At 39.2% G+C, this 72,089-nt stretch overlaps 2 protein-coding genes across 3 annotated transcripts in view; both read left to right on the plus strand.

The window, feature by feature from the left end:
* Positions 1-1,221: 1,221 nt before the first annotated feature.
* glrbb (glycine receptor, beta b) lies at positions 1,222-27,635 on the plus strand. Its single transcript, XM_085366251.1, has 9 exons — positions 1,222-1,343; positions 4,092-4,198; positions 5,375-5,442; positions 10,510-10,736; positions 13,683-13,765; positions 14,250-14,390; positions 17,256-17,408; positions 24,140-24,432; positions 27,339-27,635. The coding sequence occupies exons 1-9, from the start codon at positions 1,222-1,224 to the stop codon at positions 27,633-27,635; spliced, it is 1,491 nt and encodes a 496-aa protein (XP_085222377.1).
* A 10,936-nt stretch (positions 27,636-38,571) lies between these two features.
* The window catches only part of gria2b (glutamate receptor, ionotropic, AMPA 2b), a 54,117-nt gene continuing 20,599 nt past the window's right edge, over positions 38,572-72,089 (plus strand). For both annotated transcript variants that reach the window (XM_085366265.1, XM_085366275.1), the window contains exons 1-2: positions 38,572-38,656; positions 38,797-38,937. In XM_085366265.1, coding sequence (XP_085222391.1) covers positions 38,572-38,656; positions 38,797-38,937 — 226 coding nt within the window. The remainder of the gene's footprint in view (positions 38,657-38,796; positions 38,938-72,089) is intronic.

Below are 72,089 nucleotides of genomic sequence, written 5' to 3' on the forward strand. Positions count from 1 at the left end.
GTTGTGAAGTCCAACATTTGACACTGCTCCAGCTGTTGCCATCTGAGACGTGTGGATTAGCTTTGACATTATGCTGGCCAGGCGAGTAGTATCCAGCCCTCTGGTTTTCAGGAATTTTCCAAATCGATAAACCAATGTTGTCTTTGTTTGGGCAACTTGTTTGCATGGAGCCAAAAGGCATTGCACTCTGTACAGTTCTCAGTGCACTCAGGAAAGGATTTCTGTTGAGGAAGATGATGATCGATGTGAAGGCAAGGAGTAGACAGGGAGTTGCTGGGTCAAGGCAGTGAGACAAGGAGAGAGAGACAGACAGAGAGTATTTCTGTCTAGACGGCCTCAGTTAATACACAAGATATATGTTTGGATGAGTGTGTGTTTGTAAGCTGGTGTTGCTGCCTTGCTGTTGGTCTCAGTATCCCAATGCAATGAAAGGGCAACACTTCTAGATGGACAATGAATCACACAGGTACTGTGGTTGCAAGATGATTAATGGCCTCTATCAAGAAATGCAAAAAGGCTCTGTGTGTTTGTGTAAGTGTGCATTTGTATAGTTTTGTTACTGTAAATACACAGGACCATATTATCTGTTAGTTGCCTTCACTTTAGTATTATGTTGTAAGAAATGACTGACCAATAGGGAGTGTTGGTCATAACACTCCAAGGGTTAGAAATCTAAACATGATTGTTGAAATCTAAAAAATACATTTAGAAAAAAGTCCTATTGAGCCTTTTTGATGTAAGTTCTGGACTAAACTGAAGGATATTGTAGGCGATATTTATTTCAGCTATCCTTTAAAGGTCACATTCAGCTGACGAGTCCTCAATGACCATTGTTATTCAGGTGCAATGCTTCAGTGATTGAATTTATGCTTGAACTTGCTCTGCTTTATTAAACCTTGTCAGACTGATTCATCTGTATTTCAGACATTTACTGTATGTGACATGCATCTAGAGGAAATATGAATCGATGATGTTAAAAAGAGTAAGGGGCAAAGTTGCAGTGTTCAGGAAACAACAAGCTCTGAAGCTTTAAGCTCTAGCCAACAAGGAAGCCATAGAATTACTGTCACATAACAGCTGAATTTGTGGAATGTGAAAAAAAAATCATTGGATTCACAATTTCAAATCATTTCTTTTGTTCTTGTCCCTCCATTTTTATTTTATATGGTCATTTTATTCACAATTTTTATTATTATTATTTTTCTTTTACACAGGTTCAGAATGGGCACAAGGAAGGTCGCCATTATTCTCCTAGTTCTCTTTCTTTGCTTAGACGGAGGATTTGCCAAAGAAAAAGGAGCAAAGAGAGGAAAGAAGAAAGGGAAGCATGTTTACTGTCCATCGTAAGTACCGTGTGGAATAAACAACATCGTGCTGTGTCATATTGGCCTCTGGCGTATTGACTAGGCATGTTAGCTTGATGGCTCTATACACAGTAATGCATACGTTTTTCTTGTATACAAGTCGAATAAAGAAGTAAGTTTTGTTGTTGTGAAATTTGTTTGCAATCTCTGTTTTAAATCCATTCACTTTAATCTCTTAGAAAACCTAAACATTTTCTATGAGTAGAATTTGGTTCTGCTTGATTGGCTTCAGTCAGTCAGCATTAGCTCTTGCTAATGATGTTTCTTCAGCCTTACATGTCCATGAGAGCGTCTTCGGAGCTAACTGTTCTTGGTGGAAATTTGACTAGTCAGAGATTCTTATGGAAACACCCTGCTCTGTGCTGAGGCAGGCACCGTTTGTCAGGACGGTGCCCGCCTCTACTTTTTGGATCAGGAGCGTATGCAGAGACTTCCTTGGATACCATTTATATGATTTTTCTCCACTGAAAATGGTCAGGAAGGACTTAGTCATCATGTTCATCTGAGGCAGCCATGGCCAGTGACCATTACAAAATGTATGGTGCACTCATCTAGGAATGGAGAGCAGTTCCTCAGCAGATCGGGACACTTGTGGAGCCAATAGACAGATGGGGAACTACTGTCCTTTGTAGAGGAGGCTATACCTCATATAAAACATTTTCTATATACATATATTATAGTGTTGGTCTATTAAATCTATTAAAAACACAAACTTGCCTTTATTTATTTTAGTTCTGAAGCATATTTCTGACCATTTGGTAAATAAATTGGAGATAAATTAGCTGAATACCGCATCTCAATTCATGTTTAAGCCATCTGCCTTTATCTACTAAAAATGTTGCCAAACCTAAAATGAGTATGTGGGTACAGATAGTAAAATGGTTGTTATCCTAATAGCAGAACAATTAGGAACGTAGGTTTGAAAAATCATATTACGAAGGTGCATTGAATAGCACCAGCAGCTCAAAGCTAGACGGTTCTGGGTTTGAAACTGCTGGCCAGGACATGGAGTTTTAATGTTCTCCTGTGCCTGTGTGGGTTTTCACCAGGTGCTCCCACCTCAATGACTGTAATTAGGCTAGGCAATTAAGAAAATGGATGAATGGCTATTACAGTGCCTCTTTTCTATTTGGGTGTAAAACATCTTAGGGGTGGACAACAATTACCCTTTGTAGGAAAAACCCTGACCAATGTTGTCAGTTCAGCATGGAGCTGAAGCATGGCGGACTTTGTCTATTTTACACCTAATGGATCTTACTTTTCAGTCTCTCCACCATACACATAAATAGATCTCAGGTTGTCATTGCCTCTTCAGTGCATGCCAAAAGGTGATTCTCAGGTTATGGTTTAAACTATAGATGTAAATACTGTAGATCACAAAAGGAATGTGACGTAATTGTGTCCTGCACGCTGAGTTAAGTGTAATGTAGAGCTGCGCTATCTTCTTCCTTAAATGGTAACAAATGTCTCTACAATGAAGTCTTGAAATGTGGGATAAACTGTTTGATGTAGAAAATTGGCAAGTGGAAGCTGTATGACATGCTTTGTGTTTAATGCTGCAGATGCCTTTGCGGATCAACTAAAGCACTTGGTTCCAGTTTAGCTCTTGTGCTTGAGATTGTCAGGAAGGTCTCTTAAAAAAAGAGGAGGAAAAAAAGCGGTTTAGCGGATGGGAATTGGGTTTTACTTTGATCAGGGGAACCGCTGAACATATACACACTGCGCAGCATTCTTGTGTAGCACTTTAGCCCATCCTCAGTGCATGATAAGGTTTACATAATAATATGTATTGAGAAAGGGGAATTCTTTGGCAGAAGCATTCATTGCCACCCAGGAGGAGGATTTTTGTTTCCCCTTTCTCTCTTGCCAGATCCCCTCCTCGTCCTTTTCTCTCTGTCCCACTGTATTTTTCATTAGTCAAGCACATGAAAACAAATGATGTTTGACTGATTGTCGTCATGTTGTTGGTGATATTTTTACCAAGCACTGTTAAGTTTTTTCAATTTTGTAGGAACATTTGAAGTAGACTTAAACAAAAAGAACTACATAGCACAAAAACAGATTATTTGTCTTGACAAGTCATTTATACTTGTCACCTGTGCGGCAGATTGATTCATTCAGGGGAAAATCATTTCAGTGGGTTACTTATTGGCTTGCTTACTGAACTAGTGCTGTTTTTATAAAGATAGTATAATATGTGCTTTGATCAAGCGTTTCACTCATTTATCTTAAAAAACCCTTGAATGATTTTAAAATGAAATATTTTTGCATCCTTTAGAATTTTTCACATACCCAAATGTTTTATTTATGGATGATTAAATGTCAGTACAACTTAAACTGCCCTGTGTTTACTGCTCAATAACATATATTTGTATGAAAACATGTTGAGATGATGAACACTGCAAATATTTCAAAATTCAGCATGTTGAGAAGAGTCTTCCATTAGCCCAAGGGATCTTGTCAACTTCCTCAGTCATAATCTGGAAACATCCCATAATAGCAGCACATTTCATTTCTAAACATTGTCTCAGTCTAACAGTTCCTTGGTGGTCCAAATCTTAAAAGCCAATTTAATCCCAGACTGGTAGCTCTCCCAGGTTATAGTTTAATCAAAGAGTATACAGAGTAGAAGTGAGTGCACTGTGCACTTTGTCTGTTCATCTGCCAGGAATTTGACCTGCTAATGTAATCGTGCCTCAAGTTCTCTCTCTGTCTTTTTATTTGCAGACAGCTGTCATCTGAGGATCTGGCCCGGGTCCCTGCAAATTCAACCAGCAACATCTTGAACAGGTTACTGATCACCTATGATCCCAGAATAAGGCCCAACTTCAAAGGCAGGTTTTCTGCTCTTTATCTGTTTCTGTCTCGTTTTTAATTTACATTCTAGCTGCAGTGCTGTCATGCTAATTAAAGAAACACGTGCATGTGTACCTCCAGATTTCTTCTAAGAGTTTAATGCTGGAGGTAGGAATGTGGAGGCATTAATCAAAATGCATTCCCTTGCAAATGTAACTTGTGCTTAAACAGTTACAGAAGGCTTGTGTTCCTGGGTTGACTTCTTGCCGATACTGCTGCATGGACAGATTTTAATAGACACTCGTGCATAGGACAAGTTGATATTTCTAAAATCTGGCCTCTTTGTCTGACTGATCGTCTCCCCAGTCTTCAGGTGGATCTGTAGTTTCCTTGCTCTGGCACTTGGCACCAGGAGCTGTATCTGGGACTTAATGTTTGATGTGTAGTGAGCCGACTTAGCATTCTCCCTCACTCCCTCCGACTGGTCCAGCAGCCAAACATCTGCTCTCCATTTCAGGGTGGCCTGAAATCCTCATCCATTAGCATCCATATCATAATCTCCCAAATTAAGAACTAAACTATGCCTTATGCATTACTTCGCTGTAACATGGCAAGCTGCTTTTATGGGCCCTATAGAATAATAGAATATAGTAATAGCAGCATTACCTTTGAATATTGATTCAAGTTAATGTTTGATTTGTTACATTAATGCAACAAAGATGTGAGCTCTATAACACGCCATAACTTGTGCATTAATTTTGTGACCTGCATGGTAGAATTTATCCAGTGAAACTTGTGAGCCTCAAGTAAACAGATCAAAGGAAATAATTTATTCAAAGCAGGGTGAGCGGTCTGCATTCATCAACAGTTTTATTAGTTTATGCAAAAGGCTGAGTGGGGAGGGGTGCCAATATACAGTAAATGTTTACAGCGTGAGCTTGGCAAGAAGATGGGATGATTTTGAGAAGGGATTTTTATTATTTTGCAATGCTGGGCCTTTCACAAAACCTGACCATTAATATAATCAATTAAATCACTAGGTACAATATGTATGGTTTAGGAATGCATTTACATGGATTTACAGAACAAATGTATTGTAAACTGCAGGAGCAGTACTTGATAACTGCTTTGCTTTGAGACATGGGCGAAGCAGTTATTAGACACAAGGAATACAGTTTTCAAAATTACAATTTTCTCTCTCTTTCTAAATCCAGGAATTCCTGTGGAGGATAGAGTGAACATTTTCATCAACAGCTTTGGCTCAATCCAAGAAACAACCATGGTAAGGACTTGCTGCTGCAGTTTGACAGTATTGGTAATCAATACTTCTGCCAATCAGAAGCAGTGAATGAGAGCTGAAAACTGCTTTGGCCAAGTTTTAGGGAGAATTCATGAGCATGTTTTCTAGATGGTATTAGATCATTTAGCAGTGAATCATTATGAAGACTGGGGTTTGCATGCCTCATTTATCTGATGGCTTAATTGCTGATCAAGAAATGCAGTTTGAATACTAATTACTAGATTAAACTCAAGGACGAAGCTGGGTTGACTCTTGATCACTTAGAAAGCAATAAATGGAAATTCCCAGTTTCTAATAAGACTGGTTCACCTGGTGTGATACATCCAATCATTCAACAGTGTAATGTCACAAATTACCAAAATCAACAGTTTTATTTTATTCTTCCATGTGTGTTTTACAGAAATTAATCCAGGATGTCTTTATTATAAAAAACAAACCTTCTTCCCACTTAGCGTTAGTATGATTTGTCACATTGTCACTCATAAATCATTTTTGTGAGATAAATTTGACTTTTTTTTCCCCATATAAGTACAATCACATTTTTACTCAAATGGAAAGTTGATTAATAAAAATGTAAAATTTATAGTTGTTCTAAGGCTGACACATGTAATATGTATATGACCTTCTTTCAGAAATTTAGCAGTATTTATGTGTGTGGCAGCCAACATGCATTTCAGTGTCCTTCTCCATGTCCTGTTATTTAATGTTGTATAACTGATCCTATTTTAGTTACAGAACCTAAAGTTAGGTCCATCATTATTTTGACAAAGAGACGTTATTTGATTATCGATTTTTCTTAACTTTGCCTCAGTACACAAACACTGTGAATTTAAAATCAAACGTGATTTATATGCAGATTTTGAGCTTTAATTCAAGGGCTTTTACAGACTTTTTGCATCAACTGTTGAGGGATCACAGTTATTTTTATACCTAACCACCCATTTTCAGAGGCTTACTTACATAATTTTAAATATAAGATTAGTTTTGAATATTTTGATGAAAACCCTTTACAGTCAATGACTCCCTTGAAGTCTAGAGCCCACTGACATCACCAAATGCTACATTTAGTTTTGTATTAAATATCAGATAAGCGATCTGTTTGGTTGAGATGGTGGAATTGACTTACCCATCCAAGATTTTTTCACTGCTTGGCCTTAAAAAATTCTTGCATTTCTTTTGTGGTGTGCTTCGGCTCATGATTAGTTTGCACTGTGAGAGTTTGCCCTGTGTTTCACAGCATTTGAATAAATCTCTGCAAAGAGTATAGAGCTGTACACTTCAAAATTAATCCTGCTACCTCACTCAGCAGTCATATCATCAGTAAGCCCCATTGGCCCGGTTCCAGTGGCAGCCATACATGCCAATGCTATAAAATTGCCTTCCCATGTTTGATAGGTAATATAGTATGCTTTGGCTCGTAAGCTGTTGCTTCTCTATATTTTTCTCTTCCCATCATTCTGGTAAAACGTAGTCTTGGTTTCATCTAAGCAAAGGTTTTGTCAAAACTGTGCAGGCGCTTTTAATTCTGGCAAAGTCTAATCTGACCTTCTTATTCAGGAGTTTAAGTTGTGAGTTATCTTTTTGACATCTCTCATTTGGTTGCTCCATTTTTCACAAAATATCAAGGAAACTGGCCTTACATGGCCATTAAACTGCTTGTTACTCAATTTTCCAATTAGTTTTTGTGAACTATGTAAAAAATGGTTTTAGTTCCTAAACATTTTTTTGTAAAAACCCCTTCAATTAAAGTTTAAAGTCTGCACGGCAACCACATTTTTATTGTTATATTTAAAATACACTGTGGTGATGTACAGAGACAAAATTACACAAATGTCTTCGTCTTTGTCCAACAAATTATGGACCTTGCTGTATTGCCATTGAAACAACCAAATGTCCAAGAATGATCAGTGTTCAGCAGGGTTAAGTGTTCCATCATGCTCACTTTTATGAGTCATGGCACTCTGAACAAAGTCTTGGATAATATATCCTGGAGCTGGCACTGCTTGAAAATCTGCCACACGGGGAAAAGATTGGCAGCAGATAGGTAGTGTGTATTTGCTTATAAAATACTCCAGTCAAGAGTTTCACTCTATTATAGACCACTTAGGATGATAAGTGGAAAATCCTTACAAATCACAGGACCCAAAGATGGTGGAAGAAAATGAACACATCAGGAGGAAACAAACAAAGAAGAAGGGTAATGAGGAAGAAAGAGCTGAGGAAAACAAAGACCTCGAGGAAAAAGTTTTGACCAGTGAAGGAAAGTGTGAAAAACAGACACCATGTTAGAGAGAGAGAGAGAGAAAGACAAAGGTAAAGTGAAATGGATGGGAGAAGGAAGATTAAATCAGACAGTAGGAGGCCAAAGATCATTAAGACGGATAATGGAAGACAGGGATGAGGAAATTGAGTAGTGAAAAAGAATAAGATAGAGGAAGCGGGAATAAAATTAAAAAGTGTGATGGTTCAAAGTGTGATGAAAGCAAAGGAATAATAAAGACCGCAAATGGCGAGAATAATCTGAAGAAAGAGACCATAACAGCGAAGACAAAAAGGGAGGATCAAGAAAGCAAGAACAAGAGCCAAGAAAGACAAAGTGGAAGAGAAAAATGCACAACTCTCAAAAGGGTAGCTTGTTCCTTTCTTCCTTTTTCCCCCTGGACACCCAGCCTAGGCATAAACTGAATGAAAGTGAGGAAGGTTTGAAACAAATCTAGCAGAAGGAGGAAGAGACAGCTGGTCACCTCTACCCTCAATTTTTCACTCTGTGGGGTATCTGATCTCAGGAAACCTTCTTTCATTATTCACACCTCCCTCTACCAAACACTCACTATATTTAACATACCTATTTTCACATTATGATTATAATCTTTAGAAAACAATGACTAATTTTCTTCGGAGATGGAATAAATTGTTGTTATATATGTTTTTTTACTGCTTCTCAGCTTTAGTTTCCCTCAGTGGTTATAGAAAGTTCTTAAATCTCTCTGGAATCGAATGTTGTACTGGCAGCTTGATTGTGAGCCAGAAGCAAGATATATTTCCTTGTCTAGTTTTTAGAGAAGGAAAAGGTGTGGGAATTGGCCCGTGTCTCCCTCAGACAGAGAAGAGCCACCAGAAGCTATTCATGTTGTAGCTCAAGGACTAGTTCAACACAGGTGTCTAAAATGTGGTTGTATAGAAATGATATCTTATAAAATAAGATATCAACAGCTTGATTGCAAGATTCCCCTTTCAAAAGAAAATAATGCATCATACGGGCCACTCCTTAACTGTTTATGCCAAATTCTGACCCTGCCTCCGACCCTGCCAAGTATTTGCATATTTTGGTTATTAAATAGTGGTTGAGTTACTTTTGCCTCCCTATCAGGTTAAAACAGTCTTTTCATTCTCCTCTCACCTCTGGCATCAACATTGGATTTTTACCCAGAGAACTGCAGCTCATTGGAGATTTTCTATGTTTTGGACCGTTCTCTGTAAACCCCAGAGATTGTTGTGTGAGAGAATCCAAATCCAGCAGTTTTTCAAATACTCAGAGCAGCACAACAACCTAGAAAGGCTCAGAGTCACTTAAATCTCCTTTCTTTGCCATTCTGATCCTTGGTTTGAATTTCAGCAGTTTTTTTCTTTGACTAACTCTACATGCCTAAATGCACTGACTTGCTGCCATTAGATAAAATATTTACACTGGCAATTTAACACATGTACCTAATGATTTGGCAAGTGAGTGTATAAATGCTGATGGACAGTGGAAAATTCCTCAGTAAAGTTAAAATTTGTTTTGGGGTACATAAAAGACACAAATAACCCTTAAAATCTACAATTTAACTGTTTTTGCTCAGCGTTAATTGACATCTCTGCACTGGCTGAAATAATAATAACAATATCTATGTTCACCAGCTAGCTAGGTGCCAAACCATGTGAGAAGTGAGTGACACGCAACGTGTCACAATCATATCAGAATTTCTATTGGCTCAAACTTGGCAGATTTGTGTAGTCTATAAACACGTATATTCTATTTATGTCATTTGAACTGCTGTATTTTGACATTGCCGGTAGCTTAGCTGTAGCATTTTTACCTGAAGGCTTCAGCTTCCGGGTAACAAGGAAATGACGTCATTCACGTAGATTACTCGAAATTTTAGTGGCGGAAATGGGCTTCCATAATTTTGACATTGCATCATTTATGTATTGCAAGTGTAATGGCCATGGGCAGTTTTTTTTCCTTGTAATAAATACTAACATGTTTTAAATTGCAGTAGATGCACATATGCTAAAATTGAGTTATTAAAAATTCTAATGGTTTCTCATTGACTTTACTTTAGATTTAAACAAGCTGCCATGTCAAATAACAAAAATGTCAATAATAATATAGTTTCAGGTAATAAAAACTAAATAGAAGGGGAGAGTATACGTTTAAGGCATATTTCCTACACAAGACTGAACACATGCAAAGCTGATATTTCAGCCATTGTATTTGACATACCATCTGTCTTCAACCTCAGCTTAATAGCTCACCTGCTCCCAGAACAGCTTGAGGCCCACCATCAGTGTGTGCACAGAGATGTGTCCCAAAGCTCACAGTGATACTTTCCCACCATCAAGAATGTGGACATTTTACTAATATGTGCACTAATGAGGTACTTGCTGTTGCTGTGTTGATAACATTTGACCCTTGGACTGTGCAGTTTCTTGTGTGTTGACCGCTTTAAAGGCATTATGTTGCAGATGTAAACTGTCACTCTGCACTTAAAGTAATCTATATGTTATTATTCATTATTCAAACATATTTAGGAGGCTTAAAAATGTTTTTGTTACCCTGTTAAAGCATCTCATTCATTCCCACAGAAAATGCACTTTTTTGTACCATCCCCCTTAAAGCTTCAGAAAATGTTAGCAGAAAGATTAGCATATGCTTTATTTTATTCCATTTAGAGAGTTTGCCTTTTGGGCATCATTTACCGTGAAAGCACCCAAACTGTGTCCAGTTGAGTTTACATGGAAGTAACATTAACTGTGTTTGTACTCGCCTGGTGTTACACTTAACAGGATTACAGAGTCAACATCTTCTTGCGGCAGCGCTGGAATGACCCCAGGCTGAAACTGCCAGACGACTTCAAGTCTGATTCTCTCACTGTTGATCCCAAGATGTTCAAATGTCTCTGGAAACCCGACCTGTTCTTCGCTAATGAGAAGAGCGCCAACTTTCATGATGTTACCCAAGAAAATATTCTCCTCTTCATCTTCCGTAATGGAGATGTCCTAATCAGTATGAGGTAATTTATTTACTTTTTTTTAAACTTGTTTTTAATCAGTGTACTTGAAATGTCGTTCAGTCTTATGTGATTCGTTGAAAATAGTCACTTCATCAGATATGCAATAATCCAGGAAAATGCAGCATTACTGTAAATTTTGCTATGACTTAGTATCTGGTTTAATTCAAAAGTCCTTTCGACAGTACCACTCAATTTTAGTTTGGGCCATAAGTCATGAATCTTCAAGTTTAAAGCTGATGAAAAAAAAACTTTAAGTTAAGTAGAAAGGATTCTGTCTGCAAACAGATCTCATACAGTCTAGGAATGATCTTCACTAATATTTTATCAATACCAGCATTGATTTATGATACCAAAACATATAGCTTATGATATTGATATAGCATTCTATATTTTTTACTAAATGGCTTAAACAGGGTGTATTTATGCTTTTGCCATATTCGCTGATCTTTATTTCAAGTAATTATGAGGTTGTTTTATCACTTAGATCTGGGGTCAAGCCCTGTGATCCCTACAGTTTAAAACAATTGGAGATAAAGTACCAGAATTTCAGGAGTGGGACCGCGCCTCCAAACACGCTCCTCCTGATTCTTATCTATGTAGTTTCCCCCAGTTCTACAACCTGTTAATACTCGTTTACGTTCCTCACCCTCCCTCCTCTTTTCAATTCTTTAACTTCTTCACTTCTAATTAGTACACAGGGATCTGCTGGGTCCGGGAGCCACCACCAGTGGCCTTCCCTAAACCCCAGCTCAATTCACGTCCACGGCATTCACCTTTATCTACTAATACGCTTTCAAACCTAAAATGAGGACGTGGGCCCAGCTAGTGAAAGTAATATAAAATGTGTTCTTTCTGTTTTACTACCTAGCAGTTAGGCTTTTTGCATTTCTAAATATTCGGTGACAAGCATACAACAACTGAAATAATTTGACTCCAATTAAGGAATGAAGGAACAGCAATTCAAATTTCCTGTCTAGTTTTCTCTTATCTAGTTATTGAGACTGGAGCTCATTTGGTTGTTTGAGTGTTATCCATTTATACTGCACTTAAGCGGTGGCTGGTGCCTAAGTACTAATTAGAAACATCTACAAAGCACTTAAAGTCAGTTCTGTGTCCTGCATTGATAACTAGAGACTAATTTTTAAAAAAGGATAGCGTAGCGTTACCCTGCCTATCTTGAAGTCAAGTCAGTCACAACTCAATTGTTGGAGCTGGGCGGCCATACTGAAGACACAGCCTTTTCAGCAGCCTTTTAGCTAAAGGAGTCCAATATGCTAGATATTAGAGTTATTAAATCTTGTATTTGAAAGGGATCAATAGGGTGTTACCTTACATCTAGCTTTCTATAAACAGTATACATTAAGCTGTATTTCAGGCTATTAGAGTTTATTATTGGCCATAGAACAAAGAATGTAAACACTTACATGACTTCAAAAGTAATCACTTCATAATGGCAGCCTCATAGTGGAATATTTAGAAATTTGTAAACCATGTTAGGCCTCAGTCCCAAGCTGGCGATTCCCTGACAACCTCTGCTTGCTATGAAAGAAATGTGTGTTCTTTAACTGGTTTGCAAGTGGTTTTTAGGTGTTGCTGGATTTTGCTAAGAGAAATCAGTTGCAATGAAGATACCCCTTTGTGACTGCTTTGGTCACCAGCAGATCATCAGGGTCACTTGTGTTTTCCATGGAACAAACCGACTTATCTGCAAATTCACCACCCTGTAGTAAAACTTGCAAAATTGTGGCACAAACTGGAATCGGAGAACATTGGCCTTCAAAATAAAAGTTGTGCTTTACCACTGAAACCAACACATTTCAAAAGATGCATCTGACTTCATGAATAGTCTCTTCACAGTTTCACTACGCTTCCATTCACACTACAGGGAACCATGGCAATCATGGCTTATCACTTCTTATCAATACTTCAACCAGTTATCAATACCCACTTCTAAGTTATTACCTGGTTGTGTGTGCCTTGAGGGCTGTATCCCTGGATACAGAAACAATTGACCATTAAGATTGTCATATTGTGTCAAAACACTAACTGTTCTTTTTAGGCTTTACTATGGCTTTTATGTCAAATAAAAAGGAGACACCTCTTGCTACTATTTAGAGCAAAACAACCTCCCAGTGAGAAAGGAAAAAAACATATTTATCAACGTGTCAGAGCACTCCTTACGTTGTGGTACATCTTATCTCCTGGCTAATTTGGCATAGTTTCAGACTGAATTAATGTAGCATCAACCTTAGTAGTAACCAAATGACTGCTCAGTGTTCTCAATATTAGACTACATAAAAGTGCAAAATTATATTATGTAGCTGTGGACACATCTGTAGACTGAGCACATTAAATAATTTTTGACCCAGCTGCATAGAACTATTACCTGTAGTGCTGCCAATGTATTTAATCATGGATCATTTGTGTCTATGACCTGAAGTACTGCAAATTCACTCTGATATATTTTAGTCTATACTGGAAATATTTGCCTGTGTTTTCTGTCCTTCTTTACTTTATTTTAATATATTTTCTTCAGTAATTAAGACTGTAAAACTGGAAACTCAAAAGATAAAACTGTTTACATGCACAAGATTTAGTGGAAAACAGATTTGTACCCCGCCTTTTACCTTACAACAAGTAGAATAGGTTCCAGGCCCCCATGTAACACAAAACTGGATAACCAATAGAAATGTGAATGTACAGACTTAATCTTCAAAGGGATTGCTGCCAGGTTTTATTCATCTCCAAAGAAAATTGTCTGTATGTTTGCATGTACCATTTTATTCCATGTTAATATATCACTCAGAAAAAAAAAACCCTTTCGGGTTAAACCCTTGGCTCCAGTGTAATCTAGAGTTTCATCTTGTGAAGTGTATACAGTAATATATGCAATGAATACAATAAAGCAGCCATAAAGAAAAAAAAAATATCTTCTTCCTCCGACAGGTTGTCCGTCACCCTTTCTTGTCCACTTGATCTGACCTTATTCCCTATGGACACACAGAGGTGTAAAATGCAACTTGAAAGCTGTAAGTTTTCCTAAATTAACAACTCTTTAAAGTATCTCATCAGTATACACATGTGCTTGCTGATATTTTAGACATTCAGTATTTATGAGTTGGGAATATAGTTGTTGTTTTTGTAAAGTAGTTGGTTTTAGGGTAAATAAGAGCATTTTGCTTGTGTTTAGCAGCCAATTCCAGTGGTGAACACTTAGTGCAGTAGAATAAATCATATTTTAGGGTTGTTGTGAGAGTCTCATAGCTAATTGAGCTTGACATGTCTTTACTGCATCTTGTTTACAAAGCAGTTAGACTTAAATAAGCAACATAACTTGAAGCCATTACCCTGTAAAGCCAAACCTGACTGCTGAGATGTATCATATTCTGGATGGCTTCATGCATTTGAACTGTTATGTTCATTGGAAGGGTGGTAACGGTGGGCTTAAACTATATATATCTGTTGTGTTTGACTGTTTTTCTATCTCTGTATCTGTGCCCTCCTGATTTCCAGTTGGTTATACAACAGATGACCTGCAGTTTATGTGGCAGACAGGAGACCCTGTGCAAATGGATGCTATTGCTCTGCCACAGTTTGATATCCGACAAGAAGATATTACTTATGGAAACTGCACCAAATACTATGCAGGCACAGGTACTTTCATCGTTATGAAACAATATAAAGTGATAAGAAAGTTAAAAAGTTTTGACCATCCAAAGAAAGTAGTTACGCTCAGCTGACAGTAAAAATGTACAGTAGAAGTCTGAATGGGTATATTGAACTACTAAATTACTTTTTTTCCCTGCGCTGGCATCTGCGCTAAAATTCCGACTTTCTATGAACATTGTTTTAAGCAATATTAATTTTTTTTTTAAAAGAAAATTATCCTCAACCTAAAAGTATAGTCATATGGATATGTCTGCCATTAACTGTTGACTATCTCCCTCTTGGGAAGCCACCAAAAATCACAGTCACTGAGCAGACAGATGTATCAGATAACTTAGGACAAATTCAGAAATATTACAAATTTACTTAGTCATGACTGAAAGGTTACTCTGACTCTCCTCAAAGTAAACAAAGTAATAATATTAGCACACGCTGTAATTTGAAACATGGAGTGACTTTGAGTTGTCACAGTGCAAACTCCTCTCATTCATATTATTTCTATTTCATGATGTGTTATCAGTAGTCAAACCTAATGTTGACAAGTTTAAAGTAATTTAGAGTTTTAAAAGACAAACCACAGGGAAGGTTTTGCTCATGGTTAAATAAAATGTAAAGATAGAAAAAACAAACAAAAAAACCCCCCATTGAAATGTATTTAATTTTTTATGTGAATGTGTTCCCTGGGCCCAACACACCAACACAAGTCGCTGTTCAAACTAGGACACAGATGACTCTTCTCTTAGTATGCTGGCTAGCTTAGCATTAGCATGCTGTCTGTGCAGACTCTTGCAAAAAGCTGAAGTTGTATGACCGGCATAATGCAGCTTTTTCTGTCCTGGATCTATTTTTCACTTTACCATGAAAATCTCATCCATTTGTACAATAAGAATAAAAGTAATCTCTGAAGAATGTTTACAGGATTTTGAGAAATCTCTGCTATGAAGATTTAAGGCAGTTGTAAAGGCCAAAGTGGGGTGAATGTAGTACTAGCAAGGTGTAGCTAATAGGTTGTGCACTGAGTATAGTAAAAATAACAGTGGTAACATTCAGTTTTCCAAGAATCTTTTAATTATTTGGCTTCAATATGTCCATTACAGCCTATTATTTTAAACAATCACACGAAGGTGGTTTCTTAAGGAAGTTAACCAAGTTTTTTCTAAGTATGTTTTACCAAAAATTCTGATGTTATCATCAAATGGCCAAATGTACAACAAGGACTACACAGGATAAGATCTGTTTGTTCCCATTTGTCATGAGAAGAATTAAAAAAAAAAGAAGCTATTTACTATATAAATATGAAATAATAAAATTGTTTATTATTTCTAAAAATCAGATTTATCCCCAGGTGGTGATTTTATGTTTTTATCTGCTGTCTTGAACTGTGTTTGAAGCTAGCAAATTAGGTGTGCAGCATCAGTTATCATGACAGTGTGCCCTGCCAGAAGTGAACCACCTACTGGGTTATCCTTCTTGGTCCTAAATATTGAATTGCATTACAGGCCTCAGTACCCTTATATACAATTATGTGGTCCTTACTGAATATTGTTGCTAAGAGGTTTTTTCTTTTTTAAATGTGTCTAAATACCAGTGAAGGGTAGCAGACAGCTTGTAAAAGTTGTCATTTTCCAGGCTGCTTGCCGAACTAAGAATAATAACTAATCCTGTAATAAAAGAAGTAAAACTGCAAAAAAGAAAAAGGTAATGGTACTGTGGTATACACTCATGCAGACTTATGTGAGTACAAAATGAATTCACAATGAAATGGAAAAATCTCTATCAGCCAACAGAGCTGGTATGACCTCAATGCTCTCACACTTGGGGAGGCACACTGCTGGCGATGAGTCAGGCTTTTAACTGGTTGCCATGGCTACCTGGCCAGACACAAAGATCACCTCTGTCTACGACTGGTTCAAGCCTGCTTGGCGACACAGGCGGCTCTTATATGCTGTATAAAAGCTCCAGAGATCCCTGAGCTAGTTAAATATTACTTCAGCCCACCCACTCTACCATCCCATTAGACCGACTAACTAGGCTCTATATTCAGAAACAAAAGGCTCCTGAAAAGGTCTGAATCTTATGGATTCTTATTCCTCAGGCTTACTAATGATGGCTTTACTTCCAACAGGAATGAGTGATTGAAAAATAGATAAGTTATTAGTAGGAATGTATATAGTACTTTCAAGCAAAATCACTTAAAAAAAAGAGAAAATGGAAGTGCCAATTCTAACAGTAATAACTCAAAGGATTTGGGGCAGGTTCAGACATCCTACACATTTGGCACATTCACAGTAGGAAGCAGTATTTTCTGATGTGCGACCTTGAGTGCTCAAATAAGTCTCAGCTTTAACAAAGTTATGTGAAATTATATTAAAGCCTATTGGCTGTTGTCTTCTCTTTTTGCTTTCTCCATGACAAATGATGCACACTACTGCAGTTTGCTTTTCTCTTTGGCCAAAGGACGAAGTAGAGTGCATAAAGAACTTACCTTACCTCCTAATGCCTAATGTGGCTTTTATAGACCGTTCAGTGAAGTGCCAGTTCTCTCACCTGCTCTGTTTCAGTTAAGGGACTGGATGCTCTGAAGACCACATTTCAACCAATACGTAACATTTTATTTTTTCTTATTGATCTTAAAACTACTGCTGGCTATTGTCTCTAATTAATTATGCTTTATGGGAAAAGGTAAGGTGGAGCATGGGCTTCATATAGTGCCATTTCTCTGAATTGGGACACATAAATCATGTGCATGAAGGCACTGCCAGTGCCATCAAGCACATGCCTACTTAACTACCTTAGCTATGTTTTGATGAAATCATGTTTTGATATGTGACCATTGTTTCCATTGTCATGCAGGGTACTACACTTGTGTAGAGGTTATCTTCACCCTAAGGCGACAGGTTGGCTTCTACATGATGGGTGTTTATGCCCCTACGCTGCTCATCGTAGTCCTTTCATGGCTTTCCTTCTGGATTAACCCTGACGCAAGTGCTGCCAGGGTTCCTTTGGGTATGGATTACTTGATAAGTTTCACCGATCTTTATCAGTACACATTGTCTGTGAACTATTTCTTGTGCTTCCATCCAGGGATAAGTGCATAATTAGATCAAAAAGAGTGATGGGTGAGAGTGTTTTTTTTTTTTTTTATTGGAGGAATTAGACATTTAAACTACTGTCTAAAAGGATTTCTATTGGGCAAAAGGCTATAGTAAATAAATAGAAACCACTCTAAAGTATTTGGATGTTTGTATGGATCACTGACTTATCCATCACTTTGACACCATGAAGGACTTATCTGTCGAGGTTGGTGTCATAGCCATCGTTTTTCTGTATGTGACAAATCATTGAATGTCGCTGTAATTGACAGATGGGACCCATGAAGCAAGAACCCTTGTCCAGTGTAAGCTAAATACACATGAATCAGAGCTGAGAGCTTAAACCCATGTTTAAGACCAATAACTGCCCCCTTTGCTGGTTAGCCAGTTGGTTTATGCCTAATTGTCATAACTTTGGTTTCTCTTTGCTGTTATGTTTAAAATCTAAAACATTCATCCACTCAAGCTATTTTTCCCATTAGACAAGAAGCTGATTCCTATAAACATCCACTGATAAAATGCCTTTTGTTAAATTTTAGCTTATTATCGCTGGAGGCAAGGCCAGGCTCTTGTCTTTCACTTAAATTCTTATGTTATTCTGTGCAGTCAATAAAGTGTTACGGAGACAGTGGGAATGCAGAAGCTACTTGAGCTGGCCAACAGGGCACACCTGATCCCTATTAACCAAAGTAATGAAGGAGTGTGCTGAAGCACACAGGTGCTGTTTTTTTTCCAAATTAAAGAAGCACACGTTGTATCAAGCCTGAGGGAGGTTCAGGTAGATTACTAGAGTGTTAGAACGAGCCCCAAGGGAAGTGACAAGGATTGTCTGGTACTGGTAGTACTTAGATTATAGTGTGACTTTGTATATGTACTGCATAAATCACAGGACCCAGATGAACAATATCTAGTGGCCCTTTTTATAACACTGATTGTTGACACAATTTGTCTTTCGCTTAGGCCTGTATGTTGGAAAAAGGAACTAGGTTAATATATTCTAAGCACAGGCTGGCACCACTGGCTAATATGAAGTTGTCAGTTCTTTTAAACAGTCGGTTTCATAAGTTTCCTCAGCTAAAACACACTCTTCTCATAGCATCATTATAGGGTTTTTTTTTTTTATTTCTTTGTCTTGCCCCGTGGATGCCCTTCTGTCTTGTGTCTCTACTTAATGGATGTCCTCAAAACATGTGACACCTGGAACTGATTAACTAACCTGGTCAAATTGTAGCTTAATTTAACGTCTGATGTGGTATGGTACAACACATAACAGTGATAAACTTACCACTCAAATGCTCCAAATCACAGGCTCCACTGTGATTTTTCACATTCAGTTTAATGAAATAGCTGAATAAGTAATTCGGCTATTTCAGAGAAGGCCATCTCTGAATGATGTTACAACTTGAAATTCAAGTCCTGAATGTAAAAATACTCAGATAAAGACACTACTACTGTCACATGAATGAATGTAGTGAACTAACAATTTTAACACTATTTTTACAGCAGATATATTTCAAGTATGTCTTACATGTACCAAATATAAACGTTTTGGCACACCCTTATGTGTTCAGATTAATTAGAAAAATGCCTCAAGCAAGGTTATATATCACTGTATAGATGTTATATTTGCCTATTTCTTATAGATGTTTATGCATTATCTTTCCTTCATATGCTGTAAATGCTTATACTACACTTTACAAACACTACACTTTTCAGAATTGACAGAGTATTTGTAGATCTTGTGCTGGCTTGAGAAAAAAAATCTTTCCATTTGCTTGTCCCCCTCCTTCATAATTCAACCTGTGTGTAATATGTCAGTGTCACCCACACCCAGTGTCACACTGGCACGTCTGTGTGTGTGTGTTCAGGGCTGCACAGATAAGATAATCCATTGTTATCCCACTTCAGTCTTCCACTGCTTCCTTTTTTCCATCCTCCCTCCAGTTGTTTATCACCACTTTCATTCCATCATCACTCCAACTCCTCCTGGAAGCCTCCCCTGACTTCTCTCTAAATGGGATCAGTCCAGGTCAGTTAGCACCCAGGTGTGGGAATACTCTCATTTATAGCTCTGTGCTGTGTGTGTGTGTGTGTGTGTGTGTGTGTGTGTGTGTGTGTGTGTACATGTGGATATACTGTATGTGTCCATGTGCTCATTGAACTGAGGTGTGTGTTTTTATGTTTAAACAGCATGTATTCTTGCCGTATAGGGAGTGTGAACAGATGTAACAATATAACTTGGTTTGCCATGACACAACAGAAATTTTCTGTACAGTATGTTGTTCCTGTTTTTCATTCTCATATAGCCCACGTTTGTTTTTTTTTCACTGATGAACAAGACACCAATATTGCCACTTTCATATTTCTCTCTGTTCATATAGGTAGGCTTCCACGATTCTGTAATTAAAGTTTATTCCAGTGAGAAAGAAGCAATTTGTTTAGAAATTCTGAACCCAGTATGAACATTTTGTTGATGAGTGACCCATATGAGGCCTGGAGGCAAAACCTAGTAACTATTTGTGTGTTTTATTGTGTCCCTGAAGCAGCACTATTATTTGAAAAAAAATTGTGCAAAGCTCTTTGTCAGTTGTTAGAACACCCTCTAAAGGCTGGCTGTAATTATTTGTGCTGTATCCTGTAGTGATGGGATTTCCGGCTCTTTTTAGAGAACAGCTCTTTCGGCTCGGCTCACTAAAAAGAGCCGGCTCTTTCGGCTCCCAACCGGCTCTTCAGGTTTTTTTCCTGCTTTAATGACTTAATTATCAACAACAATATAAAATTATGCACAAAAGGAATTAGTAATGTGAAAAAACGTGGTATTCTTTATGTATGTTTATGTATAAATATTTATGGGGGCCCCTAGAGATGAAACACGTACAAACTCCAAAACACATTTCTAGCTTTAACTGAACTTCCAAAACAGAGCTACCTAGATCACTTAAATTACACAATCGAATTCATATGTCTATTGTTTTTGTATTAATACACAAACACTCATATATGGTAAATGGTAAATGGCCTGTATTTATATAGCGCTTTACTAGTCCCTAAGGACCCCAAAGCGCTTTACATATCCAGTCATCCACCCATTCACACACACATTCACACACTGGTGATGGCAAGCTACATTGTAGCCACAGCCACCCTGGGGCGCACTGACAGAGGCGAGGCTGCCGGACACTGGCGCCACCGGGCCCTCTGACCACCACCAGTAGGCAACGGGTGAAGTGTCTTGCCCAAGGACACAACGACCGAGACTGTCCAAGCCGGGGCTCGAACCGGCAACCTTCCGATTACAAGATGAACTCCTAACTCTTGAGCCACGATCGCCCCCATATATATATATATATATATATATATATATATATATATATATATATATATATATATATATATATATATATATATATATATATATATATATATTAGGGGTGCAACGATATTCGTATCGATATTGAACCGTTCGATACAGTGCTTTTGGTTCGGTACGCATATGTATCGAACAATACAAAATTTTTGATTTATTTTATCAACTTTCCTTCTGACGATGCTGTCTGTGTTGAGCGCTCAGTGAATCTGCGTTCGACTACTCCGCCTAGGCTCGACAGTGCAGCCTAGGCGGAGTAGTCGAACGCAGATTCACTGAGCGCTCAACACAGACAGCATCGTCAGAAGGAAGAGCGCAGGGCATTCAGATCTGGCGTTTGGAATTATTTTGGTTTTCATGTGACGTATGACCCTGAAGGTAAGCGAGTCATGGACTAAAGTAAAACAGTATGTTTGCCATGCAATGCTCAATTACATTGGTGTGAACTAGTGTGTTAGCGCAGTTAGCTCGTTAACATGTTGGCCGTCTAGCCCCATGCACGGGGCGATCGGCGGTAGCTCGTTAACGGAGATTTGCCGTGTTGTGGCGTTAAGGTCATTTCAACGAGATTAACCTGAAAGCACTAGTGGGAACACAACGAATATGACTCCACATTTACGCCGACATCATCCTAGTGCAAAGACAAGTGGAAGCAGAAAAAAACAAGCAAGCATGCTACTAACTTTAGCCGAGTCATTTAGACAGCTGTTGGCACATGATTCTCCTTATGTGTTTAATATGCTGCTGAGAATATAGCCCAGAAGAAGCGGATAGTATAGCTTTTATTTTGGAAAGAGCCATTTCTCTGTAATAAACTCTCTTTTCCAAAGATGAGTGATTCCTCAATCAGATACAGGGCTCGCAATATCGCTAGCCCGACATCCCGGAGCTAGCGATCTTTTCAGTCGGGGTACCAAAATCTATCTCTTCCCTGCCCGTCGGGCTATTGTAGGAAAAATATATGTCAATGCTTTTGCATTCTTTCAGAAATGTAGCTGGGTAATTATGTCATTGGCATCGGTGAGCCACTGTCAATATGTGACATATTGAAATTGCGTTTGAATTTGCGCTTGTTTTTTTGCTTTCACTTTGCAATCGTGCCAACTGTGTATAGAGAGCGAGAGTACTGATCTGTGAGTGATGATAATTTGTGCACCAATTCCTCTGACATCGTCTTATTAATCGTTAGCTTACTATGCAAACATGACAAGTGAAATCTCCCGCAGCAAGCTTAAACATGTGAGAGGTTGATCGCGCAGAGAATCGCTGAGCTTATGTGAGTGCGTGTGTAAAAGCAGCAGGATATATATTTGACTACGATGACCTGGATGACTGAGAACCTTCACAGACAGATATATATTTTAGTTCTGCTGAGCCAAATAAGACAGGTCAGGGTGAAGAAGTGACAGCCAAAGAAAAGCTTACCACAAAATGGAGAAGTTATGACAAATCAGACTATAAGGCAAAAAGAAAGTGCAGCTTTATGGTTTCATGGACAAAAGAATTTCTGTGGCTGCAATATGACGAGCTAAATAACCAGGGCTGCACATAAGTGGTCCGCAGGTGCGCATTCGCTGTCAAAATAAAAAACACGCACAAGGGTTAGGGTTAAATTTAAAAACTGTACTTTTGAGTTAAAATATATATTTATAATTTTAATAAATGACAAATTAAAAAGGCATGAACATTTTTTTGTATCGAAAAAATATCGAACCGTGACACCAAAGTATCGAACCGAACCGAACCGTGAATTTTGTGTATCGTTGCACCCCTAATATATATATATATATATATATATATATATATATATATATATGTGTGTGTGTGTGTGTGTGTGTGTGTGTGTGTGTGTGTGTATATATATGTGTGTGTGTGTGTGTGTGTGTGTGTGTGTGTGTGTGTGTATGTATTCGAATAATTTAAAAAAAAAAAACTTCATTTACCTGTTACTACCACACACCCAATCCAATTGTTGGTACTTCCTGGCTTGTGTAGTAGCCACTAGGTAACAAAAGCTCAACACGGCCCCTAGCATCCTGGAGCACTTCCGTTGTGTTTTGGAGTTTGTACGTGTTTTGTCTTTAAAGGCCACTGTAAATATACTTTTATTTATTCACTCCACATAAAATGTAATAAATAAATTATAAAATACAGAAACCAACTATTTACATTTCATACATTTCAACTTTTAACTACTTAAATTTTCAGCTTTTTCCTTTTAAACAAATTTAAAGTGAAACAACACAAAACACTGCAAACCACAACGCAATAAATTAAAATATGGGGGGGAAAAAAGAGGGGGGGGAGAACGCCCAGATCTTTAATTAAGGGAAAGGTTGGCATTTAGAAATATTAATATCACACTCAACTGACTGCGTTTTATCTTCCCATTGCACTGATGGGTGGACAGTTCTTAGGTGTATGTGCATGTTGTTTGTGGAGCCGGCTCTATATGATATCCTTTTCTTGTAGACTCTACACTCTGCCTTTGTTTTGTCACTAAGATTGAAATGGTTCCAGACTTTGCTTCTTTTCTTGGTGTCACTCATTTTCTTTACTGTACCTTTCCAATGTGACGGTGTTGTCTCTTGTTGTTGCTCCCGGCTCTCTTTCTTTCCCTCTCCCTCCTGCTCTTGTTGTGTGCTACTGCTGTTGCGAATGTAACTACCGCCCCCTCAACTCAGCGCTGAGCAGAGGGGAAAGGGGCGCAAACGCAAGGCTCTGTTTGCCGTCTCTGCTCAGCGCAAACACAAGGGTGACTTGCAGCGTGAAGCGAAAAACAAAAAACCCACGGCTCGCATCGTTCACTTCAAAGATCCGGCTCTAAGAGCCATTTCGTTCGCGACCGACCCATCACTAGTATCCTGTAAGGATGCTTTGGTGCTTTGCAAAGGAATCTCCAACCTGTAAAAATGATTTAAAAATGCTATTTCATTAAAGGCTATTTGAGCTCTTGGAAATGTCCTAATAAATGAGGTAACTCCGACATTCTAAAAGCTTTTTTGCAGATTAGTGTATTACTAAATGAATTTTTAATTTTTTTATTCATTAAAGATGAAACGTATTAGTGTTCCCTCCTCAGCCGTAAGTTAATCAAATGCTTAACCTCTGTGATAAATAAATATTTTTGCTATACAGGGATGAAGGTTTTATGTTTTGATTACTAGCTGTTTTCACAGGGACTAAAATGTGCACATATCTCTCAATATAAAAAACAAAAAAATACCTCATCTGACTATAATGACTGACAAGGTCTCTTGTTATAACTCTCCATACAGGCATCCTCTCAGTGCTCTCTTTGTCCTCTGAGTGTACCTCCTTGGCCTCAGAGCTGCCTAAAGTATCCTACGTCAAGGCTATCGACATCTGGCTCATTGCTTGCCTGCTGTTTGGTTTCGCCTCGCTGGTGGAGTATGCCGTGGTTCAAGTGATGCTCAACAGCCCAAAACGCATTGAGGCAGAGAAGGCAAAGATAGCATCCAAAGAGAAGGCTGCAGGAAAGAGCCCTGCTGCCCGGAACAACACGGTCAACGGAACCGGAGGGACACCGCTTCACGTCAGCACCTTGCATGTCAGTATATTTGGTTTTTGATAATTTGAGTGTGTTTGTATCTGTAAGTCACCTCTAAGTAGCCTTCTTATGAGAGTTTGCATGTAGTATAACAGGAGCAATTCAAATGAAAATGCACCAGAGGACACATGCTTTGCATATGGTGCTCAAACTAGTGGAATCCATTTTTTGCAGTCCATTTTAGATCTTTTATCATGATCATCAACAGCTTTTACTTTTCAGAGTTTCAACTTTGCATATGCGTAGTATAATTTCAATGTCACCATTTCTTGTCCATCTATATGAGGGCAGTTGGTATAGGCGTGGCCACATTATGCATAAAAATATATGCCTATGTTTGGAACACAGAAACTCAAAACGCAAAACCTTTTGTCTTCAAATACAAGTAGAAAAAAAGCAATTTTTTGACACATCAAAAGCTTAAAATTCCCCATTGAAAGGCATTTAAAACCTCTGATTTTGTTCTTTATCCACTGATATCTATTTAGTTTTTGCTAAAGAATATTTGGACATGGAGGCATAAACCAAAACATCTTTACATTGCCTGAAACCCTAAATAAGAACTCATACATTAGGCATAAATATTTGCATCATCCATCAAGATAACATCGAGGGTATTTATGTTATGTGGGACTTGATTTCAGTTGCATTTTTCTTAATGAGAGCACAGATGCTTGTGTAATCAATAATGATGATATCCATAACGACCTCTTTGGGTTTTGATGCCCCAGTTAATCACCAAAACATTTTAACGATGGTGCATTTTTGTTGTTGAGTGACTGTTGAGTGTTTGGATGCCTGTGTATAGTTTTTTTGCTTTTATGTAACTCCCAAACCACATCAACAACCAGATCCAGTATCTGATAGGAATATTACGGCACTGAGAAAAGGGAAATCCAGTCATTAATAATTGGCATTGTGTCTGACATACACATACGCACAGCTTGGTCAGGGCTCAAGTCTGACACTTACATGCACAGGGAGGATGTTGCATGGGTCTTCCGATTGTATGCCCTAATTGCAATTAATTTACCTCTGAGTCTATGTTAGTCCGAACCACATTTGGTCTGAGAGGATTACATTATTCCATTGAGGTTTAATAGGTTTTCTTGTCAAAACCAAATCAAAATAATGAAGCTTTAATGAGCTTAATGACTTCAGTGAATAAGCATCCTTAGTCTGATTAGATCCTGTTCACCCCGCAGGCCTTTAGGGAAGTCGATGAAAGGGATTTTTTTTGGATGACATTAACTTAAGTCCTCCTGCAGATTGTTTTGTGTAAGCACAGGTTGTGATAACATGTAGAGGCTGTAGAGGAGTCACAAGAACCTAGATGAGAGAACAGCCATATTAGGAAAAATTTCATAAAACAAAGCAAGTCTAGTTTTGGCTCCAAAGATATTTTTTCCTCTTAAAATAGCCGTAGCTTTGATTTAGCATCAGAGTTCTATCCAAGTTTCAAGATCAAACAGCTCTTTTACAACATTTTCAAAGGGTAGTCTGTTTCCAATTGAGTCCAGCTATCTTGCATAGCCTCATTTCAATGCTCCTTTCAGTTTGGAGAACTCAATATGACATCATCACTACTGTAAAGAAACAGAACACTTTTTAATGTGTCAAAGAGTAGTTAGAGCAAGTGTGGCATTCAGTTTCCTTTTGCCATAATAAGAGGTTTAAAAATGGCACAGTCAAAAATGTTTCTATATGCTGTTTTGTGCTGCTTGGTTCGCAAGAAAGGTATCTATACAAAGTACAGACGTGATGGAAAAGGGTTTCAGTTGTAAACCCTCATGCAGTCTTAGTCTGATAAAGATAAATTCCAACTTGCAGAAAAATGAATGTGTCTGTATTTGTGTATTAGAAAATACTCTTATATCTTATGTGATGTTGTTGGGTACACTTACCTTCATAATTTGTTGGACAAAGACACATTTTTGCAGTTCTGCTTCTATACGCCACCACAGGGGATTTTAAATCAAGCAATTCGGATGTGATTGAAGTGCAGACTTTTGGCTGTAATTCAGTGGGTTTAACAACAAATTTGGATCAAGTCTTTAGGAATTACAGACATTTGTATACATAGTCTCCTGTTTTTAGGGCTTACTAATAAGCAGTTTTGTGGCCAGACCAGGCCCATTCCCTCATTATTTCATGACAAATGAAGCATATACAATGTGCTGGTATAGACTGATCAGCTCCATTATAACTGCTCCTGTGCATTGTTCGCTGGGAAAGGCCACTTCCACTCAGGGTGTGCTTGGCTTGCAGCCGTGCTTCAGCATCGAAATAAATGGCAGGACTCTGGGTTTCCTGGTGGAGCATGTTTTTGGCTCAAGTGACTGGATGTAATAGAAAACACTTTTGGCAGCTACTAAACAAGTAGAGAATGACTGATTGTGCAGCAAGAGGTAAGTGACAGGCATGAGGAAAGATGTGCAGAACTTAAACTAAAGTAGCAGATGAGTTCTGTCTGCTCTAATAACTTAACTTTGGTCAACATGGGAATAGTGTTCCAGTGTGAACTTTGCAGCTAACCATCCTTATTTAATTTCTACCAAGCTACAATACACTACAGTGCAGAATAACGCAGTAGAGGTATGGTTTCATTGGTTTAAAGTCTTAAATTAACTGAAGAACTTGCTGTACAGGTGGAATAATCTTGGGGCCACTGATAAAGCTACAAGCCTTTATGGATTGTAAAGTCAGTCTGTTGCTCACTCAACCAGTTTTGAACCACTTTGCTGTGGCTACTCTGCCTTAGAGGCTGCCCGTAGCGCTTTCGGAATATTACTCTAATCTTATCATGGCTCAGATGTTTCACACAGATAAGCGTATTTTTAGACAGAAATGATGCAGAATTCAATAATCAAGTCGGTCTGTGTCTGTGTGTGCTTTTGTCCACCCAGGTTGCTGAGACCCGCTGCAAGAAGGTATGCACCTCTAAATCAGACCTGAGGACCAATGATTTCAGCATTGTGGGTTCACTCCCACGGGACTTTGAACTGTCAAACTTTGACTGCTACGGGAAGGCCATCAATACTGGTTCTGGTCTCGGCAAATCCCAAGCAAAGAACTACAAGAAACCTCCTCCCCCAAAGCCGGTCATCCCCTCTGCTGCCAAAAGAGTTGACCTGTACTCGAGAGCTCTCTTCCCTTTCTCCTTCCTCTTCTTTAATGTGATTTACTGGTCTATATATTTGTGATTATATTCAAATGATCTTGTATTATCGACCCCCCCCCCCACACACACACACACACACACGCACACACACACCGTCACAAGTTTCTTAACTATCAAAGTGAACTTAAAGAAATGTGAAACCTACCCATGCAAAATGATTTTGAGAGTCATTATATATTACTATAATTGTTATATTTAACTTAAAAAAACACACACATTGTGACCATTTGTGTATAAAAAAAATCATTCCAAATCAGTCTTTCTTATCTTTCCTAAAAAGTAAGTATAAAATCTGAAGCTTTGTTTTTGTAGTACTTAAGAGGTTAATACAGGGTTGCAAATAAAGCAACTGATGTGATGCAAACAAATCCACAAAGACTGATTAAGAAATAAACTGTAGTCGCGCAGATCGATTGATGATGCTTATGGATTTATTAATTTATTTGTTTGATTAATTTTTACCATTGCCCAGTGGGAGTATGCTCGCAAGTTTAATACGTTTAAGCGTTTTATTTAAGCTTTAATGCAACGTGCAACATTATAATTACCTTGCATGTTAAAATAATGCATGTATATGAAAACAAAGTATAAAAAAATATATGTATAGAATATATATTTAATATATTTATTTAATATTATTTTGATTTGCTCTTGAGAAGATATGTGGATGCGAAACACTCTATTCCTGCTCAGACGGCCATGTGACACTGCCACTCCTCCAGCAAATGTAATATTTGACACTTTTATTGTGTGTAAATGGATCACTACTGAACTGGGACCATATGTTTGTGAAATACACAAGCAAAGAAAAATAAATGAACAAGCAACTTTTCACCATTTAATGTGATTAAATTAAACAAAGATTTAAACCAAGAACTGTTTTTCATTCATTGCTATGCTCCAAATATTCATCTTCTTTACCTTTCTTTTTTTACTTGTTTGTTGATTCTTACTCAGCCTACAGCTGGTTAACATATATTGCTAACAATAAGACAAAAACGGTCTATATTTACAACATTTTCCCTTCTGCACTGTCCATATGCATTCGGAACATCATGCGACATCTGTTTCTTCACCTAGGCTTGACCTCTCCTAATCTGCTAAACCAGCCATCAATTATTCATGAAAACCTGCTTTGAAAATGACCCCAGACCATCACTGTGAGACTTCTCGTATGAAATCTGTCTCTGGCTTAATGAAGCAAGATAAATGCTGACCTCATGTCGTGACAATAGGGTCATATTAATGAAGTTTGAAGTCATTTAGGGCAGGTTTGCTCATGTAACGGAACAGTTAAAGTGTTATTTGCCCTGATCTCCTGTTTTTCTTTTTTTCTTTTTTGATTTCACTACATGACAAAAACATTTTTTTTTTCTTCTTCTGCAGCTGCCATGGTTACAGACAGACTACAAAAATCAACCTATGACACAGAATGGTAGTCAGACTGAGACGGGGAAAAACAGTATTTGAAGCTTCTAAAATAACATTTAAAAGCATATAAAGTATGACTCATAAGAAAAGTATATATTTTACTGATTACATATTTGAGGTTAGTTTTAATAGCTCTGTAGACTCTTTCCAGGTCTCGCTGAATCACAAATGAAAAAGATTTTGCATTGCAGTGCCCCCCAATGGCGGCAACTAGATTTCTTTTAAGTGATGAGTCGATAAAATGCTCTCCTGGGAGAAAAACAGATGCAATGCCAGGTTTTGCACTAGAGTACTGGTATCACTTTAAAACAAAGAGTTGGATTTCCACTCTATATTTAAATACATATGAAATGCTACATGACATTTGCTTGGAAAGTTTATTTTTCTTCAGTTTTGTAAATAATCCAAGATTATCAGACATTTTAAACCTTTGAAGCGTTTTAGCACTGAATTGTCTTTATAAGCAGTACACATTGCAGCTGCTAGCTGAGGCTTTTATCTGCTCCAAAAATAAACATAATGATACATCTGCTAATAGGCTACCAGCAGTGGAAGCAATAAAAACAAAAAGATTAATGATGTCATTTATAGCACCGCAACAGTAGATGCAGCTCTTGTTACAGGTGTGACTCATCTGTCTGTGGTTTTGCGAGTGTGTGTGTGTTTATCTGTGTGTCTGTGTGTGTACTTGTGCTCCACCCCCACAACCCAGCACCCTGCTAGTAACACAGTGCAGTAACCTATATCACGCAGGGTGCTTTCTAATCCAACATGACCTCTCGCCAGGCACCCACCCAAGGCACCAATACAAGCACCATGACAGTCAGGCAATGATTAGTGGAGGAAGAGTTTGGGAGAAGAGGCCACAAGGCTTATTGGAAGCTCATTTACTTTAAACAAGGTTTTCACACATGAGTGTTGTGCTTTTAGAACCTTTCCCTAGGCACTGAAATAAAGAAATAAAGTCTAGACAATGATTTTCTTGTCAGGAAATTTATACCATTGCGTAACATTATTACCACAAAAAAAAAAAAAATTATTCAAAAGACCATATCGTGCAAAGAGTGCCATGTTGTAATATTTCAGTAACTATCACATCTATCAGCAAATAAAGTACATTCTGTTTACTTTTACTTTTTTCTCATGTTTGCACACTGTCATTGGGAATGTTTTATCTGAAACCGAAGACATAATGGAGTATTTTTTTCCCCAAAGACCAAAACAGATTTTGGGTCAGCTACAATTTTCCACTACCTCACCCTTCACAGGTACCATAGCTGTCTGGGTTTTGGCAGTACCTTGAATACGGACGGTTAGGAAGTGTGGAGGATGCCATTTCCTGTCAGAGCTCAAAGTGGCTAAAAGCTTAGTTCCAGCCAGACTAAAAAAATCTGTAAAACAGCCACGACCATGGGTCCCATCATTAAAGTTAGTTCTGCACAAGAGCAAAAAAGAGTGAGGAAAGACAGGGATGAAATACTGTCATCAAGTCAAAAAAGGCTGCACCTGGAAGAAATAGAGGGTAAGAAACAGTAAAAGCAGAAATTGAAGGATAGTAAAAGCTGATGAATAAAATAGTGAACTAGAGATTATAAAAGAAGCTAGACAATTAATTCCTTTAAAATAAAAATGTGGAGTCATCAGTTTTATCCAGCTCAGGAATCATGAAGCATCTTATTATTTTTAAGCATTTGGACTTGCAATTGTAATTAAATTTACATATCACTTACATTTTAATTGTGTATGAATGACTATATTATAATAAAACAGGTGTTTAGGCAGAACTATGTAAACCAGTTAGGTAGAAAGGAACACAGAATCCCATGAGTAACATAATGGTATCATTAAATGATTAATTTAATGTAATGAATGACATCTTAATCTTAACCTTCAGCTTTTCACCTCATTTAAAACCATAATGCAACAGCCTTAAATGCATATGCAAAATGTGCATGAAGTAATATGCTATGTAGCTGAAAGACAAACAAACAAACATACATCAGACATGGTCTTAAGAGTTTGAAAATGGAAGGCAGTTGCCATATCTTTTCAAGCTCTTAACACTACCATGACAACCTACAGAGACATGCATCAGACATGATTTAGTTAGGAGAGACAGCTAGAAACCATTCTAAACTTGCTTCTCTTTGAATGCAGTGTGGAGTTAGTTGTTTCGTTACGGGAACAATCCACATCAAAGATCACTTTAAGTCTACCAGTAAAAGCAGCATTTTTAACTGTTTGGCCTGAAAACAGACTCATTAAAACAAAAATAAAGGGAACCCTGAAGACAAGATGACACCAAATACTAATAAATTCCTTAACAGTGTCAGTGTCTAACAGTGTCATATATTCATATGATTATTATTTTTTTATTTAGGTATTATTGAAGCATCTTCCTAAATGCTTTAAAGCTCAACACTTCACATTTTTCCTTAGTTTAAGTATATAATTTCTGCCACACAATTTCTCACACATGAAATATGATTCATAACTAAAGGAAACATTTTAATTACAGTATTGTACAAATGTCTTGAGTCACCACTCATTGCTTTGCTGGAGTCCGATATTAAAGTAGTCTTGAGCAATATTTTTTCAGGCTTTTTGGAGGTCTTTCAAAGTTTTGAAATTTGGACATCTGCTGCTGCTTCCACACATTTTTATTTGGCCATTTTAAGAAGAATGTTTGTTTGTTAACCCACGTAACCTGGACCTATGAATCATCCAAGCATAAAAAGGCACCTAACTAAAGGAGAGAACCAGTGACATATCAGACAACTCAGTAAAGCACTAGTTTTAAATTGCATTTTTAGTTACTGGTGCATACGCATATAATTTCTTCCCATTTCTTCAACCAAATCTATGAAACAAATGACAAAACTAACATTGACATGCATTTGCACCAACAAGGTGATTCCCAAAGCTATTAGCTGAAAATGTGGCATATCTTGGCATTGTGTCATTATAAAATATACGGAAAGTGGAGAAATAAAGGATTAAAGACCTTAAAAGTTGGTCATACCAAATACTGACTTTCAATCGCTCTGTTTTTGTCTTCTGTACTGTACTTTCATGTGTGAATGTACACATTCTAATAAATCACTGAACCTCATTTTCCTACAAAATACAAAGAGATGGGAGTAACTCAAGACTTTAGAACTACACTGTATTTTCTCTTACAAAACACAGTTTTTATATATTACATAATATTACTTACATAAGGACTAAGTGGGTTTTAGAAACTTTCATGTGATTCAAGGAAAAGTATTTTAGAGGCCATGTTGTAAATGCATACGTGTAAAGATTGATTGAATGCTATCGATGCAAGCATAGGCAGTCAGAGTGTCCAGTCTCAGCACTCTCCCTGACCTTGGGACCGATCCCTGCAGGTTTAACTCCCCAAAATAATTCTAATAGCAGGATATGCTTGGCTTAGCAACTTCTGTGTGACCAAAGGCCTTGTTTTGTATTCACATCACCTCTTTACTGTATGCACAAACAGCCCTGAAGTCAGTGTCACATCAGCAGCAGCTGTAAGTCACAGAACAATGTTGTTTTCTATTTTCTGATCAACTAGCACAAGAAAACTAATCACTAAAATAAAAAATAGTTATTATAATAATTCCAGTTGCATTTGTATCCATAAGTTCCCACTTTTAGTTGCAATTCCATTTATTAATAATAACAATACTACAAAAGAGCTTTTCAGTAGCTGAATTCCAAGATTACCAAATCAAGTCATCCAATCCAGTTTAAATGTAGTTTGCATTCAAAATTACAGCAAATGGTCGTCTTGTTTCCTTCCCACATATTTAAAAAGAAGAGGTGGCTCAACACAGTAGTTAACAAGCCCCTCCCTTTTGTTTTAAAATGAGATGCTGATGTCTCATTTTTAAAAGAGCATATATCTTTTAAATAATATCTAATATGTTTTATTTATATTTTATTTATTAAATAGCCTATAAATTATTACCAGGTCATTATATTTACTTTCATTTTTATATTCAGTTGCATTTTTCACAGTCTTTGAACATTTTTGGAAATGCTGCAAATGCTAGTCTAAACATCTGTTTGTGGGTGGGTGTTCTCATGCTCAGCTGTTTGACACCATGGTGCATTTATTAGCGTTTTTTTCCCTGAGGTATTAAATATTTTACACACATAAACAACATGTTAACTAAGTTATATAATATAAAACGTGTGTCGCACAAAAAAACAGCACATATGCCAATGCACACATTCATTACTTGAGAACTTATAACACTGAGTTCATATCCTCCTCCTATGTGCTGTGCTTAGATGTGGATCTTGGAGTTCGCCTTTCTTGAACCAGAGGAGTGTTGAATTTTTCACTCTACACAATGTAGCCTGGAGGCAGCACACTTGCTTGGCGGTGGAGACTGTTACCTCATGATTTTAAGGAAAGACATTGGTATTATTTTTTAATATTTCCCCATGTTTGGTCTAAATTATTAACAAGATCAAAAATGTTGGACCAACCAAACATTATTGTCCCTGTCAATTATTTAGAGCCCAAAAGATGGGAAGAAAGGGCTTATATTCTAAAACATCAAACGCCCCTTGAAATACAGGATTAGTCAATAGAAATATGGTTTAGCTGAAACTTGTAGTCACACATTTGACAGCAGTGTGGTCATGTCTGACATCTCTTTCTGCTTTCTGTGCTGGGAAGTTCCTTAGAAATAGGAAAAGGCCAGAGTAGATGTGACCCTGCTGATTTTTCAAGTAAGAACTGAACAAGAATATTTGATATTAATTGCTTTGTGTTTTGGTCGTATTTACCCAAGTGGATGCACAGTTAACTAATTTCTAATTATTATTTTATTAAACCAAAACATGCCAATGCTAATTGTCTTGAAATTCTGCATACACCTGCTTTTAAAGTTATTACAAACATAGTTTCAAAAATATAGAATAAAACAATGCAGAACACAGAAGACATTTTGCACACTAACTTGCCTTTAAATCATCAGTGAACTATGAGTAAATACATGCAAACACATACAATAATAGCCAGTAAATGTTTCATACTGATCCTGCTTACAGAACAATAACAATCAGCATACTGTTGCAGAAAGGAAATGTGCTACTTCATTAGTCAGTGTGTGGCCATCACAGCTTAAGTGTCTTCTTGAAATAGTCATAAGTGGGACACTAAATTGCTGCTCGGTTGTGCTGTGTACCTCTCTAGATAGGGGAGCCAACTAAATGTCAGAAATATAAATGCTTTCTAGAATATGGTTTTAGAGCATATCTGGAACACATACACCTTAAGAGCTAAATAGTTCTCAAAAGTACATTGAGTTAGTTTTACCAGCTGTTCGCAATGATGGTTTCACAAGGCAGAAACAGTTTTATTAGCATATGTAAAATTCTCATTCTACTCTTTTGCTTTTTTATGTAAAGATCCCCCATGTAAACATTCTTACACAGCTTGTGGGGTGATTTGATTAAGAGTTCTGAGCTGTTGATTGGGTTTAAAATGTTACTCACACCCTAAAAACTAATTAGATTACACTTCAGCATTGTCACAGTTAAATTATCTCACAGGCTGCCAATTCGGCACACTGGCAAATGTGCTCTAAACTAATCACACTGGAATTGAAATTCTTACTAACAGCAGCAGCAAAAGGAATCCATGCGTGGCAGAACCTTTAGACAAGGTCAAACAGGAGAACATATGTGTGCCTGTGGAACACAAGCAGTTGAGTATAGAATTAAATTGACCGATGAAGATACCATAAGAAAGCAAAGTTTTTGGTGTTTGGTTTATTTACATAAAACGAAGGAAGTGCAGGAATAAATAAAAAACCCAACAGGTTGAAAGGAAATAGTGGTGTCATACAATTTAATTCTATTGTAATTTGGGAACTAAGACAGCAAAATTCTGGCACCACAGTTTTGCAGGATTATGACCAGGCAGCAAACAGGATTTTGCTTTGATGCTCCTGGTTGACTGGAGTCTACCTGTCTTCCTTGTGCTCCTTGTGCCTGTGTAGTTACTCCAGCTAGCGTTAGGTCAGGTTAAGTTAATTTGTGATTCTAAATTGGCTTTAGGTGTGAGGGTGAGTGTGAATGATTCTCTGTCTCTCTTTGTTAGCTTGTGATAGACTGGTAACCTTTCTAGCATGTACCCTTCCTCTGAACATTCAGTAGCTCCAGCTTGAATAGTTGGAGATAGACAGATGTTTACAGATACGAAGTTGAGGATGAAGAAGGATAAGGGTGTATTTCTTTCTGATGTCTGTATGAAAACTCCATCTTTGCGTTTTACTTAAACACAAAGAGCTACCAACAGAGGCCTGGTTGTCCCAAGCCAGTGCCTTTATAAAGGGCACAATGACAGGAGAAATTACTTTTGTGCGTAAGGCAGCAGTGCTAAAACACTAAGATACTTTACTCTTTGTCAGCCATTTCAAAAGTGAGTGAAAATTGGAAATTAAAAACATACCATGGGAAATTAAGAATTACCTTCCTAAAATTAAACTGTAGCCTACTATAAGTATCACAGACGTGCACACAGAGCTTTTTTATGTGTAATAATAGCTTATTACAGATATTTTGTGTTAAATTTCAGTCATAATTTCATCTAAAGCCTTGATAAACTGCAAATCTTTCGAACTGAATTGTACTTGTCTGCTCATGTGGGTAATTACACTCGCTGGCTACTTTATTAGGTACACCTATTCAGCTACTCATTAAAGCAAATATCTAATAAGTCGTTCAGATGGCAGCAACCCTGCATTTTGCCTCACAATCATCTCTAGGGTTTACAGAGAATGGTGTGAAAAAGAGAAAATATTCCGGGTAAAAATGATTTGCTAATGCCAGAGGCCAAAGGAAAATGGCCAGATTGTGCCAAGCTGATAGAAAGGCAACAGTAACACAAATATCCACTCCATACAACCACGGTATGTATAAGAACATATCAGAATGCACAACAATGTTCGAACCTTAAAACAAATTGCAGACTTAACAAAATTAAATGCAGGAAAATATATTTTTTTAAAAAAACTCAGCACACTTAGGTGTCCTTAGTACCAGCTGAGCATTGTTTAAATACCAGAGCTTAAATGTCAATCCCTTTATGATCAGAGTGCACCCATCTTCTCATGGCTGCTTCAAGCAGGATAATGTGGCATGTCATAAAGCTCAGATCATCTCAAACTAGTTTCTTGTTAAAAATGACTGCACGCAAATTGGCAGTCACCAGATCTTGACACAAAAGAGTACCTTTGGGATGTGGTAGAACAGGAGATTCACATCATGGATGTGAAACTGACAAATCTGCAGCAACTGCATGATGCTGTCATGTCAATATAAACCAAAATCTGTGAGGAATGTTTTCAGTATCTTTGCCACAAAGAATTCTGGGGGGCAGAAACCAGCAATAGCACTACTGCTGTATATACTATTGTACTTAATAAAGTGGCCAGTCACTGTATGTTTTTTGCCCATTTGTACTTATCCTTGCCACCAGATTTAAGAAGTTACCTGCAATTTCCAAAAATATTGTTGTGATAATCAATTAGAATCATGGACAAAAAGCAAAACAAAACAAAAGATGTTTTTTCTTATAGTATCTTGGATCTTTACCACCCCTACGTGTTCTCATTCACCTAAAGACTTCTCACAACAGGAGACAGTATACATGTTATGTGCTGTCCATGGTGCTGAAATCTGCCAATTTGTTGCTTATAACTGCCCCTGCCCTCAGCTCTAATTCACTCTCAGCCTCATTAGTTTGCTCCTAGACTGCTATCTTGCATTGCCAATGATTAATATACATCTGTCTGTGCAGGTTGAGATATGCATATCATAAAAGCAGGTGACAGGATTGCTACTTATTTCCTGCTGGCTGCAAGGCAAGCTCTCCTCCATTTAACCCCATTCATAATGGCACCCAAGACCAGGAATATATTTGCATCAGATTTGTATGCAGAAGGTGGAGATAAGCACTAGATCAAAGTTAAAGAGGAGATTCATTTGATGGTTATTCCTGGAGGGCATGAGTGATGGCCTCCAGCTGATGCACTTGATGAGTTTTCTCAGTAAGAAATGTTGGCCTTGTACGTGCTGTAGATGAGGCTTGTTTTTTTTAAGTGACCAACTATATTCGAATGTCTTAATCCAAGCTGTCTAATATACATATGTGATATTTGTCATTCAAAACAGTGACTGACAAATACAGTCAAAACAGTGTCCTGTAAATATGTATTAAAGGTCTATATTGGATAAACTACATGTAGACTTTTGTAACCCTTACTAATGTTAATATAAATCCTTTTGTGTAACTACATAAAGTACACTTGTATAGTCTTAAAATCTAAAATATATCGTCACATCCATATTTCTCATGCCTTTTGGATATCGTCAGTGATTGCTGGAACTAGCTGGAGCTAAGTACTACAGTGGTCTGAAGAGATATCTTTCTTTGTGATCACTTAATGAAAATTCCCACAGTGAACACAGATTAACTGATTACCTAATTAACAGAAAAATCAATCAGTGGTTTTGCTGATATTGACTGAAAAGATGTTTAGTTTTGGAGAAGGTTTAAATGTTTAGATATTTGTAGTTGTTTTGAGTCCAGCAGTAGCCCTTTTCGAGATAACATCACAAAATTACAACTTCTTTGTTTCCTTTTTCTTATTGTAAACTGAATATCTTAATGTTATGTTTATGTTTATGTTTATATGCACTTGAGTTAAAGTGGTTATGAAAATAGCAGTAAAATGCCCAAAATGCACACTTTAAACATATATGTGTGTGGAGAAAGTAGATGTGATGATCTAATGTAAAAAAGCATATGAGTGTATGGAAATTGTACTAAAATCTGCTTTTATACTGGAAGTCTGTTTGTTGGTTTATTGAAAGTTCATTTAACATAAACTTGGTGGCAACGATGCTGAAAAGTGGACAGACTTTAAAATGAATTGGGACACTAACAAAGGAAAGTTGAAACGTACATCAGGAAACGAAAATAAAGTGTCACTTATAACTCTCGAATGTTGTGAATAAAGCATATTTGTAAATGTAACTTCTTATTTTTGCAATGTTAGGAAAAAGAGAAGATTACATTGTTTAGAAGAAGCGCTTTTTCAAAGTGTTGTGTGCTCTCTTGTCGCCAAGTGGCTCATTCTCGGCTTTTTCCGTCTCTGTCCGCCTTCTCATTAACATTCCTCACTTGTGGGTGTGATGCTGAGAAGATCTCCTGCTCGCCGAGCGGAGACGCGCAGTGTGCCTGTGCGTTAGAGGAGGTATCAGCTGGCGGCAGGAGGGGAGCGACGAGGAGGAGCGGAAGAAGAAACGGCAAACCTACGTTGCAGGCGACCATTCCTTCACTGCCGGTGTCCTTTCACTGCTAGCCACCTGCAGAAAACGGTCCTTTCCTATTTTTTTTCTCCCCAAGACTGAAGGTGTCCAATATGTCTGGGATCTAATATCTCTGGAGAAACAGAGGAATATCATAATACCTTAGTGGATGTGGACACTAAACTGTCGACATGGAAATGATAGTGAATTTATTCGTTTCACTTCTCCTGGTTTTATGGGGATGCGCGCTTGGAGGCTCGCCCAGTGTTCAGATTGGTAAGCACCCATTAGTTCAACCGAAAAAGCCAGTTAGCTACAAACATTTTTGTGCGCAAAAACCTGTGAAATTGGTTCTAAATATGTTGTATTAATCAAATATTTACCAGTGTAAAAAAGATTATTTGTATTTATTTCAGGGGGACTTTTTCCAAGGGGCGCGGATCAAGAATACAGCGCGTTTCGGATAGGAATGGTTCAGTTTGGCACCTCGGAATTCAGACTGACGCCTCATATTGACAATTTGGAAGTGGCAAACAGTTTCGCTGTTACCAATTGTTGTAAGTTAAACATATTTTAAGTGTACTTTTATTGAAAGAAGCCTTCAATGTCATCTGTGATATAATCTCCACCGCTGTGCTGTTTACCATAAGAGTTTGGATACACGTTATCAGCTCTTAGGATGTAATGATCTGAGCTGTCTAATCTATATTCTGTCAGCAAACACATCCAGACTGTGAGCTGTGTAGTTGAGGATGAACGAGGCTCGTGTAGGCAGGGGAAAGTTGGTTTCCACAGAAACAGTCGGTCACATCCATCCCATTTTCATTTCTTCAGATTTAGAGATCAAACAGACTGTACTGCAAGAATATCGATCCTAATATTTATTATGATCCTGCTTTCATGCAAACCAACTTATTTTTTCGAAAGTAACTGAAGATAAGGGGGTGGTAGAACTAGACTTAATTTCAGTATTCTCTGATCTGTTTCTTGTAACAAATGACATTTTAAGCAGCCACCTTCATTACTTTATATTTAATGTTCACTGAAAGGATCAACTATACTGAAGATAGACAGGTTAACTGGATCGGTATGCATTCGCTGTTTTCCTCTTTCATCTTTCAAGACGAAATCTGAGATGTAGGACTTGCTGAGACTGACGTTTTTTCATTGGTTACCGCTGTCACGTCTTTTCTGAGCCCAGAAAGAGCGGTGCTCAACCATTGTTTGTTCATATAGCCTTTGACTGCGCTTCAGGCATTGCCTAGCGACTAGGCGAAGCTTTAACATTCCCATTGAGAACTAATGATACCACGAGGCAGCGAAAACGTCAAAGGTTCTTGTGAAAAACAGGACAATAGCTCTCGATGAAATTTGAATCACGACATTCGAATTGTCTGCCACATTAATCTCTAATACTTCTTCTTTTTCGACGAGACGTCAGTAAACCGAGTTTTGTGATTAACATGCATTTACTGCTTTAAAAAAATCCATGGCCCTTTAAAGCTTTATTTCCTTGATAGGTTCGGAGGTCGCTATTTTAACAGCCACAGTTCATACATTTCATTAAGCGGTTGCCAAGCGACTGCTCCTCTCAACAGTCCCTTAAACATAAATCAAACGCTTCTGATTGGTGCGCGCATCGGTCCAATCGATTTCATTACCATATAAAAGCTTCCTGCTTAGAGATCCTCACTGCGCGTGACAGATCACAGTGAGAGTCATGTTGATGATTGAATTGTTTACAGCAGTCTATATAAACCACTGTTGTTTAGCTGACTTGGTTTAAATGCATCTCACACGTACAATTTTTTGTGCAAAGTATATCCTGTGTGCATTCTTTGTACCCACCCCCACCACACAGACATAAACACACACACTTTACATACTTTACTCTTGAAGTTTGTCTATGTTGTGCCACATATATATTAATCTGAGCGATTAGATGGGACCAATCGTGTTTTGGAAAACTATATGCAAACTATATATCTACTTATAATAAAAACATGGAGTGACCCACACCTGTTTACTTGTTTAACTTAGGCTAATGTGTGGGCAAATGAACTGATTCTCATTATTTTAAATGAAGTAAACAGAACTTATCGCTGACTAGAAGGAAAACAATGGGCTGCAAGATTTGCACTGAGTTAATCTTTTAGTTAAGCACAGTATTTATTTATCCTTGTAGTTAATTTAATGGACTTCCTGCATGATGTTTCGTCATCTCGTGCAGTTTCAGATGGTAGTAGAGACTATGACCTTGGTTCACATCCACAGTGACTTCAGTTCATTTACTGCTGGTCCAGGATTGAACTAAAAAAGTACTGAAAGATGCATAAAGTTAGCAGTGACCCTGAAGGGTGAACAAATGGTTACACAAAATAGCAAATAAATGGATAGATGTAGACTGTGTTATGCTGGACAAAGGAAGTCACACTGTATACTAAAATGGGGACACATTTATTCAGAGGTTTTGTGTCTCATACATAGTTGCATGCATCTGGTGATACCAGATTGCGTGTGTATAAACTCCATCAACTGACTTTTTGAGTGGGAGTGAGAATGAGAAAAGGTAGGACTGGCTGGGGTAAGGCGTGGGGGGGGGTGTCGCATTTAATCCAGTAGATGGCAGTCTGCCCCACAGTCCGCCTCCATCTGTAATTACAGCACATTAATGCCACCACCTTGTCTTTTGTTAGCTATACTTTATGAAACACATGCAGGGGAGAATAATGGGAGACACAATAAAGCCAATTCTCAATCCTGAAATCTAAAACATTGTAACAAAAGGTTTTTATAAGCTGTATGTTTAGTTCTGTGAATGCAATAATCAGACTCTTCTAATCTCAAACCAGAAAAGTACATTAGTCTTTAATAACGAGGGGAAAATGAAAGACAATATCCAGCTATATATAAATCGATCTTAGTGGACTACAGTATGTACCCTGAGAGACAGATTAGCTTTAAAATGTGTTCCCTCAATGTGAAAGTAGATAATGTCATCAGCTACAAAAAGAGCGCTAAAATTTACTTGGCACACAATGTGTTTTGCATTTTTCATATGAGATATATTCTAATGTTCACATATCATATTTGAGGTAACTGGCTACTGTATTGGTGGATAAAGTATCTTCTTTTATTTCCTTGCAATATGTGGGACTCAATATATGGACTGGTATCTCTCACACTGTGGCTGTACTTCTGGGCACCAGCATACTTCATCAATGTAGTGTGTCGGAGACAGTGGGAGGGAGGATGATACATTTCTCCATCAATAACAGTTCATCTGGTCAGGCTGGCATCTGCTGCCAAGACTAGGGGAGTTGTTGTTACCGTGTTATGTGTTTGTGTGTGTGTAGTCAGGTTGGTGTGCTGTCTACCCAAAGCAATAAAATTAAAAAAAAATGTTCGAACACTGTAGATTATAACCAGCTGTCTGTCCCCACATGACATACACACCCTGAAACTCTTCATCACTGGTAAAGAAATAATGAGGAAAGAAAAGGAAAAATGGTTGACTCATACTAGGACAAGTCAAAACAAAGATTCCAATTTCTGCCCATTTTTATCCATTCAGTAAAAAAAAAGTTTCTCTAGTTTATTTATAATTATAGATCCATGATGTGATAAGTAATTGGGAACGTTACCATAAACGAGACCTGTGTAAATATGTATCTTTTGTTATTGTATTTTTTTTTACGTAATTGCATCTTTTATTGTGTCATAACTCTTGTGTCTACCTTTGATTACAGACATGGAACAAGTCAAAGCAACATTGACATTATGTATTTCCTTTATACCTTCATGAGATAACATTAGCATTCTGTCCCAGTCCCAAGAAAATATATATCCAATTTTTTAGCTTCCCTTTTGCCTTTGAAAAACATGAAGCAAGTAATTTAAAGGGAGATTCATTAATGGCTGAACAGCTCACAGACATACATACTTTTAAGTGAGTTTTGAGTGGGTTAAAAGTGGCTGCATATTAGGGAGTCACAAACAAAACTCCATCTCAAGCAGCTACAGTTTGCAGCTTTGTCAATGATAGTGCAAAATATCACACCCTCTATGACAACTTTTTAGTTACTTGTACGTGAGAACTCACACCACATAATCTTTCTGGTTTTTTCTCTCCTGCCTTCACAAGCAGTGCGCTGGAGTACTGAAAGCCAGTTTGGACATAGCAAACAATTTATTCCAAATAACATAACCAATTAATACTAACAGGGCAAAGTTGTACAGGGAGCAATTATAGTCCATTCACATATGCACTCTCAGTGAACTCTCTTACCCATTACATTATCTTTTGTCACACCTGTTTAAATAATCAATGCTACTTTTTGCTTCTCTCTTATTTCCCATGGGGCTGCTACAGTAGTGGCTCCACATATTTGATCTGGGGCAGATTTCATGCCAGATGCCCTTTCTGACTCAATCTTTCAATTTATCTGGGCTCGGGACTAGCAGTATAGTGACCCCTGAGGGTGGGTTTGTGCCTACTCCTGGTCACCTGGTCTTGATCTGGAGATTAACTAAGAAACTAAGGTTTATTAAGGAATTCCACAGGTTCTGTGCTGGGACTAATAATACGTAGAGTATACATATTTCTGTTAGGGATTATTATTAGAAGAAATACCATACATGTTCATTGGTATGCTGATGACACTCACCTTTATGAAGCTGATGACATACACCAGTTAGTTAAAGACAAAGACCTGGATGGCTTCTAATTTCCTGCTTTTAAATTCAGATAAAACTGAAGTCATTGTACTTAGCCCAAAAAATATTAGAAAAATATATTAGTAATATGGCGACTAACTAGATATTTACTTTGGATGACATTACCATAGCCCTGAGTAACACTGTGAGGAATCATTTTTGATTCATTTTGACAAAATATGTCCTTCAATGCACATATTAAAAAAATATGTTATACTGCCTTGCATTTGTGCAATATCTTTAAAGCTTGAGTATTGTAATTCATTATTATCAGGTTGTTCTAAAAGCTTTCTAAAAAGCCTTCAGCTCAGTGAGAGTACTAAGGGACTAAAAAGAGAGAGCATATTTCTCTCCTGTTAGACTCTATTCATTGGTTCTCTGTTAAATACAGAATTGATTTGCTTTATTTTTTCACTCATTATGGGTTTACACACCAGTTTGCACTCTGACCGTCTCATACATCTTTTGTCCTTTCTCCATCTCACCACACCCAACTGGTCACGGCAGATGGCTGCCCCCTTTCCTTTATGAGGGTTTATGAGGGTTCATGTTGAGGTTGTATTATTTCTGACACAATTTTAGAGCAGTTCATTATACCCTAAACAGACAAAGAAGTCCTAGCTGTAAATTCATGTGCTGAAGCTGGAAAATATCAGTGTGAAATGAAAAATTTGGCACACTGGAAGACGTTGCAGCTCATTTGGTCTTTATCAATGTTTGTCAGACTCAGTGTAGAAATGCTAGTATATAACAGTAAGCCAAAAGTTGGTATTAGCTAGCCATTAGTATTATTTTAACTGAAACATTTCTGCAAAGCCTTGTCTCAGCAGTTTTCTTCATGATAATTTTCTTTCTTTTGACTTGAAGAGCCTTTTTTCATTGGCTTCAAAACTTATTTGAAGTTAAGAGCATCACAGTTAATAGCCACAAGACAGACTGTTATTTATCCCTGTGCACTTGAAAAGGAACCATCCAATGTGAAAGTAGAATTTAAAAAAACCCCGCTAAAACTATTTATAAATCCAGTAGTATTTAGCAGGTTAAAGACATTCATTTAAAGAATACTCCAAAAGGTTGTGGCCCTAATAACTTGGAGTAATTCCACTATTGCCATTGCTAGGATAATCCATCTTTTCTGGCTCAGCCTTCTGGTTTTATAGTGTTAATGATAATCTTTATGTGTGTTTACTTAATTTCAGTTCAAATGCTTCCATTGTATATTCTTGAGCTGTTATTTCTGTTCCCTACGTCTTTTCAAGCAAACTGCTTTTCTAAGACCAATGGAAGAGTTTGAGGGCACTGACAGCCAGCTGGTGATTTTAACACTTCAAAGTTCTTGTTTGTCATGGTTGAATCATGTCATACTGTAATTTCATGCATCTGAATGCACACAGCATTTCTGGGACGAACATATTCAGGGACCTGGCTGAATGATCAAAAGCCTAAACCGGCCATACATGCACTGTGGTGAATTGGTTATAGCCAATTTATTGTTCACGCTTAATTAAGTGCATTCTCCTCCATTTCAGAGAGTGCTGTGAAATATTAAATAGGCCTGGGAGCTGGCCGGTCAGAAAATGAGGCTAAAAACCCTCTGTGGATCTTAGCTTGCCCTGAATACAGCCCTCAACCAAGCCCTTATGACTGTGTTCTCAAAAAATACAAGCTTGAAATATTATGTGTTACAGTGTAATTCAAAGTTCTTAGCTGGAAGTTTCCAAGTTATTTCATTGACTTTTATTATCATAACTCAGTCTTAAACTCCTGTGGTGTTTTGCATTTCACTCACTGCATCAGTGATAAGTCTTAAACAGTTTGCATTAATTTAACTAATAAATAAACATTTCCTACATGTGTGGTAATAATAACTGGATTGATATGATTTGATGAATATGATTGCCACTCTCCTGTCTGAAAGCCTGCTAGAATCTAAGCAACTAAGTCATGTGAGCTGATGAAACAGTCATGAAATACTGTTATGAAACATCTGAGCTTGTAAATGTTCCAGATCCATTCATTGAGTAAATTAATGCAAATTTATGCTATAACATTGACATTACCTTGTGCTATACAGTAGTAAATCATGTAAAGCAACATGATACAACACATTTTAACATGTATGAATGTCAAGAAGGAAAATAATTTTATGCACCGTGTCATTTGCGTGAAGTATTCTACTGAGAAAAAGACTGCAACTCCTGAGAATGGCTTCATTTTCATATACAGTGACTCCGCCTTCCACCACCCCCACTCACTTGTGCTATTTAAAACAGTTTTGACATTGTGTCTTTGTGAAGGGTTACACACTTTGAATTGGTGCCAGTGAATATTCAATGTGAAATACACTCAACAAAAATATAAAATATGGTAGTGGGCACATCTGCTATATTGAGATAATCCATCCCACCTCACAGGTGTGCCACATCAGGATGCTGATCTGACATCATGAGTAGTGCACAGGTGTACCTCAGACTGCCCACAACAAAAGGCCACCCTGGAATGTGCAGTTTTTTGCGCTATTGGGGGTCTGGGGACCCAGAACCGGTCAGTATCTGGTGTGACCACCATTTGCCTCATGCAGTGCAACACATCGTCGCATGGAGTCTATCAGATTGTCAATTGTGGCCTGTGGAATGTTGGTCCACTCCACTTCAATGGCTGTGCGAGGTTGTTGGATATTCGTGGGAACTGGTACACGCTGTCGTATACGCCGGTCAAGCACATCCCGAACATGCTCAATGGGTGACATGTCCAGTGAGTATGCTGGCCATGCAAGAACTGGGACATTCTCAGCTGCCATCTGCCCTGAACAATGTGAACCATGATTCATCCGTGAAGCGCACACCTCTCCAACGTGCCAGACGCCATCGAATGTGAGCATTTGCCCACACAAGTCTGTTACGGCGACGAGCTGGAGTCAGGTCAAGACCCCGATGAGGACGACGGGCATGCAGTTGAGCGTCCCTGAGACGGTTTCTGACAGTTTGTGCAGAAATTGTTTGGTTGTGCAAACCAATTGTTCCAGCAGCTGTCTGGGTGGCTGGTCTCAGACGATCTTGGAGGTGAATCTGCTGGATGTGGAGGTCCTGGGCTGGTGTGGTTACACGAGGTCTGCGGTTGTGAGGCCGGTTGGATGTGCTGCCATATTCTCTGAAACGCCTGTGGAGACGGCTTATGGTTGAGAAATGAACATTCAATGCATGGGCGACAGATCTGGTTGACATTCCTGCTGTCAGCATGCCAATTGCACGCTCCCTCATTGCTTGTGGCATCTGTGGCATTTTGCTGTGAGACAAAACTGCACATTCCAGGGTGGCCTTTTGTTGTGGGCAGTCTGAGGTACACCTGTGCACTACTCATGATGTCAGATCAGCATCCTGATGTGGCACACCTGTGAGGTGGGATGGATTATCTCAATATAGCAGATGTGCCCACTACCACACATTTGGACTGATTTGTGACCACTGTTTGGGAGGGATGGTTATATTGTGTATCTGGAATGAATTCTAGGTCTCTACGTCCATCCCATGGGGAATGGGAGCAGTAACAAAGGTGTTGCATTTATATTTTTGTTGAGTGTACATAATACTCTTAGTTTAAAAGGAAGCACACTAAAGTTGTGAACTTCCACAGGCCTTGGCTTTTAACAACAGAGAAAGCATTAAAAAGCAAGATTTAGATTGCAGCTGCACTTCTTTCATGGGATTTGATGTCTTCATCACTATTGGGGATTTTCATGCAAATTTGACTATTTTTGACAAGCACCTCTGTTAAGCACAAGGCTGTTCTGTTGTGCAGACATGACAAAAAGTCAAACTTAGTGTGCTGACACAACACTGGACCAAATATTAATATTTGCTTAGAAGTATTTGTTTGTATAGATGAAAAATAAATACAATGATATAAATGTGTTAATGTATTAAATATAAGTAGGACACTAATATGGTATAAACTTTGATCATTCTGGAGGGACTTGGTCTACAGCCATTTTTCTTACTCTTTGTCTTTCATAAAATAAGGGCAGCTTAATGTAGAAAATTTAGAAAGTAAGAAAAAATGATACAAATATGAACCCTGGATATGTAAAATGAAACCACAGAATATAAACTGTCATGGCTCTGTTTTATCAGATGTTTTACCCTGACTTCCTTTCAGATAGAAACCGTGAAATCAGAAAATATCAGATAATTTATTCAGCTGCCCCCCTTTTCTAGTGTTTCTCCTGCTGTTTTAAAACAGCAGGGTGGATTGTTGAGCTGCCAAAAATGCAAGGGCGGTTTTCTTATCCTGTATAATTTTGAAATATTTTGGCAGAATATGACTGCTAACATTATACTGTAAGTCTCCACACCAAACTCAGAAACTACCTGTACACAATCAACTTCACTCTTTTCCATTAACTTTATCTTCATGTTGAAATCTGAGCTGAAAGTAGTGAACAGTCTGGAGTTTCTTCTTGCCTTATTATTATGCTCACTGTCTGTCTGCTGCCCAGGCATGTACATGGGCAAGAATATCTGGTACTAGTGTGTCAAGCATGTGTAGGTTTGTTTGCCCACTTTTTCATACACCTGTCACACACAATGTTGTCACTGGGCATGTGTGCATATCAAGCTTTTGTTGATGCAGCTTCTGGCTGAAATCCCATCTCTTCTTTCCATTCTCATCATGTTTCTTTATTATTTGTTTTCTTATCTGCTTCTAATGTCCATTAAATTGTTTTGACCTGCTACCCATTTGCTTCCTGCTGAATATTTGGCTGTCCTTGTGACCAATCTCTCATTGAATTTACCATTGTGAGTTTGTCCTTATCTTAACTGTAGGGTTGATGCTGCTGCATATGCTAAGTTGAGCTAGAGCCACTACTGTCCTTGACTTCTGTTAGCATTTCCGAAGTGCCTAGAAACCAACCAGTTTCTAGAAACCAGTGATGTACTGTAAGTCCACATTTCTGTATACACTACTGCTCAAAAGTTTAGGGTCAATTAATTAATTATTTCCTTTTAATATTTTGTATTAGAAGAACTGAGGCTCATTTTCAACGTCACTCCTGTGTTTCATCAGGTCAGGTTAGCATAGTTAAAAATCATTGTAACTAATAAAGACTGGCTAGTTTAGTATTGATATGTTTTGGGATTTGACAATAGTTGTTGTTGATGTCCCTCAGTAATTTAATAATTTTGTAACTAATGATGAGCTTTCAAAGACCAACAGAACAGTCAAAGTTTTTATACAACAGTGTATACTACTCCTTTCACAAACCAGCACTATTGGACACTTATGGGTACTATTAAATGAAACTAACAGATGAGGACCTGTGAGGCATCTGCTTGTTAAACTTGATACTTACTTGTTGGAGTCCCACTTCTCTTTTTATCTCAGTAAAAGACAGATTTTGAAGAGAGTTTTCATACACACCATTGTATAATTTTTTTTGTTATTTTTTTTCTCCACACGTACCATGATAACCATGATTTTTGGGAGCCAGACAACTATGTTATAGTTACTTGAAATGGTCCTCTGCTCACCTACATAGATATTCCACTAAAAAAAAGATCATTTATGAAAAATCTATCCATTAATAATGCTTTTTTGGGCAATATTACTGATCAGTGTAATTTTATATTAAAAAAAACCCATATGCTTTACTTAAAATAAAGGAACTTTTAATGTGACCCACTGTCTCTTTATGTTTTCATTGATAGCTGAGCCAGTAGGCCCGGTAATAAATGTCAACACATTTTGCTGGCAGCTGTAACTGTCATGAATCGCCGTGCGGCAGGCAGGAGTAGGACCCAAAATGCAGGACTCACAGGCACGAGGGAATGAACTCAAAACTCAGCTTTATTCGCTGGCAGAACAAATATACAAACTGAACTGGGAAACCACAAACTAAGAACTCACAGAGAGACACAGGGAGATCCACACACGGCATGAGGGACGACGTCACACTGAACAGAGGGAGACGCAGACAGAAATACACAGAGGGTTAACGAGGGAAGTGGGAACATACGGGGAACACAGGTGACACTGATAATCATAACGAGACAGGGCGGGGTGAACTGAACACTGACGGGAGAGGTGAAACAGGAAGTACAGGAGGAGAGAGAGCACGAGTAGAACACCAACGTAACAGGCAGGGGAGACATGGAATAAACACGAAAGGGGACGAGGGCTCATAAATACATAGAGGGCACACAGGGGGAAGAGAGAGCACGGGGAGAACTTAGACATAATGGGCAGGGGAAGCATGGAATAAAACATACAAGAAAACTAAGAACACTGGGCCAACATGGCCCAGGACCATGACAGTACCCCCCCCTCAAGGGCTGGCTCCAGACAGCCCAAACACAGAAAAACAAAACCAAACAGAAAACAACCCAGGGCGGGCGGCGGGGGCCCAGGACGGAGGGCCCGGAACAGAAAACAAAAGAGCACAGCAAACACCGGAGCCCAAGAAAATAACCCAAACACAGAGCAGTTCAGGGGGCCGACCATGCGGAAGGCAACGGCGGAGACGTGGAAACAGTTCAGGAGGCCGGCCGTGCGCGAGGCAACGGCGGCGACGTGGAAACAGTTCAGGAGGCCGGCCGTGCGCGAGGCAACGGCGGCGACGTGGAAACAGTTCAGGAGGCCGGCCGTGCGGAAACAGTTCAGGAGGCCGGCCGTGCGGAAACAGTTCAGGAGGCCGGCCGTGCGCGAGGCAACGGCGGCGGTGAAGGAGACGACGGAGCAGTTCAGGAGGCCGACCGCGCGGGAGGCGGCGGCGACGATGACAGCGCTGGTCCGGGGGCCGACCGCGCGGAAGGCGACGGCGGCGACGTGGACGCAGTTCGGGGGGCCGGCCGTGCGGAAGGCGACGGCGGCCACCCAGGAGAAGAGGGTCCGGGGGCCGGCCGTGCGGAAGGCGACGGCGGCCACTCAGGCGATGGCGGTCCGGGGGCCGGCCGTGCGGAAGGCGACGGCGGCCACTCAGGCGATGGCGGTGCAGGTCCGGGGGCCGGCCGTGCGGAAGGCGACGGCGGCGGCACTCCAGTGTCAGGCGTACTGGCCGAGGCCCGGTGGGCACAGGACCAGTCGAGACGGGACCAGTCAAGGCGGGACCAGGCGAAGCACAGGCTGAGGCTGCAGCAGACGAAGGCTCTGAGGAGGCTGCAGCAGACGAAGGCTCTGAGGAGGCTGCAGCAGACGAAGGCTCTGAGGAGGCTGCAGCAGACGAAGGCTCTGAGGCCGGGCCAGACGAGGACGAAGACTCTGAGGCCGGGCCAGACGAGGACGAAGACTCTGAGGCCGGGCCAGACGAGGACGAAGACTCTGAGGCCGGGCCAGACGAGGACGAAGACTCTGAGGCTGGGCCCGGAGCTGGACCAGGCGGAGCAGGAGCAGCTGATGCAGAGGCCGGACCGGGCGAGGATGAAGGCTCTGAGGCTGCAGAGGATGAAGGCTCTGAGGCTGCAGAGGATGAAGGCTCTGAGGCTGCAGAGGATGAAGGCTCTGAGGCTGCAGAGGATGAAGGCTCTGAGGCTGCAGCGGACGAAGCACAGGCCGGAGCTGCAGCGGACGAAGCACAGGCCGGAGCTGGACCGGGAGGAGTAGAAGCCAAAGCTGGACCAGGCGTAGCAGAAGCCAAAGCTGGACCAGGCGTAGCAGAAGCCAAAGCTGGACCAGGCGTAGCAGAAGCAGAGGCTGGCCCAGGCGATGACGAAGACTCGGATGCAGCTGGACCAGGCGATGACGAAGACTCGGATGCAGCTGGACCAGGCGACGACGAGGCGGTCGCAGATGGCGGCTGGACAGGCTCCTCGGGCCCTCCAGCTGATGCGGCGTGAGGCTGAACGGGCCCCTCGGACCCTCCAGCGGAGACAGGAGGCTGAACGGGCCCCTCGGACCCTCCAGCGGAGACAGGAGGCTGAACGGGCCCCTCGGACCCTCCAGCGGAGACAGGAGGCTGAACGGGCCCCTCGGACCCTCCAGCGGAGACAGGAGGCTGAACGGGCCCCTCGGACCCTCCAGCGGAGACGAGGAGGTGCTGGCCGGGCTCACTGGAACCCCCAGCGGACGAGGTAGATGGCGGCGTGGGAGCCGCGGAGTCCTGGATGAGCTCATCCGAGCTTCCAGCAGGAGCTGATGTAGAGCCAGAGAGGTTTGGGACCCCTGGCTGAATGTTAAGCCGAACAGAAGACCGTATTGCTGTCGGGGACTGGGCCAATGGTTCAGGTGCGAGCTGAGCTGCTGGACACACGGGGACCTGAGCTGCTGGACACACGGGGACCTGAGCTGCTGGACACACGGGGACCTGAGCTGCTGGACACACGGGGACCTGAGCTGCTGGACACACGGGGACCTGAGCTGCTGGACACACGGGGACCTGAGCTGCTGGACACACGGGGACCTGAGCTGCTGACGGTGGAGAAGTAAACGACTGCACAGGGGACTGAACTGATGTCTGTAGTAACGGTGGTGGTGAGAGTAGAGTAGGAGTAGATGACTTCACAGGAGAATGAACCAGAGGTGAGTGCACAGGAGACTGAGCTAGAGGTGGTAGTGGTAGTTGAGGGGAAAGTGGAGCTGGTGATTGAGTGGATGACTGTGCTAAGGGATGCTGCACTGGGGACACTGGAGACTGCACTGGGGACACTGGAGACTGCACTGGGGACACTGGAGACTGCACTGGGGACACTGGAGACTGCACTGGGGACACTGGAGACTGCAGTGATGGTTGTAGTGGAGGTGTAACGGGTGAAGGGGTGGCTGAAGTGGCTGTGGGTCGGACGGCTAGCGGCTCAGCTACAGGGTATGGTAACGGCGGGGCTATGGGTTGAATGACGGACTGAGTAGCAGCCTGAGTGGCTGGGTGTAGTGACGGTTGTGGTGGAAGAGAAACAGGTGGTAGTGTGGGTGATGGAGCTAAGGGCGACTGAGTGGCAGACCGAACTGATGACTGAAGCGATGGTAGAGGTGAAAATGGAGCTTGTGGTGGAGTTAACGGCTGAGCTAGCGTGGACACAGGAGACTGAGCTGCGGGTGGCGGCGAGGGAGCTAACTGAGCTGCGGGTGGCGGCGAGGGAGCTAACTGAGCTGCGGGTGGCGGCGAGGGAGCTAACTGAGCTGCGGGTGGCGGCGAGGGAGCTAACTGAGCTGCGGGTGGCGGCGAGGGAGCTAACGGAGCTTCTGGCAGCACAGAAGGTGAATTAGAAGGCCGAATGTCCGGCTGTGGGGTGGCGCGTCGGCGGCGTGAATGCCGTTTCTTTTTTGATGATGGCTCTGACGGGCCGAGCGGCTCAACATCCGGCCCTTCAGGCAGGTGGGTAGTAGCAGCTGGGGGATGAAGGTGGAGCTCGTTGCGGATTAAATCCTGTTCGAGTGGGTGGAGCGCACTGAGTAGCCAGGGAAGACCACAGAACAAGCGCTGTAGTCTGGTTTCCACAGCACGGCGAAATTCCTTCCCCTCATGTTCTAGCCACAGATGCAGGAGTCTCTCCACGGAGTAGATTATGTCCAGACGCAGTTCTTCTGGTGGGTTGAGTGCTGCTGGGTCCATATCTGGTGACGTCGTACTGTCATGAATCGCCGTGCGGCAGGCAGGAGTAGGACCCAAAATGCAGGACTCACAGGCACGAGGGAATGAACTCAAAACTCAGCTTTATTCGCTGGCAGAACAAATATACAAACTGAACTGGGAAACCACAAACTAAGAACTCACAGAGAGACACAGGGAGATCCACACACGGCATGAGGGACGACGTCACACTGAACAGAGGGAGACGCAGACAGAAATACACAGAGGGTTAACGAGGGAAGTGGGAACATACGGGGAACACAGGTGACACTGATAATCATAACGAGACAGGGCGGGGTGAACTGAACACTGACGGGAGAGGTGAAACAGGAAGTACAGGAGGAGAGAGAGCACGAGTAGAACACCAACGTAACAGGCAGGGGAGACATGGAATAAACACGAAAGGGGACGAGGGCTCATAAATACATAGAGGGCACACAGGGGGAAGAGAGAGCACGGGGAGAACTTAGACATAATGGGCAGGGGAAGCATGGAATAAAACATACAAGAAAACTAAGAACACTGGGCCAACATGGCCCAGGACCATGACAGTAACTTTAAAGTCTCTGCCAGACAATCTTTTGTTAGGTTTAGTATGAAAAATAACAATCATATCATTTAACATATAAGGAAACTAGCCAAAACACGTACGTTATTGACAGTCATTGATAAATGACACATAAAACGTATTTTATTTTAGAGAGTCCATGTAACTGTAACTAATTTAATTTGTTATGATGTAAGCAGGGAAATGCTATCGACACGTGAGAAGAATTTGCATGTCATTTAACCTGTACAGTCAATAATTTATCCTTTTAATCTTCATAAAGCAGTGGGGTAATAGACCAAAACTGCACCTATTAAAACATAAACATAGCAGGGCAATAGGTGAAGATGAATACTCCAACACACCTCTGCATAAAGAGAGAATTTGACATACACTGCATAGTCACTTTGGCAAGATGATTCTCTGTCCAATGAAAGAGGTAGATTAAAGAAACTGCTCAGGGACTGTGGCCTTACAAAACTTTTGATCAGGAAACATATGAAGTTCCTTTAATGGAGACAAACATCAACGCAGAGCAAATCAGCAGGGGGGCGACTGCACTGGTGCATGGCTGAAAACCAAAATCATCTTGTGATAGTTCACTCAACAGCCCAAACACTTATACATGTAAAAGATAAACAGTTTTCAGCAAGCAAGTGTTATGCTTAGAAATAAATATAATAAACCAACATATTCATATGTTCTATGTAAAACAAAGGCTAATATTTATAAGTTAAATGCAAATCTATGTAGCAAAAAACAAAACACAGAAATATTGTTTTTAGCAGTGTAGGCAGGCTTAGTTTCACAATTTCAACCCTTTGGTGCACAAAAAAATTCTACACAACTGTAGAAAAAGTGAACGACAAGCCAACAGCTGCTGAGATGCTTTGGCTACCGTCCAGATGAAACCTTTTGTTTAAGCAGGCAGATCATCAGGGAGCAAGTTGTTACAAGAGTACAATACCGCTGTCTGTAAAACAGACAGCAGTTAACAGCAGTGCTGACAATATAAAGAACTCTTTCAAAGGGATCAAAGCTGCAAATGAAGTGGGCAAAGTGAGCTCTGGTTGAGAGACAGGGCTGGGGAAAAAAAGGCATATGTGCTTTTTCAGCAGGAAACAGAGAATTAATTCCTCTTCTTCATGTGACTAATTTACGCAATTAAATAAATTTCAGTCAGTTACATTAATCAGTGCAATTAATGTAAATAGTATAATCAATTACTTGCTAAGTTTGAGTATTTATCTATCCTTCCTAATAGTTTACAGAGAAAGTATGAAATGCTAAGATCACAAAAACAGACCCAGATTCCCTCCCGCCCCACCACTCTTATCTACCTTTACCCTGAGTCATCATGCCCTTTTTTAAAGGACAAAGCCAGCCTAAAGAAAGTCTGTCCTACATTTACATTACATTTAGATTTTGCTCACTGACACATAACGGTGGAACAATAGAGAGAACAGAGACATCTATAAATGTGCTGCTCTCTAGCTTATCAAACTCTTAAGACATTCTCGTCCTATTGTGTCATTTGCATTCATCATTTTTTTTTATTTCTTTATCTTTCCTGTCATTTCAGTTGTATTTTTTTCTTTTAGTCCACACACAAAATGCCCACAAATACACAATCAGATTTAAAAAGCTTGACAAAAACACCCATTAAGAGTAGACAAGGCAACCAGATCAAATCGTAATCCCACAATGATAGGAAGCACAGGTTCTCCTCTATGCATGTTGATGAGTATCCCTCTTAAGCAGTAAACATTATTTGTTGAAATAATGAAAATATTCAGTTAAATGACTTTCACAATGATTGTAATTAGATTTGAAGATTCTTGTAGAAATATAACAGCCACTTGAAGTTCACCTGCGAAAGACTAGCTCCTTTTTAAATGTGTGTTCTTTGTTTTGCTTTGTGTCATGTTCTTTCAGTAAGTTGAACGTTGTTAAATTAGGTCTCAGGAAAAGATGTGCACTACAGGTTGCTGGCAGTTGTCAGGGGGAATCGGTCACAGAGAGGGTGCTGCACCAAAAACCTCAGTGAGATTGGCTTGGTCACTTGCAGATTGCCACAGTCCCTCATAGTTAACATGGAAAATGCTGATTTGTCTGCAAACACTTGCTAACTAACCATCGAGCAGAAGGGAAACTCAAAAAACTTCAGTACATACTGGAAACTGAGAATGCTCGTTTTCAAGTTAAAGTTACTTTATCTTTACCGTACCACAGAAACCAGCATGTTTCAAAAGGTGCATGTATTACTTTGAAGGTTTCTTGTTACATTTCACTCCTCACAATTTCACGACAGCTCAGAGAGTAGTTTGTGACAACAAGACAAGGCTGTGTTTTCCATACAAATTTTGGGAAACCGTGGCAATTCCAAGGAGGTTTTTAGTGCAGTATTGCATATGTCTTTGCTACCAATTTTACTTAGTGACAGCAAGTGTCCTCCAGCAATCACTTGCCTTTGGGGAATACACATTTTTAGTCCCTAAAGAGTCATGAACCAGTTTCTAGGCATGCATGAGTGTGGCTCTATAATCAGTTTCACAGCAACTGCCAACAACCACTTGTAACAGGTTGTTGAAAACTCATCTTCCCCTAGGAATTAGTGGTTACCAACTCCCAGTTACCAGCTGTTCTCTGCTTGTGTTACCAGGGCTTTAGGTTAGTTTTAAGATAGTTTTGTTAAAGTTTTGAAATGTCCAACTTAACTACTCTCTTAAAAACTGGTTGTCTATATTATTTTCCTGGTAAAACATTCTTTATAATCTGGAGCCTTAGTTGAATAGATGATATAAATAAAGCCATCTTAAATATAATTTTACGTTTCTTCAAAGTTATAGAATTTAAAAAATCTAGTCAGCCCACTTTTCAGAGATACAGTGGTAACAATATGCTCTTCATCAACTGTGATCAATTCTCGATGGCAAAGTGAGATAATCCATAATCATTTTGGATACCCAGCATCTGACTCATGACAAATTTTCCTTCTGCTGTGGTGATACAGTAGTTCCTCTCTCTCACACAGCTAGTTCTCATAATAAAACAGCAAGGGAAAGGGGTGGTGTTAATATTAATGCTGTTGGCACTGCAGTATATAAGCTTTTATAACGGTAGGAGAATTTTTTTTCTTTATTTTTCAGATTATAGATATAGGAGGGGACATCTTGATAGAGATCCAAGGATAAAGCCTTGGTTGCATCTTTTGAGGATAAGAATCTGGGCTCTGTGGATACGATCTGCTAATCTAGGTCTTTTGTGACACTGGTGCAGAGATAAAGTGCTTGCGTTAAAAATAAATTATTAAAACAAGGAAGGATAAGTAAATACAACATAATTCTCATTGACTTTAGGCAGTATTTTTCCCCCCTGAAGTCAGTTTTCTGTGCTGCATGGTTCCATTGATCCCCTATCTAACATGACTATATTTTATATATTAAAGTGTTTTTAGTGTTGGAGACGTAAAATAACAAACACAGTTTCCATACTATATTCAACAAAGACTTCTAACCTCTGTTAATTTTATTTTCAATCATACTAATAGAAGTGGGGAAGGAGGACCCAAACGCAGGGCTCTTGCGATGAACAGTGCATTTTATTTACAGTGGAGTAAATGAGACAACACAATAATCCCCGTGAGCTCCCTCGACTCCTGTGTTGTGTCTTCACCCAAAACTCTGTACTCTGTTCTCACTCCCCGTGCTTGTTGTCCACCTGTGCTCCACTCTCCTCCTCCTGGGGAAAAAACAACAGAGGCAGCCGTCAGGACACCACACTCCAGCAGGCACACACTTACTGCACGTCACTACACTTAGGCAAACTAACTTGTAGTCGACTTCAATCATCCAGCCTCGGTGGGAGCGCCATCATCCTCTTAAATAGCTCCCCCGACGAGCCTCATCAGTAGCAGGTGCGTGGCATGGTCTTCTGGTGTGGCCAGCCCCCTAGCCGGGCCACACAGGTGCCTGTCACCCGGCCTACAGGACACCACCACATCCGCCCACAGACAGGCACACACCCACACCTGCCTAAACATACACGCGTGGAATGCACACACAGACAGCAGCACAGTGCACACACATTTCTACAAAATATAATAAAGTCCATAACTGCTCAGGGACCCTGGGTCGCTCAAGCCCAGGTCCCTGACATTAACTACTGTATCCTCTACTTCAATTTGTATTTCCTTTTAAATGGTGGCTATGATCAGGTTGTTGTTGTAGTTGATGAATATGTGTATAACCCGAACAAGCGGTTGCTGGAGGTTTCTGGCTGTTGCCGGGTGAAGGTCTCCAAGGGTGTGCTGCAACAAAAACCTCCTTGTGATTGCTTTGGTTGTTAGAAAATTGCCACAGTTGCCTTATGTTGGTGTGAAAGAGCTGTCTGCAAACACTTGCTAACTAACCACTTTCAACATAAAAGTACTGCCTTACCACTAAAGACAGTTTGTGTTGCACACTTTGAAGTTTCAGCATAGGGAATAGTTAGTGAGTGTTTGAAGATAAGTCATTATCTTACATACAAGCTTTGGGTGATTGAAGCAACCTGGTCATAACGAAAGCAACTGCATGATAACTGCTTTATAACCAATTTTACTGAGTGACAGCAAGCAACCATTTGCCAAGTGGAATAAACACATTTTTCCCAAGTGATCGGTAGTTGCAAGGGGCTGAGTGACCAGTCTCTAGTAGTTTTAGCAACTGATTTCACAACAACTGGCAGAAACCACTTATTTTTTTCTAGTGACCTGTGGTTGCCAAGCAGTCACCAATCAAACTCTAGGCCTATGTGACTGGGGCCAAAGTAAGGCAATTTGATGACACTGGGGGACTTAGCATCGTCAGCTTGCACATCTGTGAAGGCTCCGTTAACGCTAGTCAGGTTACACAGACATTGGAGTAAAAAGATTTGATGTTTATGAAACATGACAAAGGACAATGGAAGCCCAGAACTGCTTAACTGCTGTAAACCAGTATAAAGAAAGACAGAGGAAATATTATCATTGTACAACTACACTAACCGGTCTTTTTAGTCTCATTTACAAACCGCATTGGTTGTGTCCCGCACCGACTGTGACATCACCATAATCCTGATACTGTTCATACTGACACTTGAGGGCAGGCTGCAGCCTTCTTCTGAACTATAGGTGTCAGCACTCAGAAAAACGTTCCACATCAGCTGGTAAATGATTAGAAAAAATCAAAACAAGAAGCAAACTAGTCAGAAAGTCTCATCATTTCAAGCTGCAGCAGTATCTCTGTCTGTATAACCTGGGGCTCTCTTCAAGTCAGCTGCATCAACTGTGTCGCTTGACAGATTAAAAAAACATGACAACCCTAAATGACACACAGATATGAGATGACTTTTCAGCACAGCTGTTTGCAAAGATGTCCGGGGCCAAGCATAAACATGTCAGTTCTCAAAACCTGACAAAAAAAGGTGGAAAACATGCACTATTTTCAAGTTTACATTATTTACAAATCATTGCATAATCTTAATAGTTACACATTTTTTGGTTTTTTACCACTATTAAGATGTAAAAAGTATGATAGCAGAGCATAGAATATATATTGCAGATTATTAGTTTGTGACATTATATGACATAATGACCAAAGACAATGTTTGATTTTGATTGGTAGGGGGATGGTCTTTATTTTTTTTATTAGTAATTACACAAACTGTTTACTGCTATTTTTCTGTGAACATCTATGAACACATTCACCAATTGCTGCAAAGAAATGAATGATGGATTGTTGTATGAAAGTCAGTTTAAGAGGAATGAACTGAGGGTCAAGGAAAAGATGGTTAGTCTGAGGTTAAATGAAATAATTAGCTGATGAGACCTGAAATTAGAAGTTGACATTCAGTGTGGTGATATTGTATTTTCTCTTTACATCCCTCTAATGAAAGAGATTAAAAGAAAAAAATGAGAGGATTCTACAAAAAAAAAAGAAAAAAGAAAAAAAAAGAAAACAAAGAAGGTGCCAAAACTTTAGTAGCGTACTTGTAGGCTACCACATGAACAGTAAGTGCAGGATTATGTGTGTTAAATGCTCTTTACTTTGCCAGACCTCTCTGAGTTGATCCCTATATATCTACAGCAAACACCGAGTGTCTGGTTGCTATGGCAGCTGCTCCCTCAGATGCTGGATGAGGCTGTGTTTTTATAGATAACTAATTTTGCTCTGGCAGGTTCCCAGATCATTAGAACATAAAACAGCAGATCCAAAGTCTGCTTTGGTATTTCCACTAAAGGTCACTGGACATACGGTGTGTTTTATTATGGGAGGCAGATGAAGTGCGAACAGTGTGTCTGATGTATGACTGCCTTTGCAAAATCAATACAACTAAAGAATTCTGTATTGTGCTTCATGAAATAGACTGGTGTGTGTGTGCAGTAATACAACACAGTCTTTAGATCTAAATGCAGCCAGTTTTTTAACAGTAGAAGTATTTAAAGATCTTTTAATCAGAGTGCTCCATGATTAATGTGAATGAGGTACAAATTAGTCTTTAGAGAGAGCAGGTTGAGCTATGGAATTTTCTTTGATCTTTGTGCAAGATAAACATTCATTATGTAGGATTTCTTTGAAGAATATGTCTTGCAGAATAGGTGTCTGCAAATGGTTGCACATGTAATTGATTGCTGAATTGTATCTAGCTGTTGTAATGCAGTTAGTTTCAGGGTGACGAAGAAACTGAATTCAAGATAATGTAAAGGCAAAGTGGAGACCCTAGTTTTATTAGATAATATATAGATAATATAATGTATTGGATAATGTAATAGAAAGGTGTCTTCTATTATGTATACTGTGATAAATTATTCCACATAATTTAACACTGTTAAATTGCAGGAGAGTCAAATTCATAAATACAGACATCACAGGGGTCTTTGATTGTTCTGTTTATTATTTTTGCTCTTTTTAATGGGGTTCCTGTTTTCAAAAAGATGATTCTGAAAGTGTTATGTTTGTTTGCTAAAAAACAGTCAAATACAAGACTCGTGAGGCAGGTAAAATGAACAAAAAGTCAGCTTTAATTCCAAACACAAAAAAATGGGAGCATGATGTGGCTTAGAAAAATTAAGGCTGGCAAACAAAAAGGCTGGGTAATCAGAAATAGCAGAAAAACTAAAAAGAATAACATAGCACAGTAAAAAATGGCAATTCACGTGGGAGATGAACATGTTGCAAGCAGGCAGATACAGGACAGACTGAAAATTAACAAGGGAAACACATAAATAACGAGAGCTTTGTAAACCAGTAGAAAGGAGGGAATCAGATGAGAGAAGACTGATCAGTCACACGATGTATTTGTAATAGTCGCATTTGTTGTCTAGAACATAGACTGTAAATAAAAGATGGCTTCCTTAACTTTGCCCTGATAATCATGGATTCTGCCTGAAGCCTTGATTGTTGCATTTTTCCCAATACCATGTTGTCTTGTAGGAACTAGAGATTAAATTTGGACAAGAAGTAGAATTGTATTGCCAGCTAATGCTAGGAAGTCTTGTTCACAATTAGCTATAATAATAATAATAATAATGGATTGGATTTATATAGCACTTTTCAAGGCACCCAAAGCGCTTTACAATGCCACTATTCAGTCACTCTCACATTCATACACTGGTGAAGGCAAACTACAGTTCTAGCCACAGCTGCCCTGGGGCAGACTGACAGAAGCGAGGCTGCCATATCGCGCCATCGGCCCCTCTGACCAACACCAGCAGGCGGTAGGGTAAAGTGTCTTGCCCAAGGACACAACGACCAGGACAGAGAGCCCAGGGATCGAACCGGCGACCTTCCGGTTACAGATACACTTCCCAGCTCTTCCCAGATATTGAAACCATTTCTGTACCCTTCACCTGTCTGTAAACGTTTCCTTTATTCTAGTCTTTGGTGGCTGACTCACTGGCTATTATTTTACTTTCTCCTTTGTTTCAATTTAAGGTTAGAAGGATAATATCTATCTAATAAGTCAGACTCGTTCCTGGTGGGTGATGGGCTCCACCAGGGCTGCCCTTTGTCACTGATTCTATTCATAATTTTTATGGACAGGATTTCTAGGCGCAGCCAAGTGGCGGAGGGCTTTCACTTCGGTGGCCTCAGAATCTCATCTCTGCTTTTTGCAGATGATGTAGTTCTGTTGGCTTCATCGGGTGATGGCCTCCAGCTCGCACTGGAACGGTTCACAGACGAGTGTGAAGCAGCGGAAATGAGGATCAGCACCTCCAAATCTGAGGCAATGGTTCTCAGCCGGAAAAGGGTGGAGTGTCCACTCCAGGTCGAGGATGAGTTCCTGCCCCAAGTGGAGGAGTTCAAGTATCTCGGGGTCTTGTTCGCGAGTGACGGGAGAAGGAAGCCGCAGTGATGCGGAAGCTGCACCCGTCCGTCGTGGTGAAGAGAGAGCTGAGTGTAAAAGCGAAGCTCTCAATTTACCGGTTGATCTACGTCCCTACCCTCACCTATGGCCACGAGCTGTTGGTAGTGACCGAAAGAACGAGATCGTGGATACAAGCATCGGAAATGAGCTTCCTCCGAAGGGTGGCTGGCCTCTCCCTTAGAGATAGGGTGAGAAGTTCAGCCATCCGGGAGGGACTCAGAGTAGAGACGCTGCTCCTCCACATCGAAAGGAGCCAGCTGAGGTGGTTCAGGCATCTGACAAGGATGCCTCCTGGGCACCTCCTGGGTGAGGTGTTCCGGGCATGTCCCACCGGGAGGCAGACCCAGGACGCGCTGGAGAGATTATATCTCTCGGCTGGCCTGGGAACGCCTTGGTGTTTCCCCGGATAAGCTAGAGGAGGTGGCTGGGGAGAGGGAGGTCTGGGCTTCTCTGCTCAGGCTGCTGCCCCCATAACCCAGTCGGAATGGATGGATGGATGGATGAATAATATCTAATATAATGCTCAAAATATGGATTTTGGGCATTATTTGAAAATCTCACCTTCATTTCATGAAACATACCATTTGTCATTACGCCAAATAGAACGAGTTTTGTCTTGTCTGACCATAAAACTTTCCTCCTGTTCAAGTGGACATCTGCAAATTTCAGTCGAGCTTGTAGAGTTAGACGTCAAGGCTTCTTTTTTGGTCGGCACTTTTTTGGCCAGCACTGTCTCAGTGATGTAAAACTTCATGGTGGATAGTGAGAGTGGTGTTTAAATTCATGGCACTATTGAGCCTTGGTGGTTCCTGGGTTGTTGGTGAACATCCTAGCCAATTTCATCTCATCCGATGGTGGGAAAGGTGTTAACACATCCAGATCACTTGTGCTTACATACAGTTGTCTGATAATCTTGAAATCTGCAGTTGTTTAGAAAGGAGTCTCTCCCAAGTCAAATCAGTTAATCTGTGAAAGTTCTTTGGACTTTCACAGGTTCTGTTGGCCAATCCAATGAGTTCTGTCAACCAAATTGTTTTAATGCTGGCAAAGAACAACCAGTTGTAGTAAATTATGATCACTGATAAGAAGTTAATATGCATTAGTGTTGTAAAGTTTAAAGAATGTAAAACTTTAGAGTCTATATGTATGATTTTTTGACCTTGTGTGGATTAGAGAAAATCCTAAATTAATTCAAACTTGTCCACCCAATTCCTGTTTTTTACTCATTAAAGATGTACGCTAAACAGTACTTCCACCCTGGAAAAGAGGAGTTTAAACAATGCATTAAAAGCCGAAAAATGACCATCACATTCAAGAGTATGATGAGTGTATGTAAACTTCTGACCACAACTGTACTTCATTCAAAGATGCTTAGAAAGCAACAAAAGTCAAAGTGTACATCATGCTCAGGACATTGTGGGTTCTGTACTAAGATCACACACTGGGTATTTAGTATAGGGGCATTCAGCAATCTCTGTTCTTGTGAAAACTACATCTATCCACGGCAGAAAGCCTGCAGGAAACAGGTCAGTGAACAAAAGCGGGGAGGGAGAAAGAGAGGAGACAGAGAGAAATAGGATGGGAGATGGGAGGAGGGGGGTCAGAAGTTGATAAGAACTGAGCTGTACTGTTCTACTAGAGACCAGCTGCCGGAAGAGCTGCTCAAAGGCAGACAAAAACAGTTCCCAGTCCTATCGGCCACTCAAAAGCATGACTGAGAGCTGTCACCACGGCAACAGCCTACAGAGATTTACTACATGTATATCCACATTAGCAATACAAAAAGTGAGATTTTTCACATACAAGTTTGGTCATATAGGAAATATGAGTTTATGTAACTGTAAAATTCAGGAAGAACAATTTCTGCATGCATAAAAATTTGTTGAAATAATAACTGCAGGGATCTTACCCATATTTCTAATTCCCTTATCCCAGAGGTTTTCAGAAAGATTTTAGAGCCTAAACACTGCATTTAACTGTGTACTGTGTTTCCTGCTATGTAGAGAGAGAACATGGCTGAAATACGTTACCCTGGCAACAGTCTACAGAGGGAATTAAACCAGATCACGCCTTTATGGGCTGCAGACAAGTCATAAAGCACACGAAGTACATATTAATATTTTGCTTTCTGTAAGTGTTGCACGTTTTACAGTCTATATTCTTAAGTTGCAGATGAATAGACATTTTGTAACCTAAGTGTCAGGATGATAGCCATAATAAGACCATCTCAAATTCTCTACTTACCAAAAAAATTAATAAGTCAGTGCTTCCTTTCTTTCCTCTTTCAGCAAAGGATACACTAGACCATCCCTTACAAAAGGGAATGAGCTAATGCTGTCCCACATTTTAAAGTGGCACGTCATCCATTCATTCAGAAAACCATAATATCAGCATGACTGATGCAGATCATCATATGAATTACTTTTGTGCTTTAAGGCTTGTGCCATAACTTGGTAATATTTTGATATGTTTTGAACCATCAACAAGGTAAATAGGCAAATTCAGTTTTTTTGTCACATACTGTATATAAAAGATTGACATTTTATTGGATACCCTGCTTTACTGGCTTTGGGAAACAAATGGTGATCATATTTTCAGTAAAACAGTAAAACATGAAATTAGTAATTGAGACCATTAACTCACCAGGATCCACAGTGATTGAAGGAGACTACAGTGAGTTCTCTTAGATTTCTATACAGTCAGAATATCTGTTTATGTTCTCAGTCATCCAGGTCATTGTAGTTTAAGGAGCTTGGAAAGAAAGCACCTGGACTTCTTTATTTTTCAGCCGAGAAGCTTAAAAGATTCTCGGACAAGAGGTGAAACGTCTTCAAGAAACTCTTCTTCAAGTCAGAAATATTTTTGAAACAAGAGGACCAGGCTCATGCTGATCTTTTGAAACAATGCCATTTCAAGGCACGTCTTCACTGGAGTCACCTTTCAGGTGTAGAAGCTGCATCCATCTTTCTTTGCAAAGTCTCTGCTGGTCAAATTGTTGCTTTGTGTAAGACAGTTTGCACAATGGATTTAGAAAGGACTCTCCATTTATAAAGATCAATGTTAAAAATAATGTTACGGTGGAGTAACTCACTTGGGCTTCACTGAGTCTTTATTTTGAGAGTTGTTGTCAGCGTTTAGCACTGAAATTCATAAATTTTACTTCAATCAAATGATGAAAGCCTTAATAAAAGAAATAATTCAACTAGAGTAACTGCAAAGGGAAGAGAAATTTAGCAGTTTATCAAGCCTGCATTAAGCAACACAATAAGAAAGGGGGAAGTATGTCATATTGTACGTTCTTAATCCTTCCTTCACTTACTTCCATGAATTCATATTGTTTGCCACTGAGGAGAAGTGTCTAGGAAAAAAATAAAAAACATGAGGTCATTTATTTGACTCATCAACCACAACCACAGGCTTCAACTTAAAGAAAATGTCTGGGAATCAAAAGAGTAGGAATTCTGTTCTGCACTAAAATGTGTGTTAATTGAGAAAAAATGCAATCTCAAAATTGTTCCCGTGTCAGAGCCTTAAGTTAGAAACCTCTTTCCCATTTTCTATATCTGAGCCACAGTGATAAGGATGCAAATACTCCAATAAATCCAGTACTACAAGAGCATTTAGGAACACAGCAATAAATTTAGTTAAAAAAGCTGCTTGTAGCTGTCCTTACATCACCTACAGCACTGTTGAACACACAGGAGGACTGTGCAAGGGCCTAAAAAGATTGAGTTCACCCAGGAGAGCCAATAAAGATGTTTTTTTAGGTGCTTAAAAGCATCTCTTGTCTAGAATGAAGAGGAAAATGAAAATGCCATTTTTATTTTAACCCTGCTAATTGCAGTTGGAAACCACATTCTTTCTGGTAACAGTGAATGGTTCTTATGCAGTTTGGTAGTTATTTGGTTTGTTGAACACTGATTCACACATCTTTATCTCTTACTGTAAGCTTAGCTTATCATAAAGTCTGCAGTCTGTTAGTTTCTTGGCAGCTGTTCTGAGCAATAGTTACTTAGATTGGTTTATATAATGCATGCAACAATCATTTTTAAATAGAATTTAAAGGTGCTTTTAGGCAAGTTCTGTTTGCTTTGTACTACAGTGGAGCCTTTGAATCTAATTCGGCATTTTCATTGTTCCCATGTTGTTTTCTTGAAATCAGATCAGACCCAAATTTAACTCAATATCTGGGGACAATGCATAAGGTAGACAACCCCTAATGCACAGGATGCTTTTTCTTCTATTTAATGCTTAGTGGTACCACCATTTACAAGGTGGAATTAATGCTTTATAAAATACAATTTGAAACTCACCATAAACCCACAAACAAGAACATTTACTGAGGTTATAAAACAAGTGAAAAACTAAATTTTGTCACAGATGTCTAAAAAAACATTTTACTTGCCATCTACATCTAATATATTATATATGCTTTGCACAGCTGTTCAATGCTTTGCTAAGCTAACCAGCTGCTGGATTCTGCTACATACTTATATATTACATAAACTGATCATCAGTTAAAGCACATGGCTTATGAATTTTAATTTTCTAACCTGTATGCAATGGAATTTTATATTAATTACCAGCATAACAGACCCCACCTTATCAGAAATCTTTACAAAATGAGTAGAGTTAATGTTGTGATCTAATACGCAACAGGAAAGTGAATGCATATAGCATATAGAACAAGCATTAATCAGTGAAATATGTTGAAAAATATGAAAATATAACTCCCCATATATGTCCCGTGAACCTCATTTTTTGATTACTTGTCAGTGAATAGTATGTTTATTAAATATTTCATTTGCATTTACTGGCAAAACTTGCCTTTGTTTCTTTACTGCAGTCAAAATATAATAAATAAAGAAAACAAACCTGAAAAAGGTTATCAAAACAACATAGCAAAAAGGGAATAAAATTAAATTTAGTTTTTATTTGCTGAGAGGAAAACATATTATAAGTTATAAAAAGATTCCCTACACTATAAATTTGATTTAAAAAAAAAGTTTCTTCCCACGAGTGCCGTGAATTCTAGCTTGATGAAGTATGTCCTTCACTGCAGTCCTTTCTCAACTTGTCCTTTTTTCATTATTAAAAAAAAATAATACAAAAAATCCCTTCCATCTTCCAATATCATTTTCACAAAACAGTAGCATGACCATTGGGTTGTTTTGGGAAGCCACAAGCCACCAGGTTTCTCCAGTGTTTTGTAGACGTCCAAGGTCAAAATTTTCCTGTGCAACAACTATATCAGTGACAAATTTCCTTGGGGTGCTTTTATGCTGTGCATACTGGTGACATATCAGTTCTACATAAAAGCCCTAAGGTCTCGAGGCAGTTTTTTATGTGGTGAGAACAGAAGTGTTGGAGATGCTGAGATATATAACAGTGAGTTCTGTTAGATGTGAGTGGACTGCTGATGATTATCACCACAGTGACGTGGCATGTGCGAATGCATGCATGTGCATTACACTGATTCATCAGTTTGCTGAAGCACTTTGCCAATTTTGGCCTTCTGTTACCAGATGGTTTGTCAGATTTGGATGCCTGTTTTAGTCAGTTTTTTCTACTGAATGGGAAATTGTGTATTTTCTTTATGTAGATATTAATAAAAAGCACCAATATGCCAAAGATTTCTGTTTACTGGATTTGATATTTTCAAAATAAAATACATTGAAACTATGTTGAAGCTTAAATATGATTAGATACTTATCACATTTAAAATGGTGACAATATTAAAAAATAATAGCTTTACTATATTATTATTATGGGCATACTTTGATAGACTTAAGTATGTTTTGATGAGATTAACTGAATTTGCAGAATTCATCCATGTTGTTTGGACAATTTCAGGGCATATTAGATGTCAGCTGAAGTTGCAAATTTATGCAAGTTTAATCTTTGATCAGTGACGGAGCAGTCATGTAAACAGTGGCTGAGCAGCGAAGTTGCCTTCAGTGCCACAGTGGTGAAAACGAGGTCAGCTAATTGGGACGGCTAAATATATTTCAAAGGGTACACCTTCTCTTTGGAAGGTGATAAACTGTGCCAGAGTCACTTTTGCAGCACATTTAACGTCATCCTATAATGAAGGGATTTGAACCTTCTGATGACCACGGAGTGCCTGATGAGTGTTTATGTAAGCACAAATAATGTGGAGCAACTGCTGGGTGAACTAATGGAGTTGTTACAAGAAATGGCATATTCTATCCATTAGATTAACCCAACTTCAGGCAAAACAAATCAAACAAAATACAAAAATAAAAACAAAACAGTAATAACACATGCTGTTTTCTCCTTAATGTGCCTGTGCATCTGCTGCATCTGCTGTGGATATCAAATTGGTCAATTAATCAGCATCAAATTACTGTAGATAATGTACTGTACATGAAATAATAACTAAATTTCAATGGAAAAAATATCTAACTAACTGTGTTCTGATAAAACTCACATTTAATCATTAAATTAAAGTGTAGAAAAAATGCACACAGATGCAACAGTGTTGCGTTGGCATGTCTTGATATACAGTGAAGCTCAAATTTAAGAAAACCATCATCTTCATGGCAAAGTGTAGCATGTTTGAAATGTGGTGAAGAGTCTAAATATTAAGATCTCAGGGGTTTCAGTGTATATTTGTGTAATCTCTACGATGATAGATGTGTCATTTTCTGTTCAAATAGTCCAATACAGAATGTGCCCATGTATAGCGATCCTCTATTCAACACTTTAAGGAAGCAATTTTCTTGTTATTGTTCCCTTCTGCTCTTTTCTTTCTGTTTTGTATAAAGATTTAGGACATTTCAGAGGCAGTTGGATATATCAGAAGCACACAGCAACATGCTTAATTATTGTTTTTATGTAAAGATTAATATAACGACTGCCTTATGTTTTACGTTACCTTGATCAGATTTTAGTTTTTTATTTGACATTACTGGTTCATAGATGAACGACTTAAAACTAAATGAATAAATAAGTGGGATGCATAACCAAATGCAAATAACCCAGATAAACATGCACAAGCACAGACACATACATAGAGAGATATATTATTTATATTATACACTATTGTCAGTAACAACAATATTAGGATTACAAGTCCCCAAATCAACAGTCTGTTTATCTTGCTGAAACATTCCAAAATTTAGTGAGAACTGAATTTTTTCCCCATGTTATCTTCATAAACAGAATGATAGAGAAGGAAAACTGGCACCATGCTATAATTTTCAGACACAGCAGTGAGCAATAATAAGATTTGTTTCAACATTTTGCTCATGGTGCATAATTAGGGTGACCTCAAGAACACTAGAAAACACTAGAAAAAGAGATTTACCCAATCACTCCTTTTTCTGCGTTTGGAGGGGGATTTCTGAGGGTGAATACTTGCTGGTTTCACTGAAAAGCAGTCAGATGTGACAGAGGCTTAATGGCTTTTCCAAAATCCCCAGTGTTTCTAAGAGTTACTGTTTGTGGCTGGCTTTTCTTTCTTAATTAAACATTTCTAAATTCCTTATTGAAGAAGTGCACGTAGAAGTCTCACCCATTAAAAACCTTACTTTTCATTCTTTTTCTGTCACATTTCACAGACGGCAAAGTCCTTTGAACAGTCCCTGCACAGACAAATAGACAGCGCATTGCTTCTGGATGTGAATTTCCATATTTGGTAATAAAGTAACATGTTGTCAAACTGTTCTCTCTGGCATAAGCTGCAGCACAGTCATGGGGATATCCAGTTTCTAAGCACGAGCTCAGTGAGTTTTAATCCTGGGCAAACTCAGCAAGCTCACCAGCAAGAGTGTCAGCATAGCAAGGCTAGAAACATGACAATGGACAGATGTGACACAACGACAGAAAAAAAGAGCAGCAACTCTCTTAGCTTCTATAAGTGCCAGGAGACCTAGAATATGGTACATTTTTAAGAAATATGGTGCCAGGGTGAGTTATAGAGCGGGTTTTAAGTCTTACAATTATCATGCCTTGGAACAAAATATGACATATACTTACAAATGTATTTCACCAGCTATTCTGAAATAGGAAAGGGGGTGCAAAGCAAAAGAAAAAAGGAGGCTGCAAAGTGAAACAAAACTGCATACATATATGGCATTCTCTTTGTGTGAACTGTAATTGTCTAGAATATGATCAGTATTTTATCTTATTTAAGAAAATATCTCAAACAGAAAATAAGAAAAGAATATAAGTAATACAAAATTCCGATTTAACAGCAAAGGCCTGAAATGAACAATTCAGCAGCAACTTCAAAAAGCAGTGTTTTAAAAATTTAATGGAAGATACTTACTGTGAACTACAGTAGCTAGCGTCTCCATGTACCCACAGTACCAAAGTTGCACATTATCTGTAAATTACAGCTATATTTAGCTTATCTCAAATGTAATTCAAAGCTCTCCACCTGTGTCATATTTTCAGACTTTGTTCCTTTAAATTACCCTGACTTATTTAACATGTAACCTAACTTCTTTTCTGACTTTTACTTCATTGACCTGTACACTATCATTCTCAGGTTAGACTGTGACAGTTAACAGTCAACACACTTTAGGTTCTGTTAGCTTGCACGGAGACAAAAAATGAAATTAGATTAGTGAGGTCTAATCTCTCTGTGGCCACATTACTGGCCAGTGTCATCTGCTAAAAAGATTAGAAATGGTGTCACAGACTGATGGAGGTGATTGGACTGTTAACAGTTCGGCTCCGGTGGCTGTGATGAACATTTAATTGCTCATGTCAATGGATTGTTAAAGATATTTGAAGTGCATGAATGATGGCGGTGGATGAAAGCGAGTCACTGGTATTCTAGCCAGTTTTTAAAGGGCTGTGTGTGCATTTGACTATGGGGTGAATGTTTTCCAAGGAACTCTAAACAAAGGTTTGACAAGTAAACAAGTAATGTTTTCATTGCCTCATAAAAAAATCATTTGGTATACAGCATTGAGCAATTAATCTACTGTTAAATATTTCAACTCACTTACCAAAAGATGAGGAAAAACTGCTAAAATTATATTTTCCAGGAAAAGAAAAAACAGGAAGGCACCACCGTGAAAATCTAGCTTCTATGGACCTCCAGTGGTTTAATGAGGTATAAATTAAATTTAGCCTGTGTCAGTGCACCATGACTTTAGTGTTGGCCACATTTCGAAATACACAAACTTCAAGCACTTCAAGCACACGAGCAAACGTCTCTGAAGTTTTGAGTCATGGTCAATCTTATTTGTTTTTTAAAAAAAAGCTTATTTTTGTGTGTTTTCCATGTTGGTCGTTGTGATTGTTTTAAATATTCCAGTAACCTGAAAACAAAAGTAGTGACACACATGGTAACAATAGAGGTGTTATCTTCATTTAGGATGGAAACCGTCTTATCAGTTTGCTGAAATAGCTAAAATTGGACTCAAATTGTTGTTTCATTCAATAAAATCATGGAAGATATGAGATTTTTGAGCTCAGAGCTTGGTAATGAGGCTTTCCTTTCCAAAATGCACATTGAAAATAGTAATTTACTTTTCATCAACTGATTGTTGGGTGTTTAATTTGACCAAATTTCAACCAGATATTTTAGGAATTGACCCAAAATAACTTTTGCAATTTTACAGCTCTATTGCAGTCCTATTCTATTCTATTCGATCGTGTTCAGCAGGAACAAAGTCTGACTGGACAATAGTAAGTCATTTGCCAGAGAAAGAATTTAATTAAATTAATTTCAGCTGAGATTTCATTAATGAAGCTGGTAATATTTAACAATATGAAAAAGTGGCTAAAGAATACTCCCTGTGTACATATATGAAGCATTACAGCAAAAATGAAGTAAACCTTTACAAACACCTAGTAGCCTGCAGAAGTAACATATCAAACTGATAGTCACACCACATATCTGTTACACAGACTCCAGTTCCCTTTGTCAATGAGGCACCTCACAATGATACTGGACAAAAAAAACAAATCACTAGATTAATTACACTGAAAGAAACATGACAAAAGTCAATAACCCTCATTAACTTACATTTGATCAATACACATTTACAAGGAGCATGCAAATCTATCTACTCCAGTAAAATGTTTAAAAAACACTGCCGAAAGCAACTAAAGGATAAGATAGACATTTAGCATTTATGTTTACAGTCCATTGAGTTTTCAGTACTCTCTTCTGATCTTTGCATAATGAATGCTAGAAGCCAGTTACATCCCTGGTGTTATGTGGACCAGAACATATGTCCTATATTATTGAATACGGTACTTTTGGAGAGTGAGCAGAATGAGGATGTAATACAAGTAATCTAATATAAACACAGAGTAATCACACAGTATATAATTAAACTGTTGTTAACGAAAGCAAACATTAAATCTAATGGAATCTCACAATATATTGTGGATATTAAATATTCTACAGATGCATCTGCTCTTAATGGTAAAGGGGGTGAAGCAGTGCACTGAAGCATATTTGGATGCCCCATAATCATATACCTGTGAATATGTGGAATAGTTACATTTTTCTC

Source organism: Diplotaxodon limnothrissa, linkage group LG2 (assembly GCF_057381915.1).
Source record: "Diplotaxodon limnothrissa isolate DT_005_m linkage group LG2, D_limnothrissa_male_GT1.1, whole genome shotgun sequence".
NCBI lineage: Eukaryota > Metazoa > Chordata > Actinopteri > Cichliformes > Cichlidae > Diplotaxodon > Diplotaxodon limnothrissa.

What these genes read in the sequence shown, in the direction of transcription:
- glrbb (XM_085366251.1), top strand. Translation starts at nt 1,222, where the DNA reads ATGGGCACAAGGAAGGTCGCCATTATTCTCCTAGTTCTCTTTCTTTGC. An exon ending in TAAAATGCAACTTGAAAGCT is followed by an intron (nt 13,766 to 14,249) that starts GTAAGTTTTCCT and finishes CCTGATTTCCAG; the next exon opens with TTGGTTATACAACAGATGAC. An exon ending in TGCTGCCAGGGTTCCTTTGG is followed by an intron (nt 17,409 to 24,139) that starts GTATGGATTACT and finishes CTCTCCATACAG; the next exon opens with GCATCCTCTCAGTGCTCTCT.